General features: G+C 44.1%; 1 protein-coding gene, 1 long non-coding RNA gene and 1 pseudogene across 3 annotated transcripts; 1 reads left to right on the top strand and 2 right to left on the bottom strand.

Annotated features, from left to right (window-relative positions):
* Positions 1 to 24,849: 24,849 nt before the first annotated feature.
* Positions 24,850 to 33,608, bottom strand: LOC115126018 (immunoglobulin superfamily member 3). Of its 2 annotated transcripts, none has more exons than XM_029655603.2 (11): positions 33,388 to 33,608; positions 32,224 to 32,598; positions 31,618 to 32,034; positions 30,949 to 31,359; positions 29,713 to 30,102; positions 28,574 to 28,948; positions 28,082 to 28,474; positions 27,348 to 27,764; positions 26,811 to 27,209; positions 25,838 to 26,257; positions 24,850 to 25,730 (listed from the first exon to the last, which is right to left on the bottom strand). In XM_029655603.2, the coding sequence occupies exons 1-11, from the start codon at positions 33,449 to 33,451 to the stop codon at positions 25,528 to 25,530; spliced, it is 3,864 nt and encodes a 1,287-aa protein (XP_029511463.1). In that variant the 5' UTR covers positions 33,452 to 33,608; the 3' UTR covers positions 24,850 to 25,527. The 2 variants fall into 2 exon arrangements, with proteins under 2 accessions (XP_029511463.1, XP_029511464.1); XM_029655604.2 differs by having other exon boundaries at positions 24,850 to 25,727.
* Positions 29,826 to 32,911, top strand: LOC135567191 (uncharacterized). The gene is made up of 2 exons (XR_010462289.1): positions 29,826 to 30,852; positions 32,318 to 32,911. It is a non-coding gene; the product is annotated as an uncharacterized LOC135567191 (long non-coding RNA).
* Positions 33,609 to 40,335: 6,727 nt separating the features above from the next.
* LOC115126017 (uncharacterized) lies at positions 40,336 to 44,035 on the bottom strand (annotated as a pseudogene).
* Positions 44,036 to 71,750: the final 27,715 nt, after the last annotated feature.

Raw genomic sequence — 71,750 nt, 5'->3', positions numbered from 1 at the left:
ATGAGTACTGTATGGGGTAAACACAGTGATGGAGTACTGTAGGGGTAAACACAGGGATGAGTACTGTAGTGGTAAACACAGTGATGAATACTGTAGGGGTAAACAAAGTGATGGAGTACTGTAGGGGTAAACACAGCGATGGAGTACTGTATGGGGTAAACACAGTGATGGAGTACTGTAGGGGTAAACACAGTGATGAGTACTGTAGGGGTAAACACAGTGATGAGTACTGTAGGGGGTAAACACAGTGATGGAGTACTGTAGGGGTAAACACAGTGATGAGTACTGTAGGGGTAAACACAGTGATGGAGTACTGTATGGGGTAAACACAGTGATGGAGTACTGTAGGGGTAAACACAGTGATGGAGTACTGTATGGGGTAAACACAGTGATGGAGTACTGTATGGGGTAAACACAGTGATGGAGTACTGTAGGGGTAAACACAGTGATGGAGTACTGTATGGGGTAAACACAGTGATGGAGTACTGTAGGGGTAAACACAGTGATGGAGTACTGTAGGGGTAAACACAGTGATGAGTACTGTAGGGGTAAACACAGTGATGGAGTACTGTAGGGGTAAACACAGTGATGGAGTACTGTAGGGGTAAACACAGTGATGGAGTACTGTAGGGGTAAACACAGTGATGGAGTACTGTAGGGGTAAACACAGTGATGAGTACTGTACTGTATGGGGTAAACACAGTGATGGAGTACTGTAGGGGTAAACACAGTGATGGAGTACTGTATGGGGTAAACACAGTGATGGAGTACTGTAGGGGTAAACACAGTGATGAGTACTGTATGGGGTAAACACAGTGATGGAGTACTGTAGGGGTAAACACAGTGATGAGTACTGTAGGGGTAAACACAGTGATGAGTACTGTAGGGGTAAACACAGTGATGGAGTACTGTATGGGGTAAACACAGTGATGGAGTACTGTAGGGGTAAACACAGTGATGGAGTACTGTATGGGGTAAACACAGTGATGGAGTACTGTATGGGGTAAACACAGTGATGAGTACTGTATGGGGTAAACACAGTGATGAGTACTGTATGGGGTAAACACAGTGATGGAGTACTGTAGGGGTAAACACAGTGATGAGTACTGTATGGGGTAAACACAGTGATGGAGTACTGTAGGGGTAAACACAGTGATGAGTACTGTATGGGGTAAACACAGTGATGGAGTACTGTAGGGGTAAACACAGTGATGAGTACTGTAGGGGTAAACACAGTGATGGAGTACTGTAGGGGTAAACACAGTGATGAGTACTGTATGGGGTAAACACAGTGATGGAGTACTGTAGGGGGTAAACACAGTGATGGAGTACTGTAGGGGTAAACACAGTGATGAGTACTGTATGGGGTAAACACAGTGATGGAGTACTGTAGGGGTAAACACAGTGATGGAGTACTGTATGGGGTAAACACAGTGATGGAGTACTGTATGGGGTAAACACAGTGATGGAGTACTGTAGGGGTAAACACAGTGATGGAGTACTGTAGGGGTAAACACAGTGATGGAGTACTGTATGGGGTAAACACAGTGATGAGTACTGTAGGGGTAAACACAGTGATGGAGTACTGTATGGGGTAAACACAGTGATGGAGTACTGTATGGGGTAAACACAGTGATGAGTACTGTAGGGGTAAACACAGTGATGGAGTACTGTAGGGGTAGGCACAGTGATGGAGTACTGTAGGGGTAAACACAGTGATGGAGTACTGTAGGGGTAAACACAGTGGTGGAGTACTGTAGGGGGTAAACACAGTGATGGAGTACTGTAGGGGTAAACACAGTGATGGAGTACTGTAGGGCGTAAACACAGTGATGGAGTACTGTAGGGGTAAACACAGTGATGAGTACTGTAGGGGTAAACACAGTGATGAGTACTGTAGGGGTAAACACAGTGATGGAGTACTGTAGGGGTAAACACAGTGATGGAGTACTGTAGGGGTAAACACAGTGATGGAGTACTGTAGGGGTAAACACAGTGATGGAGTACTGTAGGGGTAAACACAGTGATGAGTACTGTATGGGGTAAACACAGTGATGAGTACTGTATGGGGTAAACACAGTGATGGAGTACTGTAGGGGGTAAACACAGTGATGGAGTACTGTAGGGGTAAACACAGTGATGAGTACTGTAGGGGTAAACACAGTGATGGAGTACTGTAGGGGTAAACACAGTGATGGAGTACTGTAGGGGTAAACACAGTGATGGAGTACTGTAGGGGTAAACACAGTGATGGAGTACTGTAGGGGTAAACACAGTGATGAGTACTGTATGGGGTAAACACAGTGATGGAGTACTGTAGGGGTAAACACAGTGATGAGTACTGTATGGGGTAAACACAGTGATGGAGTACTGTATGGGGTAAACACAGTGATGGAGTACTGTAGGGGTAAACACAGTGATGGAGTACTGTATGGGGTAAACACAGTGATGGAGTACTGTATGGGGTAAACACAGTGATGAGTACTGTAGGGGTAAACACAGTGATGGAGTACTGTATGGGGTAAACACAGTGATGGAGTACTGTAGGGGTAAACACAGTGATGGAGTACTGTAGGGGTAAACACAGTGATGAGTACTGTATGGGGTAAACACAGTGATGGAGTACTGTAGGGGTAAACACAGTGATGAGTACTGTATGGGGTAAACACAGTGATGGAGTACTGTAGGGGTAAACACAGTGATGGAGTACTGTAGGGGGTAAACACAGTGATGGAGCTCTGTAGGGGGTGAACACAGTGATGAGTACTGTATGGGGTAAACACAGTGATGGAGTACTGTAGGGGTAAACACAGTGATGGAGTACTGTAGGGGTAAACACAGTGATGGAGTACTGTATGGGGTAAACACAGTGATGGAGTACTGTATGGGGTAAACACAGTGATGGAGTACTGTAGGGGTAAACACAGTGATGAGTACTGTAGGGGTAAACACAGTGATGGAGTACTGTAGGGGTAAACACAGTGATGGAGTACTGTATGGGGTAAACACAGTGATGGAGTACTGTAGGGGTAAACACAGTGATGGAGTACTGTATGGGGTAAACACAGTGATGGAGTACTGTATGGGGTAAACACAGTGATGAGTACTGTAGGGGTAAACACAGTGATGGAGTACTGTATGGGGTAAACACAGTGATGGAGTACTGTAGGGGTAAACACAGTGATGGAGTACTGTATGGGGTAAACACAGTGATGGAGTACTGTAGGGGTAAACACAGTGATGAGTACTGTATGGGGTAAACACAGTGATGGAGTACTGTAGGGGTAAACACAGTGATGAGTACTGTAGGGGTAAACACAGTGATGGAGTACTGTATGGGGTAAACACAGTGATGGAGTACTGTATGGGGTAAACACAGTGATGGAGTACTGTAGGGGGTAAACACAGTGATGGAGTACTGTAGGGGTAAACACAGTGATGAGTACTGTATGGGGTAAACACAGTGATGGAGTACTGTAGGGGTAAACACAGGGATGAATACTGTAGGGGTAAAAACAGTGATGGAGTACTGTATGGGGTAAACACAGTGATGGAGTACTGTAGGGGTAAACACAGTGATGGAGTACCTGTATGGGGTAAACACAGTGATGGAGTACTGTATGGGGTAAACACAGTGATGAGTACTGTAGGGGGTAAACACAGTGATGGAGTACCTGTATGGGGTAAACACAGTGATGGAGTACTGTATGGGGTAAACACAGTGATGAGTACTGTAGGGGGTAAACACAGTGATGGAGTACTGTAGGGGTAAACACAGTGGTGGAGTACTGTAGGGGGTAAACACAGTGATGGAGTACTGTAGGGGTAAACACAGTGGTGGAGTACTGTAGGGCGTAAACACAGTGATGGAGTACTGTAGGGGTAAACACAGTGATGAGAATTGTAGAGGGTAAACACAGTGATGGAGTACTGTAGGGGTAAACACAGTGATGAGTACTGTATGGGGTAAACACAGTGATGAGTACTGTAGGGGTAAACACAGTGATGGAGTACTGTATGGGGTAAACACAGTGATGGAGTACTGTAGGGGTAAACACAGTGATGAGTACTGTAGGGGTAAACACAGTGATGGAGTACTGTAGGGGGTAAACACAGTGATGGAGTACTGTATGGGGTAAACACAGTGATGGAGTACTGTATGGGGTAAACACAGTGATGGAGTACTGTAGGGGTAAACACAGTGATGAGTACTGTAGGGGTAAACACAGTGATGAGTACTGTATGGGGTAAACACAGTGATGGAGTACTGTAGGGGTAAACACAGTGATGGAGCACTGTAGGGGTAAACACAGTGATGGAGTACTGTAGGGGTAAACACAGTGATGGAGTACTGTAGGGGTAAACACAGTGATGAGTACTGTATGGGGTAAACACAGTGATGAGTACTGTAGGGGGTAAACACAGTGATGAGTACTGTAGGGGTAAACACAGTGGTGGAGTACTGTAGGGGGTAAACATAGTGATGAGTACTGTAGGAGTAAACACAGTGATGGAGTACTGTAGGGGGTAAACACAGTGATGAGTACTGTATGGGGTAAACACAGTGATGGAGTACTGTATGGGGTAAACACAGTGATGGAGTACTGTATGGGGTAAACACAGTGATGGAGTACTGTATGGGGTAAACACAGTGATGAGTACTGTAGGGGTAAACACAGTGATGGAGTACTGTAGGGGTAAACACAGTGATGGAGTACTGTAGGGGTAAACACAGTGATGGAGTACTGTAGGGGTAAACACAGTGATGAGTACTGTATGGGGTAAACACAGTGATGGAGTACTGTAGGGGTAAACACAGTGATGGAGTACTGTAGGGGTAAACACAGTGATGGAGTACTGTAGGGGTAAACACAGTGATGAGTACTGTAGGGGTAAACACAGTGATGAGTACTGTAGGGGTAAACACAGTGATGGAGTACTGTAGGGGGTAAACACAGTGATGGAGTACTGTATGGGGTAAACACAGTGATGAGTACTGTAGGGGTAAACACAGTGATGGAGTACTGTAGGGGTAAACACAGTGATGAGTACTGTATGGGGTAAACACAGTGATGAGTACTGTATGGGGTAAACACAGTGATGGAGTACTGTAGGGGGTAAACACAGTGATGAGTACTGTAGGGGGTAAACACAGTGATGAGTACTGTAGGGGTAAACACAGTGGTGGAGTACTGTAGGGGGTAAACACAGTGATGGAGTACTGTAGGGGTAAACACAGTGATGGAGTACTGTAGGGGTAAACACAGTGATGGAGTACTGTAGGGGTAAACACAGTGATGAGTACTGTATGGGGTAAACACAGTGATGGAGTACTGTAGGGGTAAACACAGTGATGAGTACTGTATGGGGTAAACACAGTGATGGAGTACTGTAGGGGTAAACACAGTGATGGAGTACTGTAGGGGTAAACACAGTGATGGAGTACTGTAGGGGTAAACACAGTGATGAGTACTGTAGGGGTAAACACAGTGATGAGTACTGTATGGGGTAAACACAGTGATGAGTACTGTAGGGGTAAACACAGTGATGAATACTGTAGGGGTAAACACAGTGATGAGTACTGTATGGGGTAAACACAGTGATGGAGTACTGTAGGGGTAAACACAGTGATGGAGTACTGTAGGGGTAAACACAGTGATGGAGTACTGTAGGGGTAAACACAGTGATGGAGTACTGTATGGGGTAAACACAGTGATGGAGTACTGTAGGGGGAAAACACAGTGATGAGTACTGTAGGGGTAAACACAGTGATGGAGTACTGTATGGGGTAAACACAGTGATGGAGTACTGTAGGGGTAAACACAGTGATGGAGTACTGTATGGGGTAAACACAGTGATGGAGTACTGTATGGGGTAAACACAGTGATGGAGTACTGTATGGGGTAAACACAGTGATGGAGAACCGTATGGGGTAAACACAGTGATGAGTACTGTAGGGGTAAACACAGTGATGGAGTACTGTAGGGGTAAACACAGTGATGGAGTACTGTAGGGGTAAACACAGTGATGGAGTACTGTATGGGGTAAACACAGTGATGAGTACTGTATGGGGTAAACACAGTGATGGAGTACTGTAGGGGTAAACACAGTGATGGAGTACTGTAGGGGTAAACACTGTGGAGTACTGTAGGGGTAAACACAGTGATGGAGTACTGTAGGGGTAAACACAGTGATGGAGTACTGTATGGGGTAAACACAGTGATGGAGTACTGTATGGGGTAAACACAGTGATGGAGTACTGTAGGGGTAAACACAGTGATGAGTACTGTAGGGGTAAACACAGTGATGGAGTACTGTAGGGGTAAACACAGTGATGGAGTACTGTAGGGGTAAACACAGTGATGAGTACTGTATGGGGTAAACACAGTGATGGAGTACTGTAGGGGTAAACACAGTGATGGAGCACTGTAGGGGTAAACACAGTGATGGAGTACTGTAGGGGTAAACACAGTGATGGAGTACTGTAGGGGTAAACACAGTGATGAGTACTGTAGGGGTAAACACAGTGATGGAGTACTGTATGGGGTAAACACAGTGATGGAGTACTGTAGGGGTAAACACAGTGATGGAGTACTGTATGGGGTAAACACAGTGATGGAGTACTGTATGGGGTAAACACAGTGATGGAGTACTGTATGGGGTAAACACAGTGATGAGTACTGTAGGGGGTAAACACAGTGATGGAGTACTGTATGGGGTAAACACAGTGATGGAGTACTGTAGGGGTAAACACAGTGATGGAGTACTGTAGGGGTAAACACAGTGATGAGTACTGTATGGGGTAAACACAGTGATGGAGTACTGTAGGGGTAAACACAGTGATGGAGTACTGTAGGGGTAAACACAGTGATGAGTACTGTATGGGGTAAACACAGTGATGAGTACTGTATGGGGTAAACACAGTGATGGAGTACTGTAGGGGTAAACACAGTGATGAGTACTGTAGGGGTAAACACAGTGATGAGTACTGTAGGGGTAAACACAGTGATGGAGTACTGTAGGGGTAAACACAGTGATGGAGTACTGTATGGGGTAAACACAGTGATGGAGTACTGTAGGGGTAAACACAGTGATGAGTACTGTAGGGGTAAACACAGTGATGGAGTACTGTATGGGGTAAACACAGTGATGAGTACTGTAGGGGGTAAACACAGTGATGGAGTACTGTAGGGGTAAACACAGTGGTGGAGTACTGTAGGGGGTAAACACAGTGATGGAGTACTGTAGGGGTAAACACAGTGATGAAAATTGTAGAGGGTAAACACAGTGATGGAGTACTGTAGGGGTAAACACAGGGATGAATACTGTAGGGGTAAACACAGTGATGAGTACTGTAGGGGGTAAACACAGTGATGGAGTACTGTAGGGGTAAACACAGTGATGGAGTACTGTAGGGGTAAACACAGTGATGAGTACTGTAGGGGTAAACACAGTACTGAGGGGGAACACTGATAGTACTGTATGGGGTAAACACAGTGATGAGTACTGTATGGGGTAAACACAGTGATGGAGTACTGTAGGGGTAAACACAGTGATGGAGTACTGTATGGGGTAAACACAGTGATGGAGTACTGTAGGGGTAAACACAGTGATGGAGTACTGTAGGGGTAAACACAGTGATGGAGTACTGTAGGGGTAAACACAGTGATGAGTACTGTAGGGGTAAACACAGTGATGAGTACTGTATGGGGTAAACACAGTGATGGAGTACTGTAGGGGTAAACACAGTGAAACACTGTAGGGGTAAACACAGTGATCGAGTACTGTAGGGGTAAACACAGTGATGGAGTACTGTATGGGGTAAACACAGTGATGGAGTACTGTATGGGGTAAACAGTGATGAGTACTGTATGGGGTAAACACAGTGATGGAGTACTGTAGGGGTAAACACAGTGATGAAACTGTAGGGGTAAACACAGTGATGAGTACTGTAGGGGTAAACACAGTGATGGAGTACTGTATGGGGTAAACACAGTGATGGAGTACTGTAGGGGTAAACACAGTGATGGAGTACTGTATGGGGTAAACACAGTGATGGAGTACTGTATGGGGTAAACACAGTGATGGAGTACTGTAGGGGTAAACACAGTGATGGAGTACTGTAGGGGTAAACACAGTGATGGAGTACTGTAGGGGTAAACACAGTGATGAGTACTGTATGGGGTAAACACAGTGATGAGTACTGTAGGGGGTAAACACAGTGATGGAGTACTGTAGGGGGTAAACACAGTGATGGAGTACTGTAGGGGTAAACACAGTGATGGAGTACTGTATGGGGTAAACACAGTGATGGAGTACTGTAGGGGTAAACACAGTGATGAGTACTGTAGGGGTAAACACAGTGATGGAGTACTGTAGGGGTAAACACAGTGATGAGTACTGTAGGGGTAAACACAGTGATGGAGTACTGTAGGGGTAAACACAGTGATGGAGTACTGTAGGGGGTAAACACAGTGATGGAGTACTGTAGGGGTAAACACAGTGATGAGTACTGTAGGGGTAAACACAGTGATGGAGTACTGTAGGGGTAAACACAGTGATGAGTACTGTATGGGGTAAACACAGTGATGAGTACTGTATGGGGTAAACACAGTGATGGAGTACTGTAGGGGTAAACACAGTGATGAGTACTGTATGGGGTAAACACAGTGATGGAGTACTGTAGGGGTAAACACAGTGATGAGTACTGTATGGGGTAAACACAGTGATGGAGTACTGTAGGGGTAAACACAGTGATGAGTACTGTAGGGGTAAACACAGTGATGGAGTACTGTATGGGGTAAACACAGTGATGAGTACTGTATGGGGTAAACACAGTGATGAGTACTGAGGGGTAAACACTGTACTGTATGGGGTAAACACAGTGATGGAGTACTGTAGGGGTAAACACAGTGATGGAGTACTGTAGGGGGTAAACACAGTGATGGAGTACTGTAGGGGTAAACACAGTGATGGAGTACTGTAGGGGTAAACACAGTGATGGAGTACTGTAGGGGGTAAACACAGTGATGAGTACTGTAGGGGTAAACACAGTGATGGAGTACTGTAGGGGTAAACACAGTGATGAGTACTGTAGGGGTAAACACAGTGATGAGTACTGTAGGGGTAAACACAGTGATGGAGTACTGTAGGGGGTAAACACAGTGATGGAGTACTGTAGGGGTAAACACAGTGATGAGTACTGTAGGGGTAAACACAGTGATGGAGTACTGTAGGGGTAAACACAGTGATGAGTACTGTAGGGGTAAACACAGTGATGGAGTACTGTAGGGGTAAACACATTGATGGAGTACTGTATGGGGTAAACACAGTGATGAGTACTGTATGGGGTAAACACAGTGATGAGTACTGTATGGGGTAAACACAGTGATGGAGTACTGTAGGGGTAAACACAGTGATGAGTACTGTATGGGGTAAACACAGTGATGGAGTACTGTATGGGGTAAACACAGTGATGGAGTACTGTAGGGGTAAACACAGTGATGAGTACTGTATGGGGTAAACACAGTGATGAGTACTGTATGGGGTAAACACAGTGATGGAGTACTGTAGGGGTAAACACAGTGATGAGTACTGTATGGGGTAAACACAGTGATGGAGTACTGTAGGGGTAAACACAGTGATGGAGTACTGTAGGGGTAAACACAGTGATGGAGTACTGTATGGGGTAAACACAGTGATGGAGTACTGTAGGGGTAAACACAGTGATGGAGTACTGTATGGGGTAAACACAGTGATGGAGTACTGTATGGGGTAAACACAGTGATGAGTACTGTAGGGGTAAACACAGTGATGGAGTACTGTAGGGGTAAACACAGTGATGAGTACTGTATGGGGTAAACACAGTGATGGAGTACTGTAGGGGTAAACACAGTGATGGAGTACTGTATGGGGTAAACACAGTGATGAGTACTGTATGGGGTAAACACAGTGATGGAGTACTGTAGGGGTAAACACAGTGATGAGTACTGTAGGGGTAAACACAGTGATGAGTACTGTAGGGGTAAACACAGTGATGGAGTACTGTAGGGGTAAACACAGTGATGAGTACTGTATGGGGTAAACACAGTGATGGAGTACTGTAGGGGTAAACACAGTGATGGAGTACTGTAGGGGTAAACACAGTGATGGAGTACTGTAGGGGTAAACACAGTGATGAGTACTGTATGGGGTAAACACAGTGATGGAGTACTGTATGGGGTAAACACAGTGATGAGTACTGTATGGGGTAAACACAGTGATGGAGTACTGTATGGGGTAAACACAGTGATGAGTACTGTATGGGGTAAACACAGTGATGGAGTACTGTAGGGGTAAACACAGTGATGAGTACTGTATGGGGTAAACACAGTGATGGAGTACTGTAGGGGTAAACACAGTGATGGAGTACTGTAGGGGTAAACACAGTGATGGAGTACTGTATGGGGTAAACACAGTGATGGAGTACTGTAGGGGTAAACACAGTGATGGAGTACTGTATGGGGTAAACACAGTGATGAGTACTGTAGGGGTAAACACAGTGATGAGTACTGTATGGGGTAAACACAGTGATGGAGTACTGTATGGGGTAAACACAGTGATGGAGTACTGTAGGGGTAAACACAGTGATGGAGTACTGTAGGGGTAAACACAGTGATGGAGTACTGTATGGGGTAAACACAGTGATGAGTACTGTATGGGGTAAACACAGTGATGGAGTACTGTAGGGGTAAACACAGTGATGAGTACTGTAGGGGTAAACACAGTGATGGAGTACTGTATGGGGTAAACACAGTGATGGAGTACTGTGGGGGGTAAACACAGTGATGGAGTACTGTATGGGGTAAACACAGTGATGGAGTACTGTATGGGGTAAACACAGTGATGAGTACTGTAGGGGTAAACACAGTAATGGATTACTGTAGGGGTAGGCACAGTGATGGAGTACTGTAGGGGTAAACACAGTGATGGAGTACTGTATGGGGTAAACACAGTGATGGAGTACTGTAGGGGTAAACACAGTGATGGAGTACTGTATGGGGTAAACACAGTGATGGAGTACTGTATGGGGTAAACACAGTGATGAGTACTGTAGGGGTAAACACAGTGATGAGTACTGTATGGGGTAAACACAGTGATGGAGTACTGTAGGGGTAAACACAGTGATGGAGTACTGTAGGGGTAAACACAGTGATGGAGTACTGTAGGGGTAAACACAGTGATGGAGTACTGTAGGGGTAAACACAGTGATGAGTACTGTAGGGGTAAACACAGTGATGGAGTACTGTATGGGGTAAACACAGTGATGGAGTACTGTATGGGGTAAACACAGTGATGGAGTACTGTATGGGGTAAACACAGTGATGAGTACTGTATGGGGTAAACACAGTGATGGAGTACTGTAGGGGTAAACACAGTGATGAGTACTGTAGGGGTAAACACAGTGATGGAGTACTGTATGGGGTAAACACAGTGATGGAGTACTGTATGGGGTAAACACAGTGATGGAGTACTGTATGGGGTAAACACAGTGATGGAGTACTGTATGGGGTAAACACAGTGATGGAGTACTGTAGGGGGTAAACACAGTGATGGAGTACTGTATGGGGTAAACACAGTGATGGAGTACTGTAGGGGTAAACACTGTGATGAGTACATGAGTACTGGGGTAAACACAGTGATGGAGTACTGTAGGGGTAAACACAGTGATGAGTACTGTATGGGGTAAACACAGTGATGGAGTACTGTAGGGGTAAACACAGTGATGAGTACTGTAGGGGTAAACACAGTGATGAGTACTGTATGGGGTAAACACAGTGATGAGTACTGTATGGGGTAAACACAGTGATGGAGTACTGTAGGGGTAAACACAGTGATGAGTACTGTAGGGGTAAACACAGTGATGGAGTACTGTAGGGGTAAACAACAGGGGTAAACACAGTGATGGAGTACTGTATGGGGTAAACACAGTGATGGAGTACTGTATGGGGTAAACACAGTGATGGAGTACTGTAGGGGTAAACACAGTGATGGAGTACTGTGGGGTAAACACAGTGATGGAGTACTGTAAACACAGTGATGAGTACTGTATGGGGTAAACACAGTGATGGAGTACTGTAGGGGTAAACACAGTGATGGAGTACTGTATGGGGGTAAACACAGTGATGGAGTACTGTAGGGGTAAACACAGTGATGAGTACTGTAGGGGTAAACACAGTGATGGAGTACTGTAGGGGTAAACACAGTGATGGAGTACTGTAGGGGTAAACACAGTGATGGAGTACTGTATGGGGTAAACACAGTGATGGAGTACTGTATGGGGTAAACACAGTGATGGAGTACTGTAGGGGTAAACACAGGGATGAGTACTGTAGTGGTAAACACAGTGATGAATACTGTAGGGGTAAACACAGTGATGGAGTACTGTAGGGGTAAACACAGCGATGGAGTACTGTATGGGGTAAACACAGTGATGGAGTACTGTAGGGGTAAACACAGTGATGGAGTACTGTAGGGGTAAACACAGTGATGAGTACTGTATGGGGTAAACACAGTGATGGAGTACTGTAGGGGTAAACACAGGGATGAGTACTGTAGTGGTAAACACAGTGATGAATACTGTAGGGGTAAACACAGTGATGAGTACTGTAGGGGGTAAACACAGTGATGGAGTACTGTAGGGGTAAACACAGTGATGGAGTACTGTAGGGGTAAACACAGTGATGGAGTACTGTAGGGGTAAACACAGTGATGGAGTACTGTAGGGGTAAACACAGTGATGAGTACTGTATGGGGTAAACACAGTGATGGAGTACTGTATGGGGTAAACACAGTGATGAGTACTGTAGGGGTAAACACAGTGATGGAGTACTGTATGGGGTAAACACAGTGATGGAGTACTGTAGGGGTAAACACAGTGATGGAGTACTGTAGGGGTAAACACAGTGATGGAGTACTGTAGGGGTAAACACAGTGATGGAGTACTGTAGGGGTAAACACAGTGATGAGTACTGTAGGGGTAAACACAGTGATGGAGTACTGTAGGGGTAAACACAGTGGTGGAGTACTGTAGGGGGTAAACACAGTGATGGAGTACTGTAGGGGTAACCACAGTGGTGGAGTACTGTAGGGGTAAACACAGTGATGAGTACTGTAGGGGTAAACACAGTGATGGAGTACTGTAGGGGTAAACACAGTGATGGAGTACTGTAGGGGTAAACACAGTGATGGAGTACTGTAGGGGTAAACACAGTGATGGAGTACTGTAGGGGTAAACACAGTGATGAGTACTGTAGGGGTAAACACAGTGATGGAGTACTGTATGGGGTAAACACAGTGATGGAGTACTGTAGGGGTAAACACAGTGATGGAGCACTGTAGGGGTAAACACAGTGATGGAGTACTGTAGGGGTAAACACAGTGATGGAGTACTGTAGGGGTAAACACAGTGATGAGTACTGTATGGGGTAAACACAGTGATGGAGTACTGTAGGGGTAAACACAGTGATGAGTACTGTAGGGGTAAACACAGTGATGAGTACTGTAGGGGTAAACACAGTGATGGAGTACTGTATGGGGTAAACACAGTGATGGAGTACTGTAGGGGGTAAACACAGTGATGGAGTACTGTAGGGGTAAACACAGTGATGGAGTACTGTAGGGGTAAACACAGTGATGAGTACTGTAGGGGTAAACACAGTGATGAGTACTGTAGGGGTAAACACAGTGATGGAGTACTGTAGGGGTAAACACAGTGATGAGTACTGTAGGGGTAAACACAGTGATGGAGTACTGTAGGGGTAAACACAGTGATGGAGTACTGTAGGGGTAAACACAGTGATGAGTACTGTATGGGGTAAACACAGTGATGGAGTACTGTAGGGGTAAACACAGTGATGAGTACTGTATGGGGTAAACACAGTGATGGAGTACTGTAGGGGTAAACACAGTGATGAGTACTGTATGGGGTAAACACAGTGATGGAGTACTGTGAGGGGTAAACACAGTGATGGAGTACTGTAGGGGTAAACACAGTGATGGAGTACTGTATGGGGTAAACACAGTGATGGAGTACTGTAGGGGTAAACACAGTGATGGAGTACTGTATGGGGTAAACACAGTGATGGAGTACTGTAGGGGTAAACACAGTGATGAGTACTGTAGGGGGTAAACACAGTGATGGAGTACTGTATGGGGTAAACACAGTGATGGAGTACTGTAGGGGTAAACACAGTGATGGAGTACTGTAGGGGTAAACACAGTGATGGAGTACTGTATGGGGTAAACACAGTGATGGAGTACTGTATGGGGTAAACACAGTGATGGAGTACTGTAGGGGTAAACACAGTGATGGAGTACTGTAGGGGTAAACACAGTGATGAGTACTGTATGGGGTAAACACAGTGATGGAGTACTGTAGGGGTAAACACAGTGATGGAACACTGTAGGGGTAAACACAGTGATGAGTACTGTATGGGGTAAACACAGTGATGGAGTACTGTAGGGGTAAACACAGTGATGGAGTATTGTAGGGGGTAAACACAGTGATGGAGTACTGTATGGGGTAAACACAGTGATGGAGTACTGTAGGGGCTAAACACAGTGATGGAGTACTGTATGGGGTAAACACAGTGATGGAGTACTGTAGGAGTAAACACAGCGATGGAGTACTGTAGGGGATAAACACAGTGATGGAGTACTGTAGGGGTAAACACAGTGATGAGTACTGTAGGGGTAAACACAGTGATGAGTACTGTAGGGGTAAACACAGTGATGGAGTACTGTAGGGGTAAACACAGTGATGGAGTACTGTAGGGGTAAACACAGTGATGGAGTACTGTAGGGTGTAAACACAGTGATGAGTACTGTAGGAGTAAACACAGTGATGAGTACTGTAGGGGTAAACACAGTGATGGAGTACTGTATGGGGTAAACACAGTGATGGAGTACTGTAGGGGTAAACACAGTGATGGAGTACTGTATGGGGTAAACACAGTGATGGAGTACTGTAGGGGTAAACACAGTGATGGAGTACTGTAGGGGTAAACACAGTGATGGAGTACTGTAGGGGGTAAACACAGTGATGGAGTACTGTAGGGGTAAACACAGTGATGAGATTTGTAGAGGGTAAACACAGTGATGGAGTACTGTAGGGGGTAAACACAGTGATGGAGTACTGTATGGGGTAAACACAGTGATGAGTACTGTATGGGGTAAACACAGTGATGGAGTACTGTAGGGGTAAACACAGTGATGGAGTACTGTAGGGGTAAACACAGTGATGGAGTACTGTAGGGGTAAACACAGTGATGGAGTACTGTATGGGGTAAACACAGTGATGGAGTACTGTATGGGGTAAACACAGTGATGGAGTACTGTAGGGGTAAACACAGTGATGAGTACTGTATGGGGTAAACACAGTGATGAGTACTGTAGGGGTAAACACAGTAATGAGTACTGTAGGGGTGAGTGATGGAGTACTGTAGGGGTAAACACAGTGATGAGTACTGTAGGGGTAAACACAGTGATGGAGTACTGTAGGGGTAAACACAGTGATGGAGTACTGTATGGGGTAAACACAGTGATGGAGTACTGTAGGGGTAAACACAGTGATGAGTACTGTATGGGGTAAACACAGTGATGGAGTACTGTAGGGGTAAACACAGTGATGGAGTACTGTAGGGGTAAACACAGTGATGGAGTACTGTAGTGCTGGGGTAAACACAGTGATGGAGTACTGTATGGGGTAAACACAGTGATGGAGACTGTAGGGGTAAACACAGTACTGTACTGTAGGGGTAAACACAGTGATGGAGTACTGTATGGGGTAAACACAGTGATGGAGTACTGTAGGGGGTAAACACAGTGATGGAGTACTGTATGGGGTAAACACAGTGATGAGAATTGTAGAGGGTAAACACAGTGATGAGTACTGTATGGGGTAAACACAGTGATGGAGTACTGTAGGGGTAAACACAGTGATGAGAATTGTAGAGGGTAAACACAGTGATGGAGTACTGTAGGGGGTAAACACAGTGATGGAGTACTGTATGGGGTAAACACAGTGATGAGTACTGTAGGGGTAAACACAGTGATGGAGTACTGTAGGGGTAAACACAGTGATGAGTACTGTAGGGGGTAAACACAGTGGTGGAGTACTTTAGGGGGTAAACACAGTGATGGAGTACTGTAGGGGGTAAACACAGTGATGGAGTACTGTAGGGGGTAAACACAGTGATGAGTATTGTAGGGGTAACACAGTGATGGAGTACTGTAGTGGGTAAACACAGGGTAGGGTCAGGTAAATATACTGTACCTTCCTATCAATATATGATATATATATGACCTTTTAGGGTAGCAGCACCTGAATGCCTCTGATTGTGTGTGGAATCATTGCTGCACTATAGAGATAGCGATGCATACACACACACACACACACACACACTTTAGATTCAGCGGGACAATGAATGACACAAAACACTCGTTTCACAACATGGTATCACTTTGTTTCTTGCACTGGCCTGTTTGTACTAACGCCTGTTTGAAGATCCAAGCCACCACAGAGTTGCTTCTGCTCACTACATGAAAGAGATGAGATTCCTTGGAACATGGAGCAGACTGGAGCAGACTTGCCCACTGTGTCTCTGTCCCCACAACTCCTTCGCACTGCTGTGTCACACTGTGAGACAGCGATGCCGGGTGACAGGCCTGCCTGCCTGAATGTCAACCAGCCGCCAGCCATGGCAGACACAAGAACTGCAGAGCACACACACACCCAGAGAGCGAAAGAGAGCGAGAGAGAGAAATAGGGGGGATGGAGGCAGGGGACAGAGAGCAACAGAAGATGGCACGTCTGTCAACATGTATTCTCTCCTCTCCATGTCTTGACACGTACTGTACTGAGCTCTTAATAAACTGATATGATATTTATGTTTAGATGATGACACCGTCCCACTGAAGACTATACTGTAATTGAGATTATATTAGAGCCGGAACTGTTATTGAGACAGCGCTAATATGTTTTTTAAAATAGCTACATCTGCAAGGAAGAAGTTGCTATGGCAGCACGGCAACCAAGCTTGACAAAATGTGTATATTTAGAAAATGTGAAACTAGGCCTCCCGGGTGGCGCAGTTTTCTAAGGCACTGCATCACAGTGCTAGCTGTGCAACCAGAGATCCTGGGTTTGAGTCCAGGCTCTGTCGCAGCCAGCCGTGACTGGGAGGCCAATGGGGCGGCGCACAACTGGCCCAGCGTCGTCTAGGTTAGGGAGGGTTTGGCCGGCAGGGATATCCTTGTCTCATCGCGCACTAGTGACTCCAGTGGCGGGCCGGGCGCAGTGCACACTGACCAGGTTGCCAGGTGTACGGTGTTTCCTAGTCTACAGAATATGTATGTGGAACTGTGTGTGAGAGAAAGATAATAACAGGATATGTGTGTGTGTGTGTGTGTGTGTGTGTGTGTGTGTGTGTGTGTGTGTGTGTGTGTGTGTGTGTGTGTGTGTGTGTGTGTGTGTGTGTGTGTGTGTGTGTGTGTGTGTGTGCGTGCATGTTTGTCAGCTAATTAGAAACATGTGGTAGTGAAATGGGGGTTTAGCGAGCAAGTGTCTCACACACACACACACACACACACACACACACACACACACACACACACACACTTACACTGCAAGGATGATGGGAGTTGATGAGTGTGGTGGCGCGTTTGTCTGGCTGAGCTGCATGGTGACAGAAAGGAGGGATGACAGCAGCTAAACTATGCTAATGAAGACATCAGCTCACTACCTCGGGCAGCTGCCAAAACTCACACGTTACTAGTGTTGAACCAAGGCCGCTGACAGCCCAGCCACAAGAAGGCCGAGACACACACACAGAGAACAAACATCATGTGCTGCTTGGAGAGGCAGGCTGAGATAGTGTCGAAGTGAGAGGTCCTCATGACTATGTCTCACAGCCAGGTACATGTGTGGAGGCAAAGTTGGAGGAAAATGGCAGCCTCTCTCTTTGTGTGATGGTTGGATCTAATTTCATTTGTTTCTTGGCTTGTAGTTTTATTCGTTTACTGCGGGAGGTGACTTCAGGTTGCAGCAGTCAAGCACAGTGAGCCACAGCAGCTGGCATCGAAAATCTGAAGAAGAAAACTTCATTGCACATTTCACTCATCACTGTCCATCATCAACTACTATGGTAATTCTGATGGCTCGTGGATACATGAGGAAAAACGTGTCACATTTCCTCTCTCTAGAATTTCTGGAAGGGCTAACATGTGATGGTGTTGACTCACAAAGTCAGAAGCTCATGTGGCAAAAGGTGTTTTACAGAGATGCTTACTTTGCCTCACATGAATAGAGAGTGGGGGGAGAAAGAAGAGAAAGGAGAGCGAGAAGAGAGCAGTGGGGGGAGAAAGAAGAGAAAGGAGAGCGAGAAGAGAGCAGTGGAGGGAGAAAGAAGAGAAAGGAGAGCGAGAAGAGAGCAGTGGAGGGAGAAAGAAGAGAAAGGAGAGCGAGAAGAGAGCAGTGGGGGGAGAAAGTGGACATACAAACTGACATGTAAAAGAAAGAGCCACACACAGACACACACACATAGAAGAGAAGGTTGACATGGAGATAAAGCTGTACACAGAGAATAGACAACAGTAAGGGAAAAACAAGCATACTAACATGCAGATACTGTAAAGAGGTGGCAGGAGACGTCACAGACATATAGAGATGAATATGAGGAGGAGCACAGATAAAAGCACACATATACACACAGACATGCTGTACACACACATGTAGGAAGACAGACAGGCATTGTAAGAAGTGACTTGCTGTTTTTACCCATCCACATTAAGAAAATAATGCACTATAGACATTAGCCACCACTGTCATTCCCTCTCCTCTCCTCTCCTCTCCTCTCCTCTTCGCTTTTTTCCCTCTCTCACAAATGGCGAAGAGCACCAACAGGGTGCAGTGTGGGTAATGACACATTGACTGTGACATTTTTCTCCTCTCTGTCTGTCCCCCTCTTCTCTCATGAGAGAAAAACCATTTAGGGACAAATTGATGGACTGGCAGGTGTGAGTTTAGTCTGTAAGAGGTATTGGATGATGCGTTGATAGATTAGGGTCTGCCGTCACTGAGAATGACTGATCTAATTCTCTGATACGGGTTGGTCTGTATTGGCACTTATGTTGGGGGATAAAACTGACTGAGCTCATGTTTTTGGGTCCGGATGACATTTTCCCTTCCTCTGATCCCGGGGCTGAGGCAGATGGAAACCTTGTCAAAGCCAACATCGGATACGCCAAACAGCATGCAAACAAACAGAACCAGCTTAACTGCTTCTCTCTCATTGCCATCAAACTAGAATTCAGTTTGGAATCACCACATAGTTCTGCCAAACAGAAAGTTCAGCAGTCCAACTGCCAAAAGTCAGAGTTGGTTGCAGAGTTGTGTTGCCTTGGTGATGTTTGTGTCACCCCGGTCCCCAGCGAGTTGTCATCTGTTCCCCGGCATGCGCGTCTCTGAGCCAATGAGAGACACGTCTTAGTCCCAGTGCATTAGTAGCGTGTGTTGCCTCATCAGTTATTCATAAAGATGTAGGATCTTAATTTGATCATCCTGTTGCATGATAACTTTCCTGCAATTAATTATATGTGAGGTATAAAAAGGTTTCTGAAGTTAGTCATTTTCATTTGGAAATTTCAGACTTGATTTTCCCCTACAATAATGTCCTTTCATTATAATCCACATAATAATTCACATTTCCCATTGCTGCAGGATTATTTCCATGCAGTTGCAAACTGGCTCAAATTAAGATATGTACTGGTTCTATGTTGCTGTTACTGGTATTTGTTTGATAGGGATGCCCAATCATTTATTAAAGAGACACTGAATAATTCTGCAGGGAACGATAACAGTTATGATAGTGTGTGCGTGTGTTTGAGTGTGTGTGATTGTGTGTGTGTGTGTGTGTGTGTATGTGTGTGTTTGTGTGTGTGTGTGTGTGTGTGGGGGGGGGGGGGGGGGTTCCCAGAATGCTCTCTAGCAGTCACATACAAGCATCAACAGCATGTTGTTTATGCTGTTAAGCCTGTGAGACCAGACTGTGTTTGTCCTTGTAGATTCTGTGTCGTGTGTATACAGAACAGAGACAGCTACAGACTTACTTGTTTAGCAAAGTGGCCGGTGGAGAATAGAATAGAAAACACAAAAAGAAAACCATTAGAAATGTGAACACTGTACTGCAAAGTAGGCTAACATTACTTACAGGCATACAGTTTGAGTACATGAAAACATGAAAACATGGCACCTGTCCAATGACTGGACAAAAGGAGGATCCTAGAAAAGGATAAAGCAGAAGAGACTGCATGACTAGAGAGAAGTAGGAATGGGTGAGGTTTCACATTCATTTTCCTTGTGTTTGTGAAAAGAGAGAGTGCAGCTTATCAAGTTTATCTGGTTTGAGATTTGTTGTTTATTCATGCAACTCCTAGCACGAACTAAATTGCATACCGCATTTACAATAAGTCTAATTCTATTCCCACGCAGGGCTTTATGAAGTCAGATGGAATTTTGAATTTTTCATTTAAATCCATATTTGTGTTTCTCTCTCAGTGGTCTTTCAAAAATTATTACAGAAACCCAGCTCATACATATGCATTCAGGCAGGATGGTAACATGGTAGGCAGGCAGGAAGGCAGGATGGTAGGCAGGCAGGAAGGCAGGATGGTAGGCAGGCAGGAAGGCAGGATGGTAGGCAGGCAGGAAGGCAGGATGGAAGGCAGGCAGGAATGCAGGATGGAAGGCAGGCAGGAATGCAGGATGGTAGGCAGGCAGGAAGGCAGGATGGTAGGCAGGCAGGAAGGCAGGCAGGAAGACAGGATGGTAGGCAGGAAGGCAGGCAGGCAGAAAGGCAGTCTAGCAGGATGGTAGGCAGGCAGGCAGGCAGGAAGGCAGGATGATAGGCAGGTGGGAAGGCAGGATGTTAGGCAGGCAGGATGGTAGGCAGGCAGGAAGGCAGGATGATAGGCAGGCAAGAAGGCAGGATGGTAGGCAGGCAGGAAGGTAGGATGTTAGGCAGGCAGGAAGGCAGGATGTTAGGCAGGCAGCATGGTAGGCAGGCAGGAAGGCAGGATAGTAGGCAGGCAGGAACTCAAGACGATAGGCAGGCAGGATGGTAGGCAGACAGGATGGCAGGCAGGCAGGATGGCAGGATGGCAGGATGGCAGGATGGTAGGCAGGCAGGATGGTAACATGGTAGGCAGGCAGGAAGGCAGGATGGTAGGCAGGCAGGAAGGCAGGATGTTAGGCAGGCAGCATGGTAGGCAGGCAGGAAGTCAAGACGATAGGCAGGCAGGATGGTAGGCAGACAGGATGGCAGGCAGGCAGGACGGCAGGATGGCAGGATGGTAGGCAGGCAGGATGGTAACATGGTAGGCAGGCAGGAAGGCAGGATGGTAGGCAGGCAGGAAGGCAGGATGGTAGGCAGGCACGAAGGCAGGATGGTAGGCAGGCAGGAAGGCAGGATGGAAGGCAGGATGGTAGGCAGGCAGGAAGGCAGGATGGTAGGCAGGCAGCATGGTAGGCAGGCAGAAAGGCAGGATGGTAGGCAGGCAGGAAGTCAAGACGATAGGCAGGCAGGATGGTAGGCAGACAGGATGGCAGGCAGGCAGGATGGCAGGCAGGCAGGATGGCAGCATGGTAGGTAGGCAGGATGGCAGGCAGGAAGGATGGTAGGTATGCAGGATGGCAGGCAGGCAGGAAGGCAGGATGGTAGGCAGGCAGGATGGCAGGCAGGCAGGACTGCAGGCGGGAAGGATGGTCGGCAGACAGGATGGCAGGCAGGCAAGATGGCAAGATGGCAGGCAGGCAGCATGGCAGGCAGGCAGGATGGCAGGCAGGATAGCAGGCACACAAGCTAGCCTTCAGGCAGTGATGCAACAGCAAAGATGAGGAACTGAATGTTTCCTGTCTTTTCACAAACAGTGGGATGTCACAAGACAGGAAATACTATACATTTACTATAATTTACTCTGACAAGTGTATGTTAATGAGTCAATACCAGCTGACTTCAGTATTTAATACAATAGCCCTTCGCTACATTCAACTTGTTTTTTAACAAAAACATTTTTTTTTATCTTTGTTTAACTAGGCAAGTCTTGCCCCAATAAAATATCCTATTTAGCTCCATTGATGGACAGAGTTCCTTAGAGCTCCCCTGTCAGTGAAGAGTACAGACTATTACTTCCTATTGCACCATTTAGTATGTTTTTGTTTTGGGCTTTTCAGCTTCCTCCAGCAGCAGGCAGTGTCTCAGGGGATCAACGTCAGGACTGAGAGAGAGAGAGAGAGACTGACAGACTGTACAGTCCTGAGTGTAGTCTGTGTGTTAGATAGATGGATTCCAGAAAGTTAAAGAGCGAGATGGAGAAGAAGTAATGAGAGAGAGAAGCTGAGCGAGAGATGGAGAGAGGCATGGAATCACCGAACATAAACAGGCTATAGATCAATAACAGTCGCTCAAACCTAACTCCTACATGTAATGCTGCACGCTACTCAAACTACTACTATTTGGTGCTGCTTGAAAGTGTGTGTGTGTTTTGTGCATCCCAAATGCTCTTTATTTCCTTCCCAAATGCAGGATTGTTATAGTGGTGATACGTGAGCACGTAGTACGTCCAACAGCAGGACTAGCTAACTTGTCCACTCTAGCTAGCTGGTTAACACTACACGTTTATACAGTCAAGTTTAACAATAAAAATAATTGTTTTTTAATCTATTTTTGGATTAATAATTTCTGTTGCATGTAAATGCATTGTCGAATTGATAGAGTCTAGTATTGCTTTGGCCTGGTATGTTTTTATGTCAACCAAGTGTATTATTTTTGCAAGATAATAATAATAATAATAATTTCTTCATATTTTTTCTACATTTGTATATTCATTTGTATATTATGTAAATACAACTGGATCCAATTTTCATCTGCACTGTTAAATAAATACAACCAATTTGCACCTGATATACTGATTCATCTCCTCTATCTTCCACACAGGAACAAATTAATAGTTTGATCAGCCCTGACACAGGATTCTGGATGAACACACACACACACACACACACACACACACACACACACACACACACACACACACACACACACACAAACACACACACACAATGACACGCGATTGACTGACGAACTCTGAAAAACGGTTTGTGCATTGTTTGCACTGTCAGCGCTGCCATAGCAACGCGAGTGGGCAGAAGTGTTGAAAGGGAGAGTTAAGAGTCTTTTTCTTTGAAGAATCTCCCCTTGGTATTCTACTGCGCTGTGGACCGATGGGGGATTTAACAAGATCCAGACACACAAACCTACTGTAGAGCCAAAACATGTATCTGTAGGTTGAAGATTGTGTGTTCAATTTAAGCAATAAGGCCAGAGGAGGTGTGGTATATGGCCAATATACCACGGCTAAGGGCTTTTCTTATGCACAACACAACGTGGAGTGCCTGGACACAGCCCTTAGCCGTGGAATATTGGCCATATATCACAAAACCCTGAAGTGCCTTATTGCTATTATGAACTGGTTACCAATGTAATTACAGCAGTAAAAATAAGTTTTGTCATACCCCTGGTACACGGTTTGATTTACAGCTGTCAGCCAATCAGCATTCAGGGCTCAAACCACCCAGTTTATAATGTACATTCTCACCTCTCAACACTTGACAATCTATTCACAGCTTCTTATCATACATTTCAGCTCTACATTGTCACATCTTTTAATAGGCTGTACACCGTACTGTTTCCCCTTACACTGTGACCCCGGTGTTTTTTACAGACTGTCCACAGCTGCTACACCCTCAGTTGATTTGCCAGGAACATCTCTTGTAATGTAGGAAGGAGCCTGTTGTCCGAGTCCTTTTGCTTGAGCGGTAAGTGATGAAGTCTATTCTCTCCCAAACTCCCCCACAGATGGGCTGTGTTAAACATTGATAGGCTGAATGCAGAGAGGAGAAAGAGAGAGAAAGAAATAGAGAGCGAGATGAAGGTAGAAAGGAGAGCAGTCCCATGCTGACACTCTTCCTCTGTAGGCAATGTTCAGTACCGCCGGCATTCCATTGTGCAGGAGCAACATCTGCTAGAAGACTCAGCACTCTCTGAAACACAGAGACACACACATAGCATCCCTCTCGGGGTGGTACATGCAATACCACGAGCAATGTGTAGACATCTCTCAGGTTTAGAGCAAAATATTTTTAATATGCTCCTAGCACCATGTTCCTAATATAATATATATTATAAAGTGATTGGTTTATTCACATAGAAATCATAATAGTAGAATAGTATTACTATTACAAACTATTATAAATGAATATAAAGACTGATTACAGTAAAGCAACTCTCTGTGCCACCACACACAGTTTCCACTAGAGTGAGCTGTTTCACTGAGAACCAGTGTATACATAACTAGGCAGCCATAACCACAACTTTTGTCATGTCTCGCATACATGCACAGCCCACTTCCCAATGGCCAAGGCACAGCAGAGATGGAACATTCACTGATGAAAAGCTTGCGATAATGTATACTTGGTAATACACTACTGTGCGTGTGTGAAGGTTTCCGTTCTCTTCGCAGTGCGACTGCTCTGACCTACATAGATGACATTCAGACCGCAGGACCAGAGATGACTGGGCCTTTCAGAGCTCAGCAGAACTCAGCAGGACCACAGATGCTTCCTCTTTACAGGGTAGAGACACAATTACTTCCTGTTTAACGGGCAGTCAATATGTTTCACATACGACAAGACAAAGAGGTCGTTTTCAACACAGTCCCATGCTGACAGAGTTAGAAAGCCAAGAAGATCAATCATGTCATAATACTCTATTTATTACAAACCAGATAATACACCAGCAACTTTACAAATGATACATGTCTGAGAGCAGCGCTTTATTCATCTCTTCATATAAAATGTTTGTGATACCATAAAGTCTTTCTCAGAGTTCTTTCAGAAGTGTTTCAAAAGTCTCATAAGCAGTCCCAACTCAAACAAGTTAAGAAATAAAAACTGATTCATTCTTGAGGCAAAACATTACAAATGAGTACAGAACATGGCAGAATATCTTTCAACAATTCACAAATATAATATTTGTGAAAAACTCATTCATACAAACAATGATCAGACATGATCCTTTGAGTTTTGAGTGATCAGCGAATACTGATGTAAAACTACATTTGAAAAAAGTTGTCTCAAAGATAAAGCAGTGCCAATGTACATTTCTAGTTCTAGAAAATGTGTGCAACTGTAAATCCTATTTGTAAACAAGGAAAAAGCATGCTTGGATCCAAAAATCAACTACATTAACATTAAAAAATGCTCATTCTGCCCTCTCCCCCTATCTCCTTTCCTGTTCTCTCACGTATCCCCCTTCCCACTCTTATCATCCCTGCCCATCCCACATCCTCTCCTTTTCTCTCCTCACTGATGTACTCTTCCTCTCATCTACGCATCCTCTCTCTGTTTCACTTCTCTCCTCTCCCCTGTGCTCAGTCTTCTGGGCGTGGATTCAGTGGGTTAAACTCCAGCCACAGAGATTTGGCCTGTTTCTTGTTTCCAGCTGAGCCCTGCCGCTTCAGCTTGATTGACAGCACCACGACAAGAATCGCCAGGATACAGACAAGAGGGATGAAGATGCCTAGAACTGATTCAGTAACGAATCCTCGTTCAGACAGCAACTCAGACACATCTTCTGGGGAAGGAGAGAACAGAAGAAGGTGAGAACTAAAGACAACACATTCTGATTCAGTTGTATTTGTACAGTCTGATGTCATGGACTCATAAGTGATCCCATCATACCTATTGGTCGTCGTACAGTGAGGTTGGTTGTTCCTGATTGGTTGGTGGCGCTTAATTCCCAGTTGCTATGAATGAGCTTGTACTGGTCCACTTGACACTGGTAGACTCCACTGTCACCCTGAATAGCTCTCTGCAGACCCAGCAGAAAGGTACCATGGGTGGGCCTGGAGAAGATCAGCCTCCCCTTCTGGTCCTGGAGCCCTTGGTTGTCCTGGTCCTCAGGGTACTTCAGGACACCATCATGGCCCAGAATCACTAGAGGAACCCTGAGAAAGGAGGAGGAGCCACACCTCATGTAGAACCAGGTGAGAGAGTAGAGAGAGGCGGGGTCACCTGAGGTCAAGGCACAGGTCAACTCTGCCCCCTCCCCCTCTTTGACCTCCATCTCCAGATCTGTCTGGTTAACACTGAGGTCAGTCACTGGGACAGAGAGAGAGACAGAAAGAGAGAGAGGCGGGGTCAGATATTTGTACATTGTTACAACACTGTATATGTACATAATATGACATTTGTAATGTCTTTATTCTTTTGGAACTTCTGTGAGTGTAATGTTTACTGTTCATTTGCATTGTTTATTTCACTTTTGTATATTATCTACTTCACTTGCTTTGGCAATGTTAACATATGTTTCCCATGCCAATAAAGCCCCTTGAATTGAATTGAAGAGAATGTCAGAGAAACTGCAAATCAGCACAACAAGATACTCTATAGATGTGATATACATTGCAGATCCACATCCTTCTACCAATGCAGCATTGCCTTGCTTTGTTATCAGGGTAACTCGGTTTTGACTTAGATGGAATTCAGCTTTTGTCCGATTTGACTTTTTGTAGCAGGTTAGGAGAACTTACGCTGCAGGTTAGGAGAATTCGAGCAGCAGGTTAGGAAAACTGGGTTAAGGTTAGGAACAGTGTTAGGGTTAGCTAAACTGCAAAAAAAAAAAATCCCTTCTAGCCATGACCGGATAACACACCTGTCTGGAGTACACGGAGTTCCATGGCTGCAGAAGAGGGCAGGAGCTTGTACCATCGACCAAGAGGATCCTGTAGCCACTCCTCCACCACGCAGTAGTACATCCCACTATCCCAGCTACGTGCCTGTCGAATGGTCAGCTCGAAGCGTTGACCCTCACGTCTCCTCATGCTGATTCGCTGTTCACCACCTAATCCCGCACCTTGGCCTACCGTTACCACGGCGTCATGGTATGAGTGAAGGATGGTCTGGTTCGCCTCCCCCTTCTTCTGAGCCAACCAGATGACAGCGAAGAGGGAGGAGTTAGCGGTTGGCTTGACAACGGAGCATTCCATCTGTATGTCTGTGTTGACATTCTGATCCAGAGGGGAGGGACTAGAGGACAAGGTGAGTACACTCTCTGGGAGAGGGAGATAGAGGGAGAGTCCACACAGTCAGACAATCATAGACAAAAACACAGTGTACATGTTCACACGGACACATAGATGAGTTGAGCTGGAAATCAGATGACTACCATCATCATAATCATCATACTTACCTATTGGTTTTACTGTGAGGTCAGCTGTGCCTGATTGGTCTGAAGCAGTCTGTTCCCAGATGCCCTCATGATTGAGCTTGTACTGGTCCACTTGGCACTGGTAGACTCCACTGTCACCCTGAAGAGCTCTCTGCAGACCCAGCAGAAAGGTACCATGAGTGGGCCTGGAGAAGATCAGCCTCCCCTTCTGGTCTTGGAGCCACTTGTAACCTGGGTACTTCAGTAAGCCGTCACGGCCCAGAATTACAAGAGGAACTCTGGAAGAAGAGGAGGAGCCACGCTTCAAGTAGAACCAGGTGAGGGCGTAGAGTGAGGCGGGGTCAGAAGTACCAGAGGTCAAAGTGCAAGTTAGCTCCACTCCCTCCCCCTCTCTGACCTCTGTCTCCTGTTTTGTCTTATCCACACTGAGGTCACTCACTGGGAGAGAGAGAGAGAGAGAGAGAGGGGGGGGGGGGGGAGAAAGGAAGAATGAGAGAGGAATCCGGGAGAGGGTGAGGGGGAGAAAGAAAGAAGGAAAGAAAGAAAGAAAGAATGAGAGAGAAAGCAGGGAAAGGACCGTAAACAATCATTCAATAAAAAAAATTGGGCAAACAGGCCAATTCAGCAAATCAGTACAGTACAAATCAGTACCATACAAATCAGTACAGTACAAATCAGTACCGTACAAATCAGTACAGTACAAATCAGTACAGTTCAGGTCCATATCCTAACCTGCAGTAATCGGAGTAACTCACCTGTCTCTTTTAGGCGGAGTTCCATGGCTGCAGAAGAGGGCGGGAGCTTGTACCATTGGCCGTGAGGATCCTGTAGCCACTCCTCCACCACGCAGTAGTACATCCCATTGTCCCAGCTACGGGCCTGTCGAATGGTCAGCTCAAAGCTCCGCCCCTCACGTCTTCTCATGCTGATTCGCTGTTCTGTGCCTAATCCCAGCCCTAGCGTTATCACAGCATCACGGTCTGAGCTGAGGACCGTCTTGTTCCCCTCCCCGTTCTTCTGGGCCAACCAGCTGACAGCGAAGCGGGATGAGTTAGAGGTTGCTTTGGCTACGGAGCATTCCATCTGTATGTCTGTCTTGACACTCTTATCCAGAGGGGAGGAGCTAGAGGACAAGGTGAGTACACCCTCTGGAAGAGGGAGAGAGAAAAAGACAGGTAAATAAAGAAAGCGTGATGGAGGCTGAGACCCTAACTCTAACCCCAGGTTGACCTGTTGACCTGACCTACTTGGAGTCTGGACCAGCACACCCAGAGCGTTGGAGTTCTGTGGCTTCCTGTGTCTCCCTTGCAGGAACACTGAGATCACACACTGGTAGCGCCCAGCCTCCTTGTGGCTCGCTTTGATGATGCGGAGGTAGTAACGCACTTCCTTCTTCCCGGTGGTCGCCCTCAACTGGTAGTTGCTCTGGTCGCCACTCCACGTGATGTCACCAGTGTACGACAGGGTCAGGATGTTGTCTGGGGCAGACTGCCCCTCACGCTGCAGGCTCCACGTTACAGTAACCGGGAGGGAGGGCCCTTGAACCCGACACACCAGCTCCACCTCTCCCCCCACTGTCACCTGGACACCACGACTACTCAGGTACACACTTAGCAGAGACTCTGCAAGGACAATGATGAGATATCACTGATGACAATGATGAGATACCACTGAGATGACAATGATGAGATATCACTGATGACAACTATCAGGCCTCTTAGGGCCAAACTCTAACAGTGGCTGTGAGGATAAGGAGAACATGGTCATCTGCAAAAATATTGAATCAATCTATCTGATGTGAGAGATCAGTCATCAAGTATAAAGTTATTGATCTCTACATAGATAATGTGGGAGCTGAAAGCCTACCTCATGCTTCTTGCTCAGTTGATCTTTACCAACACTGTCTCCAGTAACTTTGAAGAATAAATATTTGTGCTGGGTTAAATTAAATATTCATGGACATCAACGAGGCAAGCAAATATTTTGTTTGAATTTTTATGTTATGTTTGTCAACTTTGAAACTCTCCCTCTCCCTTTCCCATATAGCCGCAGGAAGTAGTTTGGTGGTGAGGGTGGAGGTTTTCTGTTTTGCCCTCATTACAGACTGTTATATAGGTCTGTTAATACAGGACTAGTAGGCCCAGCGCACATTTGTTTTTTATTCTGTTTTTTTAGGTGGTGCTGTAGCACCCTCAACAACCCTACTTCCCATGGCTATGACCTCTCTCTCTCATCCCGGCCGGCCAAACCACTAACCCGGACAACGCTGGGCCAATTGTGAGCCGCTTCATGGGTCTTCCGGTCGTGGCCGGCTGCGACATAGCCTTGGATTGAACCCGGGCCTATAGTGACGCCTCTAGCACCACGATGCAGAAAGTGCTCTTACCCACATGATGAACCTCTACGCTGCAATCCTGTGATTGGCTGTGAGTTTTCTTGCCGTTGCCGTTGGCTTCCGTGGTCCACTCAGAGACGGTGCACTGATAGGCTCCTGCATCAGAGGGCGTGACCTCACCCAGCTCCAGGATGAATATGTCTGCCATGGGACGCATTGTACGAACATTACGCTTCCCAAACTCTGCCCCCAGTTCCATCACACCCACACGGCTCAGGCTGATGACATCACTGAAGGGGCCTGTTGCCATTGAGGCTGATCTGTGTTGCCAGGTGATAGAGAGCTGACCCTTGACCCCGCTCACTCTACAGGTGAGTTGTAGCGCATCCCCTTCGTCAACACTCACCTGTTGGGTATCCATGGCAACAGCCAAACCACTTTCTGAGAACAGACAAAAAGAAGGTGCTGAGTGTGTGATCAGTGTGTGATAAGTGTGTGTGTGTGTGATGAGTGTGTGAGTGATGAGTGCGTGTGTGTGTTGTACATATGTAATAACTGTTTTCAGAGCCAGGTCAATGCACAAACTGAACTTATTGAGGATCTCACCCCCTGTTATTGATTGGTGTAGCAACCACATGGAAAGCTGATGAAACATCTACAATTTTGCTCTGGCTCTGACTCAGTGCTTGATGACTGATCTTAATGACCCAGCTGCTCTTTCTTCATCTGACAATGTTTTCTCTCATAGTCCGACAGCATCTGGTCGTCGCATTGGTGGTACAGGTCTACTCATTTCTGTGGAGATTTTCTCTCACCTCTCTCACCTGTCCATCTCCTCATTTGAATTCCATGCTGTCACTGTCACTTGTCCACTCAAGCTTAACATTATTGTCATCTATCGCCCACCAAGTGCCATTGGAGAGCTCCTCAATGAGCTTGACACCTTGATAAGCTAATGTCCTGACGATGGCTCACTGATCTTTGTACTTGGAGACTTCAACCTCCCGACATCTGCCTTCGATTAATTTATTTCCGACTCTCTCTTTCCCCTCCTTGCCTCTTTTGACCTCACCCTTTCCCAGTCCCCTCCAACTTACAGGGCAGGCAATACTAGAGGCTGCTCACCTACTACTCTCACTGCAACTCCCCTCCAGGTCTCTGATCACAGAGCGTCGGCTAAATGACTAAAATGTAAGCGTAAAAATGTAGCTCTGACTTGGATTGGCTTCTTACTTGCTTACACACCTGTAGCCTTGCTTCTGATTGGCTTGGTGTCAGATCACTCACCTGTAGCTTTGATGGTGATAGTCTCTGTGGTGGAGTCCTGGGTGGATCCCTGTGTGAAGACCCCGTTCCCAACCCTCTCCTCTGGCCAGGCCCTGCAGTGGTACACTCCCTGGTCCTGGGTTCTGACAGGTCGCAGGGTGAGCAGGTGTGTCTTCTCCCTCGTTCGCACAGCTCTCAGCTCACCCCCTCTCTCTCGCCCCCCATACTCCGGCCCCACAGACAGGACCCCCGTGGGCCCAATATTGGCCAGCTCCTGGTTGTCCTTGACCCAGGCCACTGAGAAGAACTGACCCACCGGGCCCTGTGTGTTCACAATGCACTGCAAGGATAGCTCCTCCCCCTCTTGAAGGTGTGTTTTGTGCACGGTCATACTCACCACCATAGAACTAGAGCCCTGGTCTGGAGCCACCACTGAGAGAAAGACAGGAAATAACTCACAATAATCTCTTAGACATACAGTAAACTCAGCCCTCATAATCACCTCTGAGACACAGGAAACCCCATCTCAACATTTACTTACAGGAAATAAGACAAAAGAGTGAATGGGCATAAGTCCTCTTAAGCCATAAGTCCTCATAACCCAGAACAATCACCCACATATTTGATGGCTGTGTAAACACAATTTGGGCTAAGGATGGGAAGTTAAAAAAACACTAAGGTGTTTCTCACCTATGGCTTTGACCTCCAAAGTGGTTGGCTGTGTGTCTTTTTGGGCGATTGGGTACCAGCTCCGGTCTGGGTCTTGGATCCACTCCTGGGCCTGGCAGGAGATCCTCCCTGCATCGGATAGCTCAATCCTTGCCATCTTCAGCCTGTAGGTGGCCTCCTCCAGCTTGTCCAAAACAATGAACCCTGCCTGGTATCGACCCTCAAACCGCTGACCCGGACTCACCTTCAAATCACGGTCCAGGGAGATGATGGGGTGGGGTGAAGCTTCCCTGTCTCCATGGTGATACCAGGTGATGGACAGGTGGGTGTGCTGGAAGGTGTTGCTGGAGGCGATACATTGCAGGGTTAGGTCGTCACCCTCTGATAGGCTAAAGGAGGCGGGGCCAGTGGAGGAGGCGGTCAGGGTGTCCCCAATCACTATGGAAACAGGATTTGAGGGATGGACATCAACACTACAGTATGGTTCTGATTGACTGATACAGTATATCTGGTAGACAAGTCCAGAGTTATTTCAAATAATGGCTTGTTAATGATACACATACAGCAACCACAGAAGGCATTGTCATTTAGGCAAAATTAGATGAATAAGTAAGAAAAAAACATTACCCTTCAATGTGGTCTTTGCGTTGTATGTCCCGTCATATACAGCTTCTGAGTTTGGGGTGTGGCACTCATACTCTCCCTCGTCCCCATCCTCCAGACTCTTCACGTGGAAAAGGACCGAGGTCACTGACAGGCGCTCCAGAGTGATGACACCTCCCCTGACGCGGACGCCGTACACCGCCATGGCATAGTTTTGGTCATCTGTGCTGATGATCTGGAACTCCTGGGTGGGCTTTTTTGGCTTGTAGACTGAGAATCTGAAGTCCTGCTGGGCCGACGGGTTTGAGAAGCCACTCACGTTGCAGGAGATGGAGATAGGGTAGCCAATCACACGATGCAGAGGGCCAGACTGCACCTCCACAAGCACCCTGGCCCCGCCTAGATGGAGAACATAAGTAAATACAGGAAGATGATATTCTCAGACTAACTTAAAGAGAATTATATCTAGCTTCAAATATGACCTCTCTTTTTTAGAATGATTGCAGTCTGCACTGTCTGCCTCTCATCAACAAACTATAAATAATGCATTCATATCGCAACTGTCATGTGACAATTGTAATGGCTTGAAAACAGCCACAGCTCCATCTCTTAGACTAACACCTGCTGTGGGGAGGTTTGATTGTGCTGCTAATCAAAAGGTGTAATTACTGCTGTTACATTGCAATTTGGAATAAATCATTTTAAATCGTCAGGGTTTTTTTTAATTTTTTAGTTTAATTGTTTTCATAGCGCTTGTTTGATCAAATCAAAAACATTGTGACTCATTCCAAGTAGACATTTTCTGTCACGCGAACAATATTTCATAACATTTCATCAGTAGACCAACTATGAAGAGAGGAGATTTTAGAAACACTGATATAGAACTGTGGCCATTTCAACAGTCCAAACCCATCATCTGACCCAAGGACTCTAAAATGAAACTCAATACTTTGGACTTTGCTGATAATTAACAGGTCAAAGAGAACCGAGAATTTGCACAACCTTTTGTGCCTTTATGCAGATCATTTTTTCACCCAGCAAATTAATAGAGGAAACTATATCACATTTTATATATAACATTAGAATGTTCTTAAATGTGTGTAGTGTTCTTCCTCATTTTGCCAACCAACAGGCACCCCCATGGGTAGGACTGGAGGTGTGTGTGTGGTGACCTGAAGATCCTCTTACCCCATTGGATGAGTCCACTCAGGAAGAACAGGATACTGGTAATGTACGGCTGGAGACACCCCATCCTGCCCCTAACTGACCGACACGCTAGGCCAAACTGCACACCAAACACAAGGCTGTATCAACTACACACCAGTTTCAGTTATCTGCTCTCAGACACCTCCGGTCTGTCTGTCTGTGTATCTGTCTGTGGTAATATGTGTGGTGTTATGATCTTTTCTTGAATACTTTCTGCAGACAGACTAGGAGGAAGTAGGAGCTGTGGTTTCTTGGCAACTGAAAAAAAAAACACATAGTGTCTGTGTGTGTGTGATTGCATATGTGTGCGCATGTGTGTGCGTGTGTGTGCGTCAGTGTGCGTGCGCGTGCATGTGTACATGATGTGCATGTAGAGTACCAGTCAAAAGTTTGGACACACCTACTCATTCCAGGGTTTTTCTTTATTTTTACTATTTTCTACATTGTAAAATAATAGTGAAGACATCAAAATGTTATATTTAAGATTCTTCAAAGTAACCACCCTTTTCCATGATGACACTCTAGGCATTCTCTCAACCAGCTTCATTTGGTGGTCCCCTGGAATACATTTCAATTCATTTTCACCCAGCAAATTAATACATGGAACTGTATTGGGGCGGCAGGTAGCATAGTGGTTAGAGTGTTAGGCCAGTAACCGAAAGGTTGCTAGATCGAATCCCTGAGCTGACAAGGTAAAAATCTCTTGTTCTGTAGTTAACACACTGTTCCTAGGCTGTCATTGTAAATATGAATTTGTTGATAAATGACTTACCTAGTTAATTAAATAAAAGTATTTTACATACAACATTAGAATGTTCTTAAACGTGTGAAGTATTGTTCTTCATTTTGCCAACCAACAGTCACCCCCAGTGAAGACATCAAAACTTTATGTTTGAGATTCTTCAAAGTAGCCATCCTTTAGCTTGATGACATCTTTGCACACTCTTGCACTCTCTTGGAATTTAAAAATGTTAAAAGTGAATTTCCTTCTTAATGCATTTGAGCCAGTCAGTTGTGTTTTGGCAAGGTCGGGGTGGTATACAGAAGATAGCCCTATTTGGTAAAGTCCATATGGCAAGAACAGCTCAAATAAGCAAAGAGGAACAACAGTCCATCATTACTTTAAGACATGAAGGTCAATCCATCGGATCATTTCAAGAACTTTGAAAGTTTCTTCAAGTGCAGTCGCAAAAACCATCAAGCGCTCTGATGAAACTGTCTCTCATGAGGACCGCCACAGGACAGGAAGACCCAGAGTTACCTCTGCTGCAGAGGATAAGTTCATTAGAGTTAAATGCACCTCAGATTGCAGCCCAAATAAATGCTTCACAGAGCTCAAGTAACAGACACATCTCAACATAAACTGTTCAGAATTGCTGAAAAAAAACACTACTAAAGGACACCAATAATAAGAAGAGACTTGCTTGGGCCAAGAAACACATTAGACCTGTCACGTTCTGCCCTTAGTTCCTTTGTTTTGTTTTAATTTTAGTATGGTCAGGGCGTAAGTTGGGTGGGTTGTCTATGTTCCCTTTTCTATGATTTGGGATTTCTGTGTTTGGCCTGGTATGGTTCTCAATCAGTGGCAGCTGTCATTCGTTGTCCCTGATTGAGAACCATACTTAGGTAGCCTGGTTTCACTTAGGTAACGCTGAGTAAGACAATAACTTGTTACTTGTTCACAACGGTCATGAAAGCACAAAATAGGCCCTGCACAGATGATTAGATCTATCATTAAACAATGAGACCAGACGGGGTGGGGTGTGTGTCCAATTAGCCTCGTCGAGAACCAGTCTTCCCGTGACAATGACGCGATTTTGGAGGTACGGCAACGGAAGACTAATGGCCAATATAAACTAGGTGGCTTGAGCCCTGAATGCTTATTGGCTGACAGCTGTGGTATACCACGTGTATGACAAAACATTTATTTTTACTGCTCTAATTACACTGGTAACCAGTTTCTTATAGCAACAAGGCACCTCTAGGGGTTGTGTTATATGGCCAATATACCACGGCTAAGGGGTGTGTCCAGGCACTCCACATTGCGTCGTGCTTAGGAACAACCTTTAGCCATGGTATATTGGCCATATACCACATCCCCTCGTGCCTGATTTCTTAAATATACCACGGCTCTGGGCTGTTAGTAGGTACAATGTGAAGCAGAGTGAGAGAGAGTGGAATTTGCTCAGTCTGGTCCTTAATAAAAGAGTGCTACAAATCATCAAACACATATACATGTGCTAGGTAGAGCAGGAGAGGTGTCAAACGGCCAGTTCCAGGGATTGACACCTCAGGGAGGGATCTAGAACAGGAATGTTGCTTCATCATGTACCACATGACATCAACCAATCACAAAGCATCAGCAACAGGGCCTGACAGGAAGAGCTAATAAACACACTTACACATGCTATGAAGTTCTGTGTCATGGTGAATGTGTATTCAAGGGCTGGTGGGAATATTGTCTCTAAATTCTGGGATAGGTGTGCACCAGTGGAGGCTGCTAAGGGGAGAACGGCTCATAATAATGGCTGGAACGAACCAAATGTAAAGTCATCAAACAAATGGAGACCATATATTTGATACTATTACACCTATTCCACTCCTGACATTACCAAGAGCCTGTTCTCCTCAATTAAGGTGCCACCAACCTCCTGTGGTGTGCACAGCTAACATATTACCGTATTCTAGTCTGCATCTGGTGACCACTAAGATATTAGTGTATTCTAGGCAATCAGATGACAGCTAACATATTACTGTATTCTAGTCAATCAGGTGACAGCTAACATATCATTGTATTCTAGTCTAAATCTGCTGACTGCTGAGACAGGGAAGTGAAAGTCATACTTGATGTTAATCCTCAGTATCAGTTTTCTACTCTGGCCTGAATTAACCTCACAGCTGTGTTTGTGTGTTTTTGTGTGTGTGCCTGTGTATTTGAGAGAGATGATTGAAGTCAGATAAATGTTAGTTAGACTAAGATAAAACCTCTTGTCTGTCATCTTGACTTGATCTGTTGCCTCTGTCTCTCTCTCCCTGTATCCATCTACTCTCTCCAGTTTCCCTGTGAAGTAGAGGCTTGTGCAGGGTTCCTGGCTGACTCTCTCCAACCAGAGAGACTTGTAGCTGTGCTGCATCTGGCTGAAGCCCACTCCCGGCCTGCACTGAGGGACCCAGAGGCTCACCAGTGTGGAAGCCTATGATCCTTTCAGAACTGCTGGAGACAGGTCCGTCCATTTGTCTGTTGGGAGTATTAGACAAGATTAATGTTATCTAATACTAGTAATGTTAGACAACAGTAATGTTACCTACAACTAGTAATGTTAGACAATAGTAATGTTATCTACTAGTAGTAATGTTAGACAACAGTCATGTTACCTACTACTAGTAATGTTAGATAACAATAATGATATCCACTACTAGTAATCTTAGATAACAGTAATGTTCTCATACTAGTAATGTTAGACAACAGTAACGTTATCTAATACTAGTAATGTTAGACAACAGTAATGTTATCTAATACTAGTAATGTTAGACAACAGTAATGTTATCTACTACTAGTAATGTTAGAAAACAGTAATGTTATCTACTACTATTAGCGTTAGACAACAGTAATGTTCTCATACCAGTAATGTTAGACAACAGCAATGTTATCTCGTACTAGTAATGTTAGACAACAGTAATGTTATCTACTACTAGTAATCTTAGGCAAGACTAATGTTCTGATACTAGTAATGTTAGATAGAAGTAATGCTATCTACTACTAGTAGTGTTAGATAACAGTAATGTTATCCCGTACAAGTAATGTTAGACAACAGTAATGTATATGAAATGCTTCAGTCTGGTTTTAGACCCCATCATAGCACTGAGACTGCACTTGTGAAGGTGGTAAATGACCTTTTAATGGAATCAGACCGAGGATCTGCATCTGTCCTCGTGCTCCTAGACCTTAGTGCTGCTTTTGATACCATCGATCACCACATTCTTTTGGAGAGATTGGAAACCCAAATTGGTCTACATGGACAAGTTCTGGCCTGGTTTAGATCTTATCTGTCGGAAAGATATCAGTTTGTATCTGTGAATGGTTTGTCCTCTGACAAATCAACTGTAAATTTCAGTGTTCCTCAAGGTTCCGTTTTAGGACCACTATTGTTTTCACTATATATTTTACCTCTTGGGGATGTCATTCGAAAACATAATGTTAACTTTCACTGCTATGCGGATGACACACAGCTGTACATTTCAATGAAACATGGTGAAGCCCCAAAATTGCCCTCGCTAGAAGCATGTGTTTCAGACATAAGGAAGTGGATGGCTGCAAACTTTCTACTTTTAAACTCGGACAAAACAGAGATGCTTGTTCTAGGTCCCAAGAAACAAAGAGATCTTCTGTTGAATCTGACAATTACTCTTAATGGTTGTACTGTCGTCTCAAATCAAACTGTGAAGGACCTCGGCGTTACTCTGGACCCTGATCTCTCTTTTGAAGAACATATCAAGACTGTTTCAACGACAGCTTTTTTCCATCTACGTAACATTGCAAAAATCTGAAACTTTCTGAGCAAAAATGATGCAGAACAATTTATCCATGCTTGTGTCACTTCTAGGTTAGACTACTGCAATGCTCTACTTTCCGGCTACCCGGATAAAGCACTAAATAAACTTCAGTTAGTGCTAAATACGGCTGCTAGAATCTTGACTAGAACCAAAAAATGTGATCATATTACTCCAGTGCTAACCTCCCTACACTGGCTTCCTGTCAAGGCAAGGGCTGATTTCAAGGTTTTACTGCTAACCTACAAAGCATTACATGGGCTTGCTCCTACCTATCTCTCTGATTTGGTCCTGCCGTACATACCTACACGTACGCTACGGTCACAAGACACAGGCCTTCTAATTGTCCCTAGAATTTCTAAGCAAACAGCTGGAGGCAGGGCTTTCTCCTGTAGAGCTCCATTTTTATGGAATGGTCTGCCTACCCATGTGAGAGACGCAAACTTGTTCTCAACCTTTAAGTCTTTACTGAAGACTCATCTCTTCAGTGGGTCATATGATTGAGTGTAGTCTGGCCCAGGAGTGTGAAGGTGAACGGAAAGGCTCTGGAGCAACGAACCGCCCTTGCTGTCTCTGCCTGGCCGGTTCCCCTCTTTCCACTGGGATTCTCTGCCTCTAACCCTATTACAGGGGCTGAGTCACTGGCTTACTAGGGCTCTTTCATACCGTCCCTAGGAGGGGTCCGTCACTTGAGTAGGCTGTGTCACTGACGTGATCTTCCTGTCTGGTTTGGCGCCCCCCCTTGGGTTGTGCCGTGCGGAGATCTTTGTGGGCTATACTCGGCCTTGTCTCAGGATGGTAAGTTGGTGGTTGATATCCTTCCTGTTTGGCCCTGTCCGGGGATGTCATCGGATGGGGCCACAGTGTCTCCTGACCCCTCCTGTCTCAGCCTCCAGTATTTATGCTGCAGTAGTTTATATGTCGGGGGACTAGAGTCAGTTTGTTATATCTGGAGTACTTCTCCTGTCCTATCCGGTGTCCTTTGTGAATTTAAGTATGCTCTCTCTAATTCTCTCTTTCTCTCTTTCTTTCTCTCTCTCGGAGGAGCTGAGCCCTAGGACCATGCCTCAGGACTACCTGACATGATGACTCCTTGCTGTCCCAAGTCCACCTGGCTGTGCTGCTGCTCCAGTTTCAACTGTTCTGCCTGTGATTATTATTATTTGACCATGCTGGTCATTTATGAACATTTGAACATCTTGGCCATGTTCTGTTTAATCTCCACCTGGCACAGCCAGAAGAGGACTGGCCAACCCACATAGCCTGGTTCCTCTCTAGGTTTCGTCCTAGGTTTGGCCTTTCTAGGGAGTTTTTCCTAGCCACCGTGCTTCTACACCTGCATTGATTGCTGTTTGGGGTTTTAGGCTGGGTTTCTATACAGCACCTTGAGATATCAGCTGATGTACGAAGGGCTATCTAAATACATTTGATTTGATTTGATAGTGTTATCTACTACTAGTAATGTTAGACAACAGTAAGGTTATCTATTACTATTAGTGTTAGACAACAGTAATGTTCTCATACTAGTAATGTTAGACAACGGTAATGTTATCTAATACTAGTAATGTTAGACAACAGTAATGCTATCTGCTACTAGTAATGTTAGACAGCAGTAATGTTATCTAATACTAGTAATGTTAGACAACAGTAATGTTATCTAATACTAGTAATGTTAGACAATAGTAATGTTATCTACTACTAGTAAGGTTAGATAACAGTAATGCTATCTGCTACTAGTAATGTTAGACAGCAGTAATGTTATCTAATACTAGTAATGTTAGACAACAGTAATGTTATCTAATACTAGTACTGTTAGACAACAGTAATGTTATCTAATACTGGTAATGTTAGACAACAGTACTGTTAACTAATACTGGTAATGTTAGATAACAGTAATGCTATCTGCTACTAGTAATGTTAGACAGAAGTAATGCTAACTAATACTGGTAATGTTAGATAACAGTAATGTTATCTAATACTAGTAATGTTAGACAGCAGTAATGTTATCTACTACTAGTAGTGTTAGACAACAGTAATGTTATCTAATACTAGTAATGTTAGATAACAGTAATGTTATCTATGTCGTGTTTGTGGCTATGCTGGATTAAGTGATAATTCTTGCTATTCTATAAAATAATTTCTCTGTAATTAGTGTTACCTGATTAAGCTAATCATGTAAATATATCATGAAATAATGGGCACCGTGAAATAATGTTTATAGAGCGGTTATCTTCCGAATAAACTCTTAAAGACATGGTAATCTTTTACCTCAGTAGCAGTGAATATTTAGTTGTCACCTTATTCAGTCTCATCTGAAAGTTGTAAATTCTTGGTGATCTTCACAAACCGTGGCTAACAAGTTGAATAAGCAATACAAAATTTGGTTTAATTATTTATTTATTAAATACCTAAATAATCACACAGAATAACATCTACACAGAATGGATCATACATTGATTACAAATTATGTTATAAAGGAAAACGTCCCTAGTGGATGGAACAGATATGACGGCTGGTTACATACACAAAGAAAGGGGGTTGGGTTTTGAATGAAAGTGCGGGAAGACTGAGTAACAAAGGGAGAAGCTATGCTATCAAAAATACAGAATCTTAAACATTCTAAATAACCGCCCATTTGGGAAAATGGAAAATGCAAGGAATATTTACTCTGAGCTGCGCTTCAATAGGTTGGTCGTGGATGGAAGGCTGTGTTGCTCAACAGAGATCCTCCATGAAGAATGTCTCTGGTGGTAAACTGGATATGTTATAGTATCGTCGTTGCGTGTTAGACTGGATAAGTCGTCCGTCCTTTCCTAGCCCACGTTTACAGTTGCTGCGGCTAACTCAATCGGCTAGGAGGTCTCACCTCTTTAGTGAATAAGAGTTCAAAGTTCATATCAAGTTGCCATACTTTAAGCTCATGCTAGATTCTGGCTGGTATAGTCAAAATTCATCCTTTCGGAGTGTCGACCGCCGTCTACACGTTGAAATTCAATGATCATTTTGTTAGGTTATTATCTTAGCCCTTTCAACGTGGGGACTGTCGTCCTCTCGTCCTTGGAATAAAAAGTAGATTTTTCATCAACGGGTTTATATGGTGGTGAAAGAAGGGCGTGTTTCATAGTATACAACCAATGTCTGGTCACTTGGGGGGGGGGGGGGGCTCTGAGTGAGCAGAGAGGTGTTCTAATGACAAACCGTTATCTCATTAAGAAGCTAAAATTACATTTCATCTGTTCACAAATAGTTTCATATTTAAACATTTAAATTACACGATAATCTGATAACTAGAATGTGTAGATTTTCCAAGATACAGTTTATGTCATACTATCATCAGTAATAATGTCTCAGACAACAACTGATCTGACATCATATTCATTAAATACCAACGCATATTTTCAACTGGTTGGATTACTGAAATATGGTTCCGTTTCCCAACTTTTGATGTTACCAGAGTCTCTATGCTACAAAGGGATTTTCAATAGACACATCTGTAGAGTAGAGAGAGGAAAAGGGGGAAAGGTGTTTATGGGGGTCACAAACCTCCCCAACAAGCCAACGTCATGACATCTACTACTAGTAATGTCAGACAACAGTAATGTTATCTACTTCTAGTAGTGTTAGACAACAGTAATAACAGTAATGTTATCTACTAATAGTAATGTTATCATTACTGTTATCTAGTAATGTTAGACAACAGTAATGTTATCTACTACTAGTACTGTTAGATAACAGTAATGTGATCTACTACTAGTACTGTTAGATAACAGAATTGTGATCTACTACTAGTAATGTTAGATAACAGTACCTACAGGTCTCACAACCTACCCACAGGTCTCACAACCTACCCACAGGTCTCACCATCTATCGACAGGTCTCACAACCTACCCACAGGTCTCACAACCTACCATCAGGTCTCACATCTACCCACAGGTCTCACAACCTACCCACAGGTCTCACATCTATCCACAGGTCTCACCCGCTACCCACAGGTAACATACCCTACCCACCAGTCTCACACCCTACCTACAGGTCTCACCCCCCTACCCACATCCAACCCACAGGTGAAATTTTGTTTTTTCACAGGAGGCGGTTTACTACTCATCACGGCACTCTTTACCAAAAGTTTGGTTGAACCTCTTTAAAGTCACGTAGATCACATCATTACGCTCCTTTTGTTTACAAAGCCCTGCTCCAAAAATTAAAACAGCTGACATAGGATTTTTATAATAAAGAATGTGTTTGTTTTGATTGAGTGTGCTTTGCATCTTAATGTGAATTTAATGTGTATATTGTCTATATTTATGTTTATCTATTCTTGCCTAAAGGTAAACATTACACCCTACCCACAGGTCTCACACCCACATTCACCCAATTATACCCTCTCTGTCATACACAGAGGATTATTTGGGATTCATAACCAACTTGAAACTATGCACTTCTCTTTCTCTTCTGTCTGTCTGTGTCTCTCTCTCACACACACACACACACACACACACACACACACACACACACACACACACACACACACACACACACACACACACACACACACACACACATTATCTCTCTGCACTGCAGAGCATGCAGTTTCTTTGTCTTGCAGGTGTGGTATAGAGATCTATACACCCATGAGAACTCAGCCTGTTGAGTGCACTGGAGGGCCAGGATGTGGTGTGAGTCTGAGAGACAGGCTGAGCCACAGCGGCCAGTTTACTGAAGATTCAGTTAGAACAGGAGGACCCCAGGAACAATCATACAGTACAAACCACACAGCTACACAATACACAGACTATAACTCACAAGATATGTACTAATTACATTACCCATAGGAACACATCCGATGAACAAGCACTATATGTTTCAACATATCAAAGATATTTATTCTTCTTCATCTCATCAGAAAAATATCTGAAAATATAGCTCCCTGATTATGATGCTATAGATGTCAAATGTCATGATAGTGACTTCTGATGCAGTACTAATAAAGCCAGGTTTGTGTTACTTTGAGGAAAGAATATAGATCTGACAGATTCCACTTTTGTGACTACAGGGGTTGTTGTGGTTAAGAAGAATTTGCGAATGTTTGCACACATATACACACACACACACACACACACACACACACACACACACACACACACACACACACACACACACACACACACACACACACACACACGCACACACACACACATCGCAAATTCCTGTGGTTTCGTGGTCCTGTCCACCTGGGCATTGGTATGGGCTGAGTCTGAGCATCTGTGCTTGCTGTGGAGACCTGGGTCAAACCTGAGGTCCGGAGTTTGGTGTGGCCTGAGACGCTGCTCTGTTATGGGGCCGGGGTCAGCTTTGGGCCCTTTGTTGGTGGTGGACGTGTGGGATGGGTGAGGGGGGCCAGTCTCATCTCCTCCTCCTCTACAGGGAGACATGAGAGAAGAGATTACATCTGGGTAAATCAGGGGCTGGGATTCATAGGTAATAGAGTTAAATGTTGGTACATTGTGAGTAGCTTGGGTTTTATCATAGTACTGTTTTATCATAATGTAGATAACGTGTGTTTTTGTGTTCAGTACCTTCTAGGCGTCTCTTGTGCTGCCTGCGGCTCCTGCAGACACACCCCAAGGTGATGAGGATGAGGAGCAGACCACCTCCGCCAGCCAGAATCAACACCATCAGCCATAGTTCCATCCCAAACAAGAGCACTGGAGAGGAATCATCATCTGCAGAAGAATCATCATCCATCGTCATCATTATAATCATCCTCATCACCAGGTATGTTCATTAAACGTAGTATGTTCTACACACCTGTACATTCAGGGTGAACATCATCACTCTTCTCCTCGCTGTCTTTAATACTCGCTGTACACGCATAACTGTCTTCAGGTTTGTGCGTTGCCTTGGTTATGGTCAGAGTAGCGCCTGTCTGTCCTGGCAGTGTGTTTCTGTTACGGCTCCATGTCACGTGCACATTCACAGGGTTTCCCACATCACACCTCAGAGTGACAGATGAGTCAGTACAGGTGTGTGTCAGACGTGGTTTAGACACAGCCACTGGGAACACAATGCACACACACATTGTAAAGAGCACATACAGTATCTGCCCTAACACTGGCTGTGAGTGTGTGCGTGTGTGTTTCACACACACACACTTGTGTAAACAGGTTACTTAAATGTAGTACAGTTGAAGTCGGAAGTTTACATACACTTAGGTTGGAGTCATTAAAACTCGATTTTCAACCACTCCACAAATTTCTTGTTAACAAACTGTAGTTTTGGCAAGTCGGTTAGGACATCTGCTTTGTGCATGACACAAGTCATTTTTACAACAATTGTTTACAGACCTGCATTAGGGAAAAGGGAAAAGTGTGTGCCTAAACTGTTACCTGCATTAGGGAAAAGGGAAAAGTGTGTCCCTAAACTGTTACCTGCATTAGGGAAAAGGGAAAAGTGTGTGCCTAAACTGTTACCTGCATTAGGGAAAAGGGAAAAGTGTGTGCCTAAACTGTTACCTGCATTAGGGAAAAGGGAAAAGTGTGTCCCTAAACTGTTACCTGCATTAGGGAAAAGGGAAAAGTGTGTGCCTAAACTGTTACCTGCATTAGGGAAAAGGGAAAAGTGTGTCCCTAAACTGTTACCTGCATTAGGGAAAAGGGAAAAGTGTGTCCCTAAACTGTTACCTGCATTAGGGAAAAGGGAAAAGTGTGTCCCTAAACTGTTACCTGCATTAGGGAAAAGGGAAAAGTGTGTGCCTAAACTGTTACCTGCATTAGGGAAAAGGGAAAAGTGTGTGCCTAAACTGTTACCTGCATTAGGGAAAAGGGAAAAGTGTGTGCCTAAACTGTTACCTGCATTAGGGAAAAGGGAAAAGTGTGTGCCTAAACTGTTACCTGCATTAGGGAAAAGGGAAAAGTGTGTGCCTAAACTGTTACCTGCATTAGGGAAAAGGGAAAAGTGTGTCCCTAAACTGTTACCTGCATTAGGGAAAAGGGAAAAGTGTGTGCCTAAACTGTTACCTGCATTAGGGAAAAGGGAAAAGTGTGTCCCTAAACTGTTACCTGCATTAGGGAAAAGGAAAAGTGTGTCCCTAAACTGTTACCTGCATTAGGAAAAGGAGGAAAAAGTGTGTGCCTAAACTGTTACCTGCATTAGGGAAAAGGGAAAAGTGTGTGCCTAAACTGTTACCTGCATTAGGGAAAAGGGAAAAGTGTGTCCCTAAACTGTTACCTGCATTAGGGAAAAGGGAAAAGTGTGTGCCTAAACTGTTACCTGCATTAGGGAAAAGGGAAAAGTGTGTGCCTAAACTGTTACCTGCATTAGGGAAAAGGGAAAAGTGTGTGCCTAAACTGTTACCTGCATTAGGGAAAAGGGAAAAGTGTGTGCCTAAACTGTTACCTGCATTAGGGAAAAGGGAAAAGTGTGTGCCTAAACTGTTACCTGCATTAGGGAAAAGGGAAAAGTGTGTGCCTAAACTGTTACCTGCATTAGGGAAAAGGGAAAAGTGTGTGCCTAAACTGTTTAGTGTGTCCCTAAACTGCATTAGGGAAAAGGGAAAAGTGTGTGCCTAAACTGTTACCTGCATTAGGGAAAAGGGAAAAGTGTGTGCCTAACTGTTACCTGCATTAGGGAAAAGGGAAAAGTGTGTGCCTAAACTGTTACCTGCATTAGGGAAAAGGGAAAAGTGTGTGCCTAAACTGTTACCTGCATTAGGGAAAAGGGAAAAGTGTGTGCCTAAACTGTTACCTGCATTAGGGAAAAGGGAAAAGTGTGTGCCTAAACTGTTACCTGCATTAGGGAAAAGGAAAAGTGTGTGCCTAAACTGTTACCTGCATTAGGGAAAAGGGAAAAGTGTGTGCCTAAACTGTTACCTGCATTAGGGAAAAGGGAAAAGTGTGTGCCTAAACTGTTACCTGCATTAGGGAAAAGGAAAAGTGTGTGCCTAAACTGTTACCTGCATTAGGGAAAAGGGAAAAGTGTGTGCCTAAACTGTTACCTGCATTAGGGAAAAGGGAAAAGTGTGTGCCTAAACTGTTACCTGCATTAGGGAAAAGGGAAAAGTGTGTGCCTAAACTGTTAACTGCATTACATAAACTGCATTAGGGAAAAGGGAAAAGTGTGTGCCTAAACTGTTACCTGCATTAGGGAAAAGGGAAAAGTGTGTGCCTACCTAAACTGTTACCTGCATTAGGGAAAAGGGAAAAGTGTGTGCCTAAACTGTTACCTGCATTAGGGAAAAGGGAAAAGTGTGTGCCTAAACTGTTACCTGCATTAGGGAAAAGGGAAAAGTGTGTGCCTAAACTGTTACCTGCATTAGGGAAAAGGGAAAAGTGTGTGCCTAAACTGTTACCTGCATTAGGGAAAAGGGAAAAGTGTGTGCCTAAACTGTTACCTGCATTAGGGAAAAGTGTGTGCCTAAACTGTTACCTGCATTAGGGAAAAGGGAAAAGTGTGTGCCTAAACTGTTACCTGCATTAGGGAAAAGGGAAAAGTGTGTGCCTAAACTGTTACCTGCATTAGGGAAAAGGGAAAAGTGTGTGCCTAAACTGTTACCTGCATTAGGGAAAAGGGAAAAGTGTGTGCCTAAACTGTTACCTGCATTAGGGAAAAGGGAAAAGTGTGTGCCTAAACTGTTACCTGCATTAGGGAAAAGTGTGTGATAACTGTTACCTGCATTAGGGAAAAGGGAAAAGTGTGTGCCTAAACTGTTACCTGCATTAGGGAAAAGGGAAAAGTGTGTGCCTAAACTGTTACCTGCATTAGGGAAAAGGGAAAAGTGTGTGCCTAAACTGTTACCTGCATTAGGGAAAAGGGAAAAGTGTGTGCCTAAACTGTTACCTGCATTAGGGAAAAAGTGTGTGCCTAAACTGTTACCTGCATTAGGGAAAAGGGAAAAGTGTGTGCCTAAACTGTTACCTGCATTAGGGGGAAAAGGGAAAAGTGTGTGCCTAAACTGTTACCTGCATTAGGGAAAAGGGAAAAGTGTGTGCCTAAACTGTTACCTGCATTAGGGAAAAGGGAAAAGTGTGTGCCTAAACTGTTACCTGCATTAGGGAAAAGGAAAACCCCTAAACTGTTACCTGCATTAGGGAAAAGGGAAAAGTGTGTGCCTAAACTGTTACCTGCATTAGGGAAAAGTGGAAAAGTGTGTGCCTAAACTGTTACCTGCATTAGGGAAAAGGGAAAAGTGTGTGCCTAAACTGTTACCTGCATTAGGGAAAAGGGAAAAGTGTGTGCCTAAACTGTTACCTGCATTAGGGAAAAGTGTGTGCCTAAACTGTTACCTGCATTAGGGAAAAGGGAAAAGTGTGTGCCTAAACTGTTACCTGCATTAGGGAAAAGGGAAAAGTGTGTGCCTAAACTGTTACCTGCATTAGGGAAAAGGGAAAAGTGTGTGCCTAAACTGTTACCTGCATTAGGGAAAAGGGAAAAGTGTGTGCCTAAACTGTTACCTGCATTAGGGAAAAGGGAAAAGTGTGTGCCTAAACTGTTACCTGCATTAGGGAAAAGGGAAAAGTGTGTGCCTAAACTGTTACCTGCATTAGGGAAAAGTGTGTGCATATACTGTTACCTGCATTAGGGAAAAGGGAAAAGTGTGTGCCTAAACTGTTACCTGCATTAGGGAAAAGGGAAAAGTGTGTATCTAAACTGTTACCTGCATTAGGGAAAAGGGAAAAGTGTGTGCCTAAACTGTTACCTGCATTAGGGAAAAGGGAAAAGTGTGTGCCTAAACTGTTACCTGCATTAGGGAAAAGGGAAAAGTGTGTGCCTAAACTGTTACCTGCATTAGGGAAAAGGGAAAAGTGTGTGCCTAAACTGTTACCTGCATTAGGGAAAAGGGAAAAGTGTGTGCCTAAACTGTTACCTGCATTAGGGAAAAGGGAAAAGTGTGTGCCTAAACTGTTACCTGCATTAGGGAAAAGGGAAAAGTGTGTGCCTAAACTGTTACCTGCATTAGGGAAAAGGGAAAAGTGTGTCCCTAAACTGTTACCTGCATTAGGGAAAAGGGAAAAGTGTGTGCCTAAACTGTTACCTGCATTAGGGAAAAGGGAAAGTGTGTGCCTAAACTGTTACCTGCATTAGGGAAAAGGGAAAAGTGTGTGCCTAAACTGTTACCCTGCTAAACTGTTACCTGCATTAGGGAAAAGGGAAAAGTGTGTGCCTAAACTGTTACCTGCATTAGGGAAAAGGGAAAAGTGTGTGCCTAAACTGTTACCTGCATTAGGGAAAAGGGAAAAGTGTGTGCCTAAACTGTTACCTGCATTAGGGAAAAGGGAAAAGTGTGTGCCTAAACTGTTACCTGCATTAGGGAAAAGGGAAAAGTGTGTGCCTAAACTGTTACCTGCATTAGGGAAAAGGGAAAAGTGTGTCCCTAAACTGTTACCTGCATTAGGGGAAAAGTGTGTGCCTAAACTGTTACCTGCATTAGGGGGAAAAGTGTGTGCCTAAACTGTTACCTGCATTAGGGAAAAGGGAAAAGTGTGTGCCTAAACTGTTACCTGCATTAGGGAAAAGGGAAAAGTGTGTGCCTAAACTGTTACCTGCATTAGGGAAAAGGGAAAAGTGTGTGCCTAAACTGTTACCTGCATTAGGGAAAAGGGAAAAGTGTGTGCCTAAACTGTTACCTGCATTAGGGAAAAGGGAAAAGTGTGTGCCTAAACTGTTACCTGCATTAGGGAAAAGGGAAAAGTGTGTGCCTAAACTGTTACCTGCATTAGGGAAAAGGGAAAAGTGTGTGCCTAAACTGTTACCTGCATTAGGGAAAAGGGAAAAGTGTGTGCCTAAACTGTTACCTGCATTAGGGAAAAGGGAAAAGTGTGTGCCTAAACTGTTACCTGCATTAGGGAAAAGTGTGGAAACTGTTACCTGCATTGTGTGTGCCTAAACTGTTACCTGCATTAGGGAAAAGGGAAAAGTGTGTGCCTAAACTGTTACCTGCATTAGGGAAAAGGGAAAAGTGTGTGCCTAAACTGTTACCTGCATTAGGGAAAAGGGAAAAGTGTGTGCCTAAACTGTTACCTGCATTAGGGAAAAGGGAAAAGTGTGTGCCTAAACTGTTACCTGCATTAGGGAAAAGGGAAAAGTGTGTGCCTAAACTGTTACCTGCATTAGGGAAAAGGGAAAAGTGTGTGCCTAAACTGTTACCTGCATTAGGGAAAAGGGAAAAGTGTGTGCCTAAACTGTTACCTGCATTAGGGAAAAGGGAAAAGTGTGTGCCTAAACTGTTACCTGCATTAGGGAAAAGGGAAAAGTGTGTGCCTAAACTGTTACCTGCATTAGGGAAAAGGGAAAAGTGTGTGCCTAAACTGTTACCTGCATTAGGGAAAAGGGAAAAGTGTGTGCCTAAACTGTTACCTGCATTAGGGAAAAGGGAAAAGTGTGTGCCTAAAACTGTTACCTGCATTAGGGAAAAGGGAAAAGTGTGTGCCTAAACTGTTACCTGCATTAGGGAAAAGGGAAAAGTGGAAAAGTGTGTGCCTAAACTGTTACCTGCATTAGGGAAAAGGGAAAAGTGTGTGCCTAAACTGTTACCTGCATTAGGGAAAAGGGAAAAGTGTGTGCCTAAACTGTTACCTGCATTAGGGAAAAGGAAAAGTGTGTCCCTAAACTGTTACCTGCATTAGGGAAAAGGGAAAAGTGTGTGCCTAAACTGTTACCTGCATTAGGGAAAAGGGAAAAGTGTGTGCCTAAACTGTTACCTGCATTAGGGAAAAGGGAAAAGTGTCCCTAAACTGTTACCTGCATTAGGGAAAAGGGAAAAGTGTGTGCCTAAACTGTTACCTGCATTAGGGAAAAGGGAAAAGTGTGTGCCTAAACTGTTACCTGCATTAGGGAAAAGGGAAAAGTGTGTGCCTAAACTGTTACCTGCATTAGGGAAAAGGGAAAAGTGTGTGCCTAAACTGTTACCTGCATTAGGGAAAAGGGAAAAGTGTGTCCCTAAACTGTTACCTGCATTAGGGAAAAGGGAAAAGTGTGTGCCTAAACTGTTACCTGCATTAGGGAAAAGGGAAAAGTGTGTGCCTAAACTGTTACCTGCATTAGGGAAAAGGGAAAAGTGTGTGCCTAAACTGTTACCTGCATTAGGGAAAAGGGAAAAGTGTGTGCCTAAACTGTTACCTGCATTAGGGAAAAGGGAAAAGTGTGTCCCTAAACTGGCAAAGGGAAAAGGGAAAAGTGTGTGCCTAAACTGTTACCTGCATTAGGGAAAAGGGAAAAGTGTGTGCCTAAACTGTTACCTGCATTAGGGAAAAGGGAAAAGTGTGTCCCTAAACTGTTACCTGCATTAGGGAAAAGGGAAAAGTGTGTGCCTAAACTGTTACCTGCTTTAGGGAAAAGTGTGTGCCTATACTGTTACATGCATTAGGGAAAAGGGAAAAGTGTGTGCCTAAACTGTTACCTGCATTAGGGAAAAGGGAAAAGTGTGTGCCTAAACTGTTACCTGCATTAGGGAAAAGGGAAAAGTGTGTGCCTAAACTGTTACCTGCATTAGGGAAAAGGGAAAAGTGTGTGCCTAAACTGTTACCTGCATTAGGGAAAAGGGAAAAGTGTGTGCCTAAACTGTTACCTGCATTAGGGAAAAGGGAAAAGTGTGTGCCTAAACTGTTACCTGCATTAGGGAAAAGGGAAAAGTGTGTGCCTAAACTGTTACCTGCATTAGGGAAAAGGGAAAAGTGTGTGCCTAAACTGTTACCTGCATTAGGGAAAAGGGAAAAGTGTGTGCCTAAACTGTTACCTGCATTAGGGAAAAGGGAAAAGTGTGTGCCTAAACTGTTACCTGCTGTGCCTAAACTGTTACCTGCATTAGGGAAAAGGGAAAAGTGTGTGCCTAAACTGTTACCTGCATTAGGGAAAAGGGAAAAGTGTGTGCCTAAACTGTTACCTGCATTAGGGAAAAGGGAAAAGTGTGTGCCTAAACTGTTACCTGCATTAGGGAAAAGGGAAAAGTGTGTTACCTGCATTAGGGAAAAGTGTGTGCTTACTGTTACCTGCATTAGGGAAAAGGGAAAAGTGTGTGCCTAAACTGTTACCTGCATTAGGGAAAAGGGAAAAGTGTGTGCCTAAACTGTTACCTGCATTAGGGAAAAGGGAAAAGTGTGTGCCTAAACTGTTACCTGCATTAGGGAAAAGGGAAAAGTGTGTGCCTAAACTGTTACCTGCATTAGGAAAAGGGAAAAGTGTGTGCCTAAACTGTTACCTGCATTAGGGAAAAGGGAAAAGTGTGTGCCTAAACTGTTACCTGCATTAGGGAAAAGGGAAAAGTGTGTGCCTAAACTGTTACCTGCATTAGGGAAAAGGGAAAAGTGTGTGCCTAAACTGTTACCTGATTAGGAAAAGGGAAAAGTGTGTGCCTAAACTGTTACCTGCATTAGGGAAAAGGGAAAAGTGTGTGCCTAAACTGTTACCTGCATTAGGGAAAAGGGAAAAGTGTGTGCCTAAACTGTTACCTGCATTAGGGAAAAGGGAAAAGTGTGTCCCTAAACTGTTACCTGCATTAGGGAAAAGGGAAAAGTGTGTGCCTAAACTGTTACCTGCATTAGGGAAAAGGGAAAAGTGTGTCCCTAAACTGTTACCTGCATTAGGGAAAAGGGAAAAGTGTGTGCCTAAACTGTTACCTGCATTAGGGAAAAGGGAAAAGTGTGTCCCTAAACTGTTACCTGCATTAGGGAAAAGGGAAAAGTGTGTGTGTTACCCTAAACTGTTACCTGCATTAGGGAAAAGGGAAAAGTGTGTGCCTAAACTGTTACCTGCATTAGGGAAAAGGGAAAAGTGTGTGCCTAAACTGTTACCTGCATTAGGGAAAAGGGAAAAGTGTGTGCCTAAACTGTTACCTGCATTAGGGAAAAGTGTGTGCATATACTGTTACCTGCATTAGGGAAAAGGGAAAAGTGTGTGCCTAAACTGTTACCTGCATTAGGGAAAAGGGAAAAGTGTGTGCCTAAACTGTTACCTGCATTAGGGAAAAGGGAAAAGTGTGTGCCTAAACTGTTACCTGCATTAGGGAAAAGGGAAAAGTGTGTGCCTAAACTGTTACCTGCATTAGGGAAAAGGGAAAAGTGTGTGCCTAAACTGTTACCTGCATTAGGGAAAAGGGAAAAGTGTGTGCCTAAACTGTTACCTGCATTAGGGAAAAGGGAAAAGTGTGTGCCTAAACTGTTACCTGCATTAGGGAAAAGGGAAAAGTGTGTGCCTAAACTGTTACCTGCATTAGGGAAAAGGGAAAAGTGTGTGCCTAAACTGTTACCTGCATTAGGGAAAAGGGAAAAGTGTGTGCCTAAACTGTTACCTGCATTAGGGAAAAGGGAAAAGTGTGTGCCTAAACTGTTACCTGCATTAGGGAAAAGGGAAAAGTGTGTGCCTAAACTGCCATTAAAAGTGTGTGTTATACTGTTACATGCATTAGGGAAAAGGGAAAAGTGTGTGCCTAAACTGTTACCTGCATTAGGGAAAAGGGAAAAGTGTGTGCCTAAACTGTTACCTGCATTAGGGAAAAGGGAAAAGTGTGTGCCTAAACTGTTACCTGCATTAGGGAAAAGGGAAAAGTGTGTGCCTAAACTGTTACCTGCATTAGGGAAAAGGGAAAAGTGTGTGCCTAAACTGTTACCTGCATTAGGGAAAAGGGAAAAGTGTGTGCCTAAACTGTTACCTGCATTAGGGAAAAGGGAAAAGTGTGTGCCTAAACTGTTACCTGCATTAGGGAAAAGGGAAAAGTGTGTGCCTAAACTGTTACCTGCATTAGGGAAAAGTGTGTGCATATACTGTTACCTGCATTAGGGAAAAGGGAAAAGTGTGTGCCTAAACTGTTACCTGCATTAGGGAAAAGGGAAAAGTGTGTGCCTAAACTGTTACCTGCATTAGGGAAAAGGGAAAAGTGTGTGCCTAAACTGTTACCTGCATTAGGGAAAAGGGAAAAGTGTGTGCCTAAACTGTTACCTGCATTAGGGAAAAGGGAAAAGTGTGTGCCTAAACTGTTACCTGCATTAGGGAAAAGGGAAAAGTGTGTGCCTAAACTGTTACCTGCATTAGGGAAAAGGGAAAAGTGTGTGCCTAAACTGTTACCTGCATTAGGGAAAAGGGAAAAGTGTGTGCCTAAACTGTTACCTGCATTAGGGAAAAGGGAAAAGTGTGTCCCTAAACTGTTACCTGCATTAGGGAAAAGGGAAAAGTGTGTGCCTAAACTGTTACCTGCATTAGGGAAAAGGGAAAAGTGTGTGCCTAAACTGTTACCTGCATTAGGGAAAAGTGTGTGCATATACTGTTACCTGCATTAGGGAAAAGGGAAAAGTGTGTGCCTAAACTGTTACCTGCATTAGGGAAAAGGGAAAAGTGTGTGCCTAAACTGTTACCTGCATTAGGGAAAAGGGAAAAGTGTGTGCCTAAACTGTTACCTGGATTAGGGAAAAGGGAAAAGTGTGTGCATATACTGTTACCTGCATTAGGGAAAAGGGAAAAGTGTGTGCCTAAACTGTTACCTGCATTAGGGAAAAGGGAAAAGTGTGTGCCTAAACTGTTACCTGCATTAGGGAAAAGGGAAAAGTGTGTGCCTAAACTGTTACCTGCATTAGGGAAAAGGGAAAAGTGTGTGCCTAAACTGTTACCTGCATTAGGGAAAAGGGAAAAGTGTGTGCCTAAACTGTTACCTGCATTAGGGAAAAGGGAAAAGTGTGTGCCTAAACTGTTACCTGCATTAGGGAAAAGGGAAAAGTGTGTCCCTAAACTGTTACCTGCATTAGGGAAAAGGGAAAAGTGTGTGCCTAAACTGTTACCTGCATTAGGGAAAAGGGAAAAGTGTGTGTTACCCTAAACTGTTACCTGCATTAGGGAAAAGGGAAAAGTGTGTGCCTAAACTGTTACCTGCATTAGGGAAAAGTGTGTGCCTAAACTGTTACCTGCATTAGGGAAAAGGGAAAAGTGTGTGCCTAAACTGTTACCTGCATTAGGGAAAAGGGAAAAGTGTGTGCCTAAACTGTTACCTGCATTAGGGAAAAGGGAAAAGTGTGTGCCTAAACTGTTACCTGCATTAGTGTGGGAGGGAAAAGGGAAAAGTGTGTGCCTAAACTGTTACCTGCATTAGGGAAAAGGGAAAAGTGTGTGCCTAAACTGTTACCTGCATTAGGGAAAAGGGAAAAGTGTGTGCCTAAACTGTTACCTGCATTAGGGAAAAGGGAAAAGTGTGTGCCTAAACTGTTACCTGCATTAGGGAAAAGGGAAAAGTGTGTCCCTAAACTGTTACCTGCATTAGGGAAAAGGGAAAAGTGTGTGCCTAAACTGTTACCTGCATTAGGGAAAAGGGAAAAGTGTGTGCCTAAACTGTTACCTGCATTAGGGAAAAGGGAAAAGTGTGTGCCTAAACTGTTACCTGCATTAGGGAAAAGGGAAAAGTGTGTGCCTAAACTGTTACCTGCATTAGGGAAAAGGGAAAAGTGTGTGCCTAAACTGTTACCTGCATTAGGGAAAAGGGAAAAGTGTGTGCCTAAACTGTTACCTGCATTAGGGAAAAGGGAAAAGTGTGTGCCTAAACTGTTACCTGCATTAGGGAAAAGGGAAAAGTGTGTGCCTAAACTGTTACCTGCATTAGGGAAAAGGGAAAAGTGTGTGCCTAAACTGTTACCTGCATTAGGGAAAAGTGTGTGCAAACTGTTACCTGCATTAGGGAAAAGGGAAAAGTGTGTGCCTAAACTGTTACCTGCATTAGGGAAAAGGGAAAAGTGTGTGCCTAAACTGTTACCTGCATTAGGGAAAAGGGAAAAGTGTGTGCCTAAACTGTTACCTGCATTAGGGAAAAGGGAAAAGTGTGTGCCTAAACTGTTACCTGCATTAGGGAAAAGGGAAAAGTGTGTGCCTAAACTGTTACCTGCATTAGGGAAAAGGGAAAAGTGTGTGCCTAAACTGTTACCTGCATTAGGGAAAAGGGAAAAGTGTGTGCCTAAACTGTTACCTGCATTAGGGGGAAAAGTGTGTGCCTAAACTGTTACCTGCATTAGGGAAAAGGGAAAAGTGTGTGCCTAAACTGTTACCTGCATTAGGGAAAAGGGAAAAGTGTGTGCCTAAACTGTTACCTGCATTAGGGAAAAGGGAAAAGTGTGTGCCTAAACTGTTACCTGCATTAGGGAAAAGGGAAAAGTGTGTGCCTAAACTGTTACCTGCATTAGGGAAAAGGGAAAAGTGTGTGCCTAAACTGTTACCTGCATTAGGGAAAAGGGAAAAGTGTGTGCCTAAACTGTTACCTGCATTAGGGAAAAGGGAAAAGTGTGTGCCTAAACTGTTACCTGCATTAGGGAAAAGGGAAAAGTGTGTGCCTAAACTGTTACCTGCATTAGGGAAAAGGGAAAAGTGTGTGCCTAAACTGTTACCTGCATTAGGGAAAAGGGAAAAGTGTGTGCCTAAACTGTTACCTGCATTAGGGAAAAGGGAAAAGTGTGTGCCTAAACTGTTACCTGCATTAGGGAAAAGGGAAAAGTGTGTGCCTAAACTGTTACCTGCATTAGGGAAAAGGGAAAAGTGTGTGCCTAAACTGTTACCTGCATTAGGGAAAAGGGAAAAGTGTGTGCCTAAACTGTTACCTGCATTAGGGAAAAGGGAAAAGTGTGTGCCTAAACTGTTACCTGCATTAGGGAAAAGGGAAAAGTGTGTGCCTAAACTGTTACCTGCATTAGGGAAAAGGGAAAAGTGTGTGCCTAAACTGTTACCTGCATTAGGGAAAAGGGAAAAGTGTGTGCCTAAACTGTTACCTGCATTAGGGAAAAGGGAAAAGTGTGTGCCTAAACTGTTACCTGCATTAGGGAAAAGGGAAAAGTGTGTGCCTAAACTGTTACCTGCATTAGGGAAAAGGGAAAAGTGTGTGCCTAAACTGTTACCTGCATTAGGGAAAAGGGAAAAGTGTGTCCCTAAACTGTTACCTGCATTAGGGAAAAGGGAAAAGTGTGTCCCTAAACTGTTACCTGCATTAGGGAAAAGGGAAAAGTGTGTGCCTAAACTGTTACCTGCATTAGGGAAAAGTGTGTGCATATACTGTTACCTGCATTAGGGAAAAGGGAAAAGTGTGTGCCTAAACTGTTACCTGCATTAGGGAAAAGGGAAAAGTGTGTGCCTAAACTGTTACCTGCATTAGGGAAAAGGGAAAAGTGTGTGCCTAAACTGTTACCTGCATTAGGGAAAAGGGAAAAGTGTGTGCCTAAACTGTTACCTGCATTAGGGAAAAGGGAAAAGTGTGTGCCTAAACTGTTACCTGCATTAGGGAAAAGGGAAAAGTGTGTGCCTAAACTGTTACCTGCATTAGGGAAAAGGGAAAAGTGTGTGCCTAAACTGTTACCTGCATTAGGGAAAAGGGAAAAGTGTGTGCCTAAACTGTTACCTGCATTAGGGAAAAGGGAAAAGTGTGTGCCTAAACTGTTACCTGCATTAGGGAAAAGGGAAAAGTGTGTGCCTAAACTGTTACCTGCATTAGGGAAAAGGGAAAAGTGTGTGCCTAAACTGTTACCTGCATTAGGGGAAAGTGTGTGCATATACTGTTACCTGCATTAGGGAAAAGGGAAAAGTGTGTGCCTAAACTGTTACCTGCATTAGGGAAAAGGGAAAAGTGTGTCCCTAAACTGTTACCTGCATTAGGGAAAAGGGAAAAGTGTGTGCCTAAACTGTTACCTGCATTAGGGAAAAGGGAAAGTGTGTGCCTAAACTGTTACCTGCATTAGGGAAAAGGGAAAAGTGTGTGCCTAAACTGTTACCTGCATTAGGGAAAAGGGAAAAGTGTGTGCCTAAACTGTTACCTGCATTAGGGAAAAGGGAAAAGTGTGTGCCTAAACTGTTACCTGCATTAGGGAAAAGGGAAAAGTGTGTGCCTAAACTGTTACCTGCATTAGGGAAAAGGGAAAAGTGTGTCCCTAAACTGTTACCTGCATTAGGGAAAAGGGAAAAGTGTGTGCCTAAACTGTTACCTGCATTAGGGAAAAGGGAAAAGTGTGTGCCTAAACTGTTACCTGCATTAGGGAAAGGGAAAAGTGTGTGCCTAAACTGTTACCTGCATTAGGGAAAAGGGAAAAGTGTGTGCCTAAACTGTTACCTGCATTAGGGAAAAGGGAAAAGTGTGTGCCTAAACTGTTACCTGCATTAGGGAAAAGGGAAAAGTGTGTGCCTAAACTGTTACCTGCATTAGGGAAAAGGGAAAGTGTGTGCCTAAACTGTTACCTGCATTAGGGAAAAGGGAAAAGTGTGTGCCTAAACTGTTACCTGCATTAGGGAAAAGGGAAAAGTGTGTGCCTAAACTGTTACCTGCATTAGGGAAAAGGGAAAAGTGTGTGCCTAAACTGTTACCTGCATTAGTGTGGGTTAAAAGGGAAAAGTGTGTGCCTAAACTGTTACCTGCATTAGGGAAAAGGGAAAAGTGTGTGCCTAAACTGTTACCTGCATTAGGGAAAAGGGAAAAGTGTGTGCCTAAACTGTTACCTGCATTAGGGAAAAGGGAAAAGTGTGTGCCTAAACTGTTACCTGCATTAGGGAAAAGGGAAAAGTGTGTGCCTAAACTGTTACCTGCATTAGGGAAAAGGGAAAAGTGTGTGCCTAAACTGTTACCTGCATTAGGGAAAAGGGAAAAGTGTGTGCCTAAACTGTTACCTGCATTAGGGAAAAGTGTGTGCATATACTGTTACCTGCATTAGGGAAAAGGGAAAAGTGTGTGCCTAAACTGTTACCTGCATTAGGGAAAAGGGAAAAGTGTGTGCCTAAACTGTTACCTGCATTAGGGAAAAGGGAAAAGTGTGTGCCTAAACTGTTACCTGCATTAGGGAAAAGGGAAAAGTGTGTGCCTAAACTGTTACCTGGATTAGGGAAAAGGGAAAAGTGTGTGCATATACTGTTACCTGCCTAAACTGTTACCTGCATTAGGGAAAAGGGAAAAGTGTGTGCCTAAACTGTTACCTGCATTAGGGAAAAGGGAAAAGTGTGTGCCTAAACTGTTACCTGCATTAGGGGGAAAAGTGTGTGCCTAAACTGTTACCTGCATTAGGGAAAAGGGAAAAGTGTGTGCCTAAACTGTTACCTGCATTAGGGAAAAGGGAAAAGTGTGTGCCTAAACTGTTACCTGCATTAGGAAAAGGGAAAAGTGTGTGCCTAAACTGTTACCTGCATTAGGGAAAAGGGAAAAGTGTGTGCCTAAACTGTTACCTGCATTAGGGAAAAGGGAAAAGTGTGTGCCTAAACTGTTACCTGCATTAGGGAAAAGGGAAAAGTGTGTGCCTAAACTGTTACCTGCATTAGGGAAAAGGGAAAAGTGTGTGCCTAAACTGTTACCTGCATTAGGGAAAAGTGTGTGCATAAACTGTTACCTGCATTAGGGAAAAGGGAAAAGTGTGTGCCTAAACTGTTACCTGCATTAGGGAAAAGGGAAAAGTGTGTGCCTAAACTGTTACCTGCATTAGGGAAAAGGGAAAAGTGTGTGCCTAAACTGTTACCTGCATTAGGGAAAAGGGAAAAGTGTGTGCCTAAACTGTTACCTGCATTAGGGAAAAGGGAAAAGTGTGTGCCTAAACTGTTACCTGCATTAGGGAAAAGGGAAAAGTGTGTGCCTAAACTGTTACCTGCATTAGGGAAAAGGGAAAAGTGTGTGCCTAAACTGTTACCTGCATTAGGGAAAAGGGAAAAGTGTGTGCCTAAACTGTTACCTGCATTAGGGAAAAGGGAAAAGTGTGTGCCTAAACTGTTACCTGCATTAGGGAAAAGGGAAAAGTGTGTGCCTAAACTGTTACCTGCATTAGGGAAAAGGGAAAAGTGTGTGCCTAAACTGTTACCTGCATTAGGGAAAAGGGAAAAGTGTGTGCCTAAACTGTTACCTGCATTAGGGAAAAGGGAAAAGTGTGTGCCTAAACTGTTACCTGCATTAGGGAAAAGGGAAAAGTGTGTCCCTAAACTGTTACCTGCATTAGGGAAAAGGGAAAAGTGTGTGCCTAAACTGTTACCTGCATTAGGGAAAAGGGAAAAGTGTGTCCCTAAACTGTTACCTGCATTAGGGAAAAGGGAAAAGTGTGTGCCTAAACTGTTACCTGCATTAGGGAAAAGGGAAAAGTGTGTGCCTAAACTGTTACCTGCATTAGGGAAAAGGGAAAAGTGTGTCCCTAAACTGTTACCTGCATTAGGGAAAAGGGAAAAGTGTGTGCCTAAACTGTTACCTGCATTAGGGAAAAGGGAAAAGTGTGTGCCTAAACTGTTACCTGCATTAGGGAAAAGGGAAAAGTGTGTGCCTAAACTGTTACCTGCATTAGGGAAAAGGGAAAAGTGTGTGCCTAAACTGTTACCTGCATTAGGGAAAAGGGAAAAGTGTGTCCCTAAACTGTTACCTGCATTAGGGAAAAGGGAAAAGTGTGTGCCTAAACTGTTACCTGCATTAGGGAAAAGGGAAAAGTGTGTGCCTAAACTGTTACCTGCATTAGGGGGAAAAGTGTGTGCCTAAACTGTTACCTGCATTAGGGAAAAGGGAAAAGTGTGTGCCTAAACTGTTACCTGCATTAGGGAAAAAAGGGAAAAGTGTGTGCCTAAACTGTTACCTGCATTAGGGAAAAGGGAAAAGTGTGTGCCTAAACTGTTACCTGCATTAGGGAAAAGGGAAAAGTGTGTGCCTAAACTGTTACCTGCATTAGGGAAAAGGGAAAAGTGTGTGCCTAAACTGTTACCTGCATTAGGGAAAAGGGAAAAGTGTGTGCCTAAACTGTTACCTGCATTAGGGAAAAGGGAAAAGTGTGTGCCTAAACTGTTACCTGCATTAGGGAAAAGGGAAAAGTGTGTGCCTAAACTGTTACCTGCATTAGGGAAAAGGGAAAAGTGTGTGCCTAAACTGTTACCTGCATTAGGGAAAAGGGAAAAGTGTGTGCCTAAACTGTTACCTGCATTAGGGAAAAGGGAAAAGTGTGTGCCTAAACTGTTACCTGCATTAGGGAAAAGGGAAAAGTGTGTGCCTAAACTGTTACCTGCATTAGGGAAAAGGGAAAAGTGTGTGCCTAAACTGTTACCTGCATTAGGGAAAAGGGAAAAGTGTGTCCCTAAACTGTTACCTGCATTAGGGAAAAGGGAAAAGTGTGTGCCTAAACTGTTACCTGCATTAGGGAAAAGGGAAAAGTGTGTGCCTAAACTGTTACCTGCATTAGGGAAAAGGGAAAAGTGTGTCCCTAAACTGTTACCTGCATTAGGGAAAAGGGAAAGTGTGTGTGTGCCTAAACTGTTACCTGCATTAGGGAAAAGGGAAAAGTGTGTGCCTAAACTGTTACCTGCATTAGGGAAAAGGGAAAAGTGTGTGCCTAAACTGTTACCTGCATTAGGGAAAAGGGAAAAGTGTGTGCCTAAACTGTTACCTGCATTAGGGAAAAGGTGTGCATAAACTGTTACCTGCATTAGGGAAAAGGGAAAAGTGTGTGCCTAAACTGTTACCTGCATTAGGGAAAAGGGAAAAGTGTGTGCCTAAACTGTTACCTGCATTAGGGAAAAGGGGGAAAAGTGTGTGCCTAAACTGTTACCTGCATTAGGGAAAAGGGAAAAGTGTGTGCCTAAACTGTTACCTGCATTAGGGAAAAGGGAAAAGTGTGTGCCTAAACTGTTACCTGCATTAGGGAAAAGGGAAAAGTGTGTGCCTAAACTGTTACCTGCATTAGGGAAAAGGGAAAAGTGTGTGCCTAAACTGTTACCTGCATTAGGGAAAAGGGAAAAGTGTGTGCCTAAACTGTTACCTGCATTAGGGAAAAGGGAAAAGTGTGTCCCTAAACTGTTACCTGCATTAGGGAAAAGGGAAAAGTGTGTGCCTAAACTGTTACCTGCATTAGGGAAAAGGGAAAAGTGTGTGCCTAAACTGTTACCTGCATTAGGGAAAAGGGAAAAGTGTGTGCCTAAACTGTTACCTGCATTAGGGAAAGGAAAAGTGTGTAAACTGTTACCTGCATTAGGGAAAAGGGAAAAGTGTGTGCCTAAACTGTTACCTGCATTAGGGAAAAGGGAAAAGTGTGTGCCTAAACTGTTACCTGCATTAGGGAAAAGGGAAAAGTGTGTGCCTAAACTGTTACCTGCATTAGGGAAAAGGGAAAAGTGTGTCCCTAAACTGTTACCTGCATTAGGGAAAAGGGAAAAGTGTGTGCCTAAACTGTTACCTGCATTAGGGAAAAGGGAAAAGTGTGTGCCTAAACTGTTACCTGCATTAGGGAAAAGGGAAAAGTGTGTGCCTAAACTGTTACCTGCATTAGGGAAAAGGGAAAAGTGTGTGCCTAAACTGTTACCTGCATTAGGGAAAAGGGAAAAGTGTGTGCCTAAACTGTTACCTGCATTAGGGAAAAGGGAAAAGTGTGTGCCTAAACTGTTACCTGCATTAGGGAAAAGGGAAAAGTGTGTGCCTAAACTGTTACCTGCATTAGGGAAAAGGGAAAAGTGTGTGCCTAAACTGTTACCTGCATTAGGGAAAAGGGAAAAGTGTGTGCCTAAACTGTTACCTGCATTAGGGAAAAGGGAAAAGTGTGTGCCTAAACTGTTACCTGCATTAGGGAAAAGGGAAAAGTGTGTGCCTAAACTGTTACCTGCATTAGGGAAAAGGAAAAGTGTGTCCCTAAACTGTTACCTGCATTAGGGAAAAGGGAAAAGTGTGTGCCTAAACTGTTACCCATTAAAGTGTGTGCCTAAACTGTTACCTGCATTAGGGAAAAGGGAAAAGTGTGTGCCTAAACTGTTACCTGCATTAGGGAAAAGGGAAAAGTGTGTGCCTAAACTGTTACCTGCATTAGGGAAAAGGGAAAAGTGTGTGCCTAAACTGTTACCTGCATTAGGGAAAAGGGAAAAGTGTGTGCCTAAACTGTTACCTGCATTAGGGAAAAGGGAAAAGTGTGTGCCTAAACTGTTACCTGCATTAGGGAAAAGGGAAAAGTGTGTCCCTAAACTGTTACCTGCATTAGGGAAAAGGGAAAAGTGTGTGCCTAAACTGTTACCTGCATTAGGGAAAAGGGAAAAGTGTGTGCCTAAACTGTTACCTGCATTAGGGAAAAGTGTGGCCTAAACTGTTACCTGCATTAGGGAAAAGGGAAAAGTGTGTGCCTAAACTGTTACCTGCATTAGGGAAAAGGGAAAAGTGTGTGCCTAAACTGTTACCTGCATTAGGGAAAAGGGAAAAGTGTGTGCCTAAACTGTTACCTGCATTAGGGAAAAGGGAAAAGTGTGTGCCTAAACTGTTACCTGCATTAGGGAAAAGGGAAAAGTGTGTGCCTAAACTGTTACCTGCATTAGGGAAAAGGGAAAAGTGTGTGCCTAAACTGTTACCTGCATTAGGGAAAAGGGAAAAGTGTGTGCCTAAACTGTTACCTGCATTAGGGAAAAGGGAAAAGTGTGTGCCTAAACTGTTACCTGCATTAGGGAAAAGGGAAAAGTGTGTGCCTAAACTGTTACCTGCATTAGGGAAAAGGGAAAAGTGTGTGCCTAAACTGTTACCTGCATTAGGGAAAAGGGAAAAGTGTGTGCCTAAACTGTTACCTGCATTAGGGAAAAGGGAAAAGTGTGTGCCTAAACTGTTACCTGCATTAGGGAAAAGGGAAAAGTGTGTCCCTAAACTGTTACCTGCATTAGGGAAAAGGGAAAAGTGTGTGCCTAAACTGTTACCTGCATTAGGGAAAAGGGAAAAGTGTGTGCCTAAACTGTTACCTGCATTAGGGAAAAGGGAAAGTGTGTGCCTAAACTGTTACCTGCATTAGGGAAAAGGGAAAAGTGTGTGCCTAAACTGTTACCTGCATTAGGGAAAAGGGAAAAGTGTGTGCCTAAACTGTTACCTGCATTAGGGAAAAGGGAAAAGTGTGTGCCTAAACTGTTACCTGCATTAGGGAAAAGGGAAAAGTGTGTGCCTAAACTGTTACCTGCATTAGGGAAAAGGGAAAAGTGTGTGCCTAAACTGTTACCTGCATTAGGGAAAAGGGAAAAGTGTGTGCCTAAACTGTTACCTGCATTAGGGAAAAGGGAAAAGTGTGTGCCTAAACTGTTACCTGCATTAGGGAAAAGGGAAAAGTGTGTGCCTAAACTGTTACCTGCATTAGGGAAAAGGGAAAAGTGTGTGCCTAAACTGTTACCTGCATTAGGGAAAAGGGAAAAGTGTGTCCCTAAACTGTTACCTGCATTAGGGAAAAGGGAAAAGTGTGTGTTACCCTAAACTGTTACCTGCATTAGGGAAAAGGGAAAAGTGTGTGCCTAAACTGTTACCTGCATTAGGGAAAAGGGAAAAGTGTGTGCCTAAACTGTTACCTGCATTAGGGAAAAGGGAAAAAAACTGTTACCTGCATTAGGGAAAAGTGTGTATAAACTGTTACCTGCATTAGGGAAAAGGGAAAAGTGTGTGCCTAAACTGTTACCTGCATTAGGGAAAAGGGAAAAGTGTGTGCCTAAACTGTTACCTGCATTAGGGAAAAGGGAAAAGTGTGTGCCTAAACTGTTACCTGCATTAGGGAAAAGGGAAAAGTGTGTGCCTAAACTGTTACCTGCATTAGGGAAAAGGGAAAAGTGTGTGCCTAAACTGTTACCTGCATTAGGGAAAAGGGAAAAGTGTGTGCCTAAACTGTTACCTGCATTAGGGAAAAGGGAAAAGTGTGTGCCTAAACTGTTACCTGCATTAGGGAAAAGGGAAAAGTGTGTGCCTAAACTGTTACCTGCATTAGGGAAAAGGGAAAAGTGTGTGCCTAAACTGTTACCTGCATTAGGGAAAAGGGAAAAGTGTGTCCCTAAACTGTTACCTGCATTAGGGAAAAGGGAAAAGTGTGTGCCTAAACTGTTACCTGCATTAGGGAAAAGGGAAAAGTGTGTGCCTAAACTGTTACCTGCATTAGGGAAAAGGGAAAAGTGTGTGCCTAAACTGTTACCTGCATTAGGGAAAAGGGAAAAGTGTGTGCCTAAACTGTTACCTGCATTAGGGAAAAGGGAAAAGTGTGTGCCTAAACTGTTACCTGCATTAGGGAAAAGGGAAAAGTGTGTGCCTAAACTGTTACCTGCATTAGGGAAAAGGGAAATGCCTAAACTGTTACCTGCATTAGGGAAAAGGGAAAAGTGTGTGCCTAAACTGTTACCTGCATTAGAGAAAAGGGAAAAGTGTGTGCCTAAACTGTTACCTGCATTAGGGAAAAGGGAAAAGTGTGTGCCTAAACTGTTACCTGCATTAGGGAAAAGGGAAAAGTGTGTGCCTAAACTGTTACCTGCATTAGGGAAAAGGGAAAAGTGTGTGCCTAAACTGTTACCTGCATTAGGGAAAAGGGAAAAGTGTGTGCCTAAACTGTTACCTGCATTAGGGAAAAGGGAAAAGTGTGTGCCTAAACTGTTACCTGCATTAGGGAAAAGGGAAAAGTGTGTGCCTAAACTGTTACCTGCATTAGGGAAAAGGGAAAAGTGTGTGCCTAAACTGTTACCTGCATTAGGGAAAAGGGAAAAGTGTGTGCCTAAACTGTTACCTGCATTAGGGAAAAGGGAAAAGTGTGTGCCTAAACTGTTACCTGCATTAGGGAAAAGGGAAAAGTGTGTGCCTAAACTGTTACCTGCATTAGGGAAAAGGGAAAAGTGTGTGCCTAAACTGTTACCTGCATTAGGGAAAAGGGAAAAGTGTGTGCCTAAACTGTTACCTGCATTAGGGAAAAGGGAAAAGTGTGTGCCTAAACTGTTACCTGCATTAGGGAAAAGGGAAAAGTGTGTGCCTAAACTGTTACCTGCATTAGGGAAAAGGGAAAAGTGTGTGCCTAAACTGTTACCTGCATTAGGGAAAAGGGAAAAGTGTGTGCCTAAACTGTTACCTGCATTAGGGAAAAGGAAAAGTGTGTGCCTAAACTGTTACCTGCATTAGGGAAAAGGGAAAAGTGTGTGCCTAAACTGTTACCTGCATTAGGGAAAAGGGAAAAGTGTGTGCCTAAACTGTTACCTGCATTAGGGAAAAGGGAAAAGTGTGTGCCTAAACTGTTACCTGCATTAGGGAAAAGGGAAAAGTGTGTGCCTAAACTGTTACCTGCATTAGGGAAAAGGGAAAAGTGTGTGCCTAAACTGTTACCTGCATTAGGGAAAAGGGAAAAGTGTGTCCCTAAACTGTTACCTGCATTAGGGAAAAGGGAAAAGTGTGTGCCTAAACTGTTACCTGCATTAGGGAAAAGGGAAAAGTGTGTACCCTAAACTGTTACCTAAACTGTTACATGCATTAGGGAAAAGGGAAAAGTGTGTGCCTAAACTGTTACCTGCATTAGGGAAAAGGGAAAAGTGTGTGCCTAAACTGTTACCTGCATTAGGGAAAAGGGAAAAGTGTGTGCCTAAACTGTTACCTACTGTTACCTGCATTAGGGAAAAGGGAAAAGTGTGTGCCTAAACTGTTACCTGCATTAGGGAAAAGGGAAAAGTGTGTGCCTAAACTGTTACCTGCATTAGGGAAAAGGGAAAAGTGTGTGCCTAAACTGTTACCTGCATTAGGGAAAAGGGAAAAGTGTGTGCCTAAAACTGTTACCTGCATTAGGGAAAAGGGAAAAGTGTGTGCCTAAACTGTTACCTGCATTAGGGAAAAGGGAAAAGTGTGTGCCTAAACTGTTACCTGCATTAGGGAAAAGGGAAAAGTGTGTGCCTAAACTGTTACCTGCATTAGGGAAAAGGGAAAAGTGTGTGCCTAAACTGTTACCTGCATTAGGGAAAAGGGAAAAGTGTGTGCCTAAACTGTTACCTGCATTAGGGAAAAGGGAAATGCCTAAACTGTTACCTGCATTAGGGAAAAGGGAAAAGTGTGTGCCTAAACTGTTACCTGCATTAGAGAAAAGGGAAAAGTGTGTGCCTAAACTGTTACCTGCATTAGGGAAAAGGGAAAAGTGTGTGCCTAAACTGTTACCTGCATTAGGGAAAAGGGAAAAGTGTGTGCCTAAACTGTTACCTGCATTAGGGAAAAGGGAAAAGTGTGTCCCTAAACTGTTACCTGCATTAGGGAAAAGGGAAAAGTGTGTGCCTAAACTGTTACCTGCATTAGGGAAAAGGGAAAAGTGTGTGCCTAAACTGTTACCTGCATTAGGGAAAAGGGAAAAGTGTGTGCCTAAACTGTTACCTGCATTAGGGAAAAGGGAAAAGTGTGTGCCTAAACTGTTACCTGCATTAGGGAAAAGGGAAAAGTGTGTGCCTAAACTGTTACCTGCATTAGGGAAAAGGGAAAAGTGTGTGCCTAAACTGTTACCTGCATTAGGGAAAAGGGAAAAGTGTGTGCCTAAACTGTTACCTGCATTAGGGAAAAGGGAAAAGTGTGTGCCTAAACTGTTACCTGCATTAGGGAAAAGGGAAAAGTGTGTGCCTAAACTGTTACCTGCATTAGGGAAAAGGGAAAAGTGTGTCCCTAAACTGTTACCTGCATTAGGGAAAAGGGAAAAGTGTGTGCCTAAACTGTTACCTGCATTAGGGAAAAGGGAAAAGTGTGTGCCTAAACTGTTACCTGCATTAGGGAAAAGGGAAAAGTGTGTGCCTAAAACTGTTACTGTTACCTGCATTAGGGAAAAGGGAAAAGTGTGTGCCTAAACTGTTACCTGCATTAGGGAAAAGGGAAAAGTGTGTGCCTAAACTGTTACCTGCATTAGGGAAAAGGGAAAAGTGTGTGCCTAAACTGTTACCTGCATTAGGGAAAAGGGAAAAGTGTGTGCCTAAACTGTTACCTGCATTAGGGAAAAGGGAAAAGTGTGTGCCTAAACTGTTACCTGCATTAGGGAAAAGGGAAAAGTGTGTGCCTAAACTGTTACCTGCATTAGGGAAAAGGGAAAAGTGTGTGCCTAAACTGTTACCTGCATTAGGGAAAAGGGAAAAGTGTGTGCCTAAACTGTTACCTGCATTAGGGAAAAGGGAAAAGTGTGTGCCTAAACTGTTACCTGCATTAGGGAAAAGGGAAAAGTGTGTGCCTAAACTGTTACCTGCATTAGGGAAAAGGGAAAAGTGTGTGCCTAAACTGTTACCTGCATTAGGGAAAAGGGAAAAGTGTGTGCCTAAACTGTTACCTGCATTAGGGAAAAGGGAAAAGTGTGTGCCTAAACTGTTACCTGCATTAGGGAAAAGGGAAAAGTGTGTGCCTAAACTGTTACCTGCATTAGGGAAAAGGGAAAAGTGTGTGCCTAAACTGTTACCTGCATTAGGGAAAAGGGAAAAGTGTGTGCCTAAACTGTTACCTGCATTAGGGAAAAGGGAAAAGTGTGTGCCTAAACTGTTACCTGCATTAGGGAAAAGGGAAAAGTGTGTGCCTAAACTGTTACCTGCATTAGGGAAAAGGGAAAAGTGTGTGCCTAAACTGTTACCTGCATTAGGGAAAAGGGAAAAGTGTGTGCCTAAACTGTTACCTGCATTAGGGAAAAGGGAAAAGTGTGTGCCTAAACTGTTACCTGCATTAGGGAAAAGGGAAAAGTGTGTGCCTAAACTGTTACCTGCATTAGGGAAAAGGGAAAAGTGTGTCCCTAAACTGTTACCTGCATTAGGGAAAAGGGAAAAGTGTGTGCCTAAACTGTTACCTGCATTAGGGAAAAGGGAAAAGTGTGTGCCTAAACTGTTACCTGCATTAGGGAAAAGGGAAAAGTGTGTCCCTAAACTGTTACCTGCATTAGGGAAAAGGGAAAAGTGTGTGCCTAAACTGTTAAACTGTTACCTGCATTAGGGAAAAGGGAAAAGTGTGTGCCTAAACTGTTACCTGCATTAGGGAAAAGGGAAAAGTGTGTGCCTAAACTGTTACCTGCATTAGGGAAAAGGGAAAAGTGTGTGCCTAAACTGTTACCTGCATTAGGGAAAAGTGTGTGCAAACTGTTACCTGCATTAGGGAAAAGGGAAAAGTGTGTGCCTAAACTGTTACCTGCATTAGGGAAAAGGGAAAAGTGTGTGCCTAAACTGTTACCTGCATTAGGGAAAAGGGAAAAGTGTGTGCCTAAACTGTTACCTGCATTAGGGAAAAGGGAAAAGTGTGTGCCTAAACTGTTACCTGCATTAGGGAAAAGGGAAAAGTGTGTGCCTAAACTGTTACCTGCATTAGGGAAAAGGGAAAAGTGTGTGCCTAAACTGTTACCTGCATTAGGGAAAAGGGAAAAGTGTGTGCCTAAACTGTTACCTGCATTAGGGAAAAGGGAAAAGTGTGTGCCTAAACTGTTACCTGCATTAGGGAAAAGGGAAAAGTGTGTGCCTAAACTGTTACCTGCATTAGGGAAAAGGGAAAAGTGTGTGCCTAAACTGTTACCTGCATTAGGGAAAAGGGAAAAGTGTGTGCCTAAACTGTTACCTGCATTAGGGAAAAGGGAAAAGTGTGTGCCTAAACTGTTACCTGCATTAGGGAAAAGGGAAAAGTGTGTCCCTAAACTGTTACCTGCATTAGGGAAAAGGGAAAAGTGTGTGCCTAAACTGTTACCTGCATTAGGGAAAAGGGAAAAGTGTGTGCCTAAACTGTTACCTGCATTAGGGAAAAGGGAAAAGTGTGTCCCTAAACTGTTACCTGCATTAGGGAAAAGGGAAAAGTGTGTGCCTAAACTGTTACCTGCATTAGGGAAAAGGGAAAAGTGTGTGCCTAAACTGTTACCTGCATTAGGGAAAAGGGAAAAGTGTGTGCCTAAACTGTTACCTGCATTAGGGAAAAGGGAAAAGTGTGTGCCTAAACTGTTACCTGCATTAGGGAAAAGGGAAAAGTGTGTGCCTAAACTGTTACCTGCATTAGGGAAAAGGGAAAAGTGTGTGCCTAAACTGTTACCTGCATTAGGGAAAAGGGAAAAGTGTGTGCCTAAACTGTTACCTGCATTAGGGAAAAGGGAAAAGTGTGTGCCTAAACTGTTACCTGCATTAGGGAAAAGTGTGTGCATATACCTGCATTAGGGAAAAGGGAAAAGTGTGTGCCTAAACTGTTACCTGCATTAGGGAAAAGGGAAAAGTGTGTGCCTAAACTGTTACCTGCATTAGGGAAAAGGGAAAAGTGTGTGCCTAAACTGTTACCTGCATTAGGGAAAAGGGAAAAGTGTGTGCCTAAACTGTTACCTGCATTAGGGAAAAGGGAAAAGTGTGTGCCTAAACTGTTACCTGCATTAGGGAAAAGGGAAAAGTGTGTGCCTAAACTGTTACCTGCATTAGGGAAAAGGGAAAAGTGTGTGCCTAAACTGTTACCTGCATTAGGGAAAAGGGAAAAGTGTGTGCCTAAACTGTTACCTGCATTAGGGAAAAGGGAAAAGTGTGTGCCTAAACTGTTACCTGCATTAGGGAAAAGGGAAAAGTGTGTGCCTAAACTGTTACCTGCATTAGGGAAAAGGGAAAAGTGTGTGCCTAAACTGTTACCTGCTTTAGGGAAAAGTGTGTGCATATACTGTTACATGCATTAGGGAAAAGGGAAAAGTGTGTGCCTAAACTGTTACCTGCATTAGGGAAAAGGGAAAAGTGTGTGCCTAAACTGTTACCTGCATTAGGGAAAAGGGAAAAGTGTGTGCCTAAACTGTTACCTGCATTAGGGAAAAGGGAAAAGTGTGTGCCTAAACTGTTACCTGCATTAGGGAAAAGGGAAAAGTGTGTGCATAAACTGTTACCTGCATTAGGGAAAAGGGAAAAGTGTGTGCCTAAACTGTTACCTGCATTAGGGAAAAGGGAAAAGTGTGTGCCTAAACTGTTACCTGCATTAGGGAAAAGGGAAAAGTGTGTGCCTAAACTGTTACCTGCATTAGGGAAAAGGGAAAAGTGTGTGCCTAAACTGTTACCTGCATTAGGGAAAAGGGAAAAGTGTGTGCCTAAACTGTTACCTGCATTAGGGAAAAGGGAAAAGTGTGTGCCTAAACTGTTACCTGCATTAGGGAAAAGGGAAAAGTGTGTGCCTAAACTGTTACCTGCATTAGGGAAAAGGGAAAAGTGTGTGCCTAAACTGTTACCTGCATTAGGGAAAAGGGAAAAGTGTGTGCCTAAACTGTTACCTGCATTAGGGAAAAGGGAAAAGTGTGTGCCTAAACTGTTACCTGCATTAGGGAAAAGGGAAAAGTGTGTGCCTAAACTGTTACCTGCATTAGGGAAAAGGGAAAAGTGTGTGCCTAAACTGTTACCTGCATTAGGAAAAGGGAAAAGTGTGTGCCTAAACTGTTACCTGCATTAGGGAAAAGGGAAAAGTGTGTGCCTAAACTGTTACCTGCATTAGGGAAAAGGGAAAAGTGTGTGCCTAAACTGTTACCTGCATTAGGGAAAAGGGAAAAGTGTGTGCCTAAACTGTTACCTGCATTAGGGAAAAGGGAAAAGTGTGTGCCTAAACTGTTACCTGCATTAGGGAAAAGGGAAAAGTGTGTGCCTAAACTGTTACCTGCATTAGGGAAAAGGGAAAAGTGTGTGCCTAAACTGTTACCTGCATTAGGGAAAAGGGAAAAGTGTGTGCCTAAACTGTTACCTGCATTAGGGAAAAGGGAAAAGTGTGTGCCTAAACTGTTACCTGCATTAGGGAAAAGGGAAAAGTGTGTGCCTAAACTGTTACCTGCATTAGGGAAAAGGGAAAAGTGTGGCCTAAAACCTGCTTTAGGGAAAAGTGTGTGCTAAACTGTTACCTGCATTAGGGAAAAGGGAAAAGTGTGTGCCTAAACTGTTACCTGCATTAGGGAAAAGGGAAAAGTGTGTGCCTAAACTGTTACCTGCATTAGGGAAAAGGGAAAAGTGTGTGCCTAAACTGTTACCTGCATTAGGGAAAAGGGAAAAGTGTGTGCCTAAACTGTTACCTGCATTAGGGAAAAGGGAAAAGTGTGTGCCTAAACTGTTACCTGCATTAGGGAAAAGGAAAAGTGTGTGCCTAAACTGTTACCTGCATTAGGGAAAAGGAAAAGTGTGCCTAAACTGTTACCTGCATTAGGGAAAAGGGAAAAGTGTGTGCCTAAACTGTTACCTGCATTAGGGAAAAGGGAAAAGTGTGTGCCTAAACTGTTACCTGCATTAGGGAAAAGGGAAAAGTGTGTGCCTAAACTGTTACCTGCATTAGGGAAAAGGGAAAAGTGTGTGCCTAAACTGTTACCTGCATTTAGGGAAAAGTGTGTGCATAAACTGTTACCTGCATTAGGGAAAAGGGAAAAGTGTGTGCCTAAACTGTTACCTGCATTAGGGAAAAGGGAAAAGTGTGTGCCTAAACTGTTACCTGCATTAGGGAAAAGGGAAAAGTGTGTGCCTAAACTGTTACCTGCATTAGGGAAAAGGGAAAAGTGTGTGCCTAAACTGTTACCTGCATTAGGGAAAAGGGAAAAGTGTGTGCCTAAACTGTTACCTGCATTAGGGAAAAGGGAAAAGTGTGTGCCTAAACTGTTACCTGCATTAGGGAAAAGGGAAAAGTGTGTGCCTAAACTGTTACCTGCATTAGGGAAAAGGGAAAAGTGTGTGCCTAAACTGTTACCTGCATTAGGGAAAAGGGAAAAGTGTGTGCCTAAACTGTTACCTGCATTAGGGAAAAGGGAAAAGTGTGTGCCTAAACTGTTACCTGCATTAGGGAAAAGGGAAAAGTGTGTGCCTAAACTGTTACCTGCATTAGGGAAAAGGGAAAAGTGTGTGCCTAAACTGTTACCTGCATTAGGGAAAAGGGAAAAGTGTGTGCCTAAACTGTTACCTGCTGTTACTGTTACCTGCATTAGGGAAAAGGGAAAAGTGTGTGCCTAAACTGTTACCTGCATTAGGGAAAAGGGAAAAGTGTGTGCCTAAACTGTTACCTGCATTAGGGAAAAGGGAAAAGTGTGTGCCTAAAACTGTTACCTGCATTAGGGAAAAGGGAAAAGTGTGTGCCTAAACTGTTACCTGCATTAGGGAAAAGGGAAAAGTGTGTGCCTAAACTGTTACCTGCATTAGGGAAAAGG

This window comes from Oncorhynchus nerka, linkage group LG3 (genome assembly GCF_034236695.1).
Source record: "Oncorhynchus nerka isolate Pitt River linkage group LG3, Oner_Uvic_2.0, whole genome shotgun sequence".
NCBI classification, from domain to species: domain Eukaryota; kingdom Metazoa; phylum Chordata; class Actinopteri; order Salmoniformes; family Salmonidae; genus Oncorhynchus; species Oncorhynchus nerka.
Note: the sequence above shows the minus strand (reverse complement) of the source record. Positions and strands in the feature narration are given on the sequence as shown.

Coding starts and splice junctions, on each gene's coding strand:
- LOC115126018 (XM_029655603.2), bottom strand. CDS start 33,451: ATGGGGTGTCTCCAGCCGTACATTACCAGTATCCTGTTCTTCCTGAGT. Junction 32,035..32,223: donor CGCAAAGACCACATTGAAGG/GTAATGTTTTTT, acceptor CTGTTTCCATAG/TGATTGGGGACACCCTGACC. Junction 27,765..28,081: donor ACTCCGCCTAAAAGAGACAG/GTGAGTTACTCC, acceptor TCTCTCTCCCAG/TGAGTGACCTCAGTGTGGAT.